Raw genomic sequence first — 58765 nt, 5'->3', positions numbered from 1 at the left:
TTGACATTTGGACATTTGTTCCACATCATCTAACCACTAAACTTGAAGTGTTATTCCTTCATTCACTTCCGTCCTTAGCCACCTATCCCTTTCAAACAACAGAACAACTTCATCGCATCAATCTTTTGAAAACTGTTAAAACGGTGAAGAACTTGCTTAAGCACTCTTCTGGCATCAGATAGCAAACCCCAAAAAAACCCAATTAAAATCTTCCAATTTTTTGGTTTTTGTCAACTGAATCTTCCAATAAAAATCCCCCAAAACCCAAAATTTAAAATAAATTTGAAAAGGGAATTACAAGCTATCATTCATACAAAAATATCCAAAGATGTTTCCATGTTTGTACAAATGAAACACGAAGAAAACCAATTTCACCAAAAATCGCAACCCAGAAAACCCAATAAAAATAAGAAAAAAGAACAAACTCGGTTGAGGGAGGATTCCAGCAGTGATTTGGACTGTATGACCATATTTTCATCCAAGCTCTGTAGTGTTAGAATCATACTTTGATATTTTTGTGCTTTACAATTAACTTGAGGTTCTTTCTGTGATTTTAGATTGACCCCAAAATAAAAATAAAAACAAAGAGTTAGATCTGTCTTTTGAAAGAAGAGGAATTAGGGCCAGGAAGGGAAGGAAGCAAAAATACTTCACGGCGTTTATTTTTATTTAGATGATGTGGAACGGATGTCCAAATGTCGAAAATCTATAGGCAGGAGTACCCAATTTTCAGAACTACGGGAGTACTAGATATTTTTCCCCTTGAATCCTAAGCCATCCTTCAATTCCATGACTTAGCCTAGAAGGTCCTTCGCTCTTTCATTTTCCATCATAGGTGATAGGACAAAGAAGCTGATCCTAGATTACTTGGAGACTAGGGCCTAGAAAGTCCGCTCTATCATTTTCCATCATAGGTGATAGGACAAAGAAGCTGCTCCTAGAGTGCTTAGAGTCTAGGGCATCGTTCTTTATTTTTTTGCTGCACAATTGACTTCTTGAAATAAAGAATTAGCATAACTACCACCTTCATCTCGCAGTGCCAATCACTTAGGTGGTGGCATAAAATTTTCACGTTTCTAGCATATGAATAAATTCATGGACCACACTAGAATCTAGCATTCACTCAGATTAAACCTCTACAACCATTATCAGTCCACTGAACACTGTTCAAAGTTCAAACGAATTGCATCACGCGAAGGAAACCTCATGGTCATAGAAACACATCATGAACTGCAGAGACACAGTACATGTCAAATAAGCCTAGCTAATTCGCGCACTAAACCTAGTACTAGACCATAATTATACCATATTACCCTTCAAGCAGTGAATCTCCATTTTATCAAGGAAACAAAAAAAGAAGCTTTAAATCTCCGCGGACATTAATAAATTAAAACTTGGGACAATATAACAACATAGGGACAAAGTTCAACAGACATACATAATTTCATATTTACCTTAGATGGTCAAAATTTCAATACAGCATGTCTCTCAGATATGTTCTCTTATAAACTGTTATTGGTTTCCTCTTTAACTGCCAATGGGTGTTCAAAATTGTTCCTAGATGCGAAACCATCTACTTGCTTATGGATAAATACCAAAGAGGAAGAAAACGCTTCATACAACTCTTTGGGACAATAAAAACACCAAATATACGGACAAAGTTTAACAGACCTAATCTCATATTTACCTTAGATGGTCACAATTTCAATACAGCATGTCTCTCAGATATGTTCCCTTATAAACTGATATTAACTTCCTCTTTAACTGCCAATGGGTGTTCAAAATTGTTCGTAGATGCGAAACCAGCTACTTGCTTATGTGTATGATACCAAAGAGGAAGAAAATACTTCATACAACTCTCAGATTCTTCATAATATATAGAGGGAACAATATAGAAACTTATTAACTTGATAATGCATATTACCAGGTTACAGCTGTCAAATTTCAATTAATATATATATATATATATATATCATAAAAAACAAGACTTTTAGCTCCAACTACATTATCAGGATAAACCTATAGACTATAAAGATTCTTAATACAACTCCGAAATCTCTACTGCAACAAAGGCCTCTATTGCAACTACATCCTCACCAAACAACCATGACACTTAAAAAGTATAAACAAAAGGCCAGAGGAGACAATAATATCGAAAATGCAATATAAACAAAAAGCCCTCGTCTCACAATTTACAAAAGAGTTAATGTATAGGAGGATCTTAATTCTTAAGAACTATCTCATCCAAATGTCTTCGTCATAATGGTTAAGAGAAGTAAAATGTTTTCAACGAGTGATAAAATGCGTCAAATAAATATATATACATACACGTCAAATATATATATATATATATATACACACTTTGTTTTCTTTATCCAGTATAAACAAATTCACCACAGAAGCAATTTCATACCACAAGAAATTCATATCCAGTCTCAATATCTACACGAGAAAAAGATATTCATATCATAAAGAACAATAATATGCTCTTATATAAACATTTAATCTAATCCAAAATAAATTGACATTTAGAAGAAGCGAATCCAAAGTACTCTTGAGGACCACAATTTCCATAAAACAATCCATTAATAGCTACACATTATGAACACTAAAACCCCCAAAATTACCATTACTCCAAGAATTCAATTCATCACAACAAAATCCAGACAAACCCTAATCTCGAACACCAAAAGCAGAAACAGGAAAAGAAAAATAACAAAAACAAAAACAAAAAGGGAAAAAAAAACAAAGATTACCCAAATTACTTCCAGAGAGATTACCCAAATTACTTCCAGAAAACATATCAGCAAAATCACACCGAATCCATAACCAGCTTCTCACTTGGCGACCATTCTGGCAATGAAATCCTCGTACCGGATCTTCCCGTCGGACCCAACATCCACCTCCCGGATCCACTCGTCGAACTCGGCCGGTTCAAGCTTCTCGCCAATGCTGGTGAGGATGTGTCGTAGCTCCGTTACGGAGACGAAGCCGGTGGCGTCCTTATCGAGAACCTTGAAGGCGTCGCGAAGCTGGCGATCGAAGGGTTCGGGCTTCATGTGCTTGGCCATGAGGTCCAGAAACCGAGGGAAATCGAACGGAGCGGCGAGATTCTCCTCGGCGATGATGGATTTAAGCTGGGCTTGGGTCGGGTTTCCACCGAGAGAACGCATTAGGATCCCAAGCTCCGACGGGGCGATCCGACCGTCACCGTCCGTGTCGAAGAGCGTGAACGCCTCCTTCATCGAAGAGACTTGCTCGTCGCTCAGATCCTTGCCCATTGATTTCGGGTTTTCGGGTTCGGTCTCGCTCTGGAAAATGATTTTATGTCTCTCAGAAACAAAAGAAAAATAAAAAAATAAAAAAGGAACTGGGTTTCTCTGTTTCGCAGAATGGTAGAGCTTTTGTCAGCTGCTTTGGTTTTCGTTTTGATTTTTTGAATTCCGAGACAACATTATTGGAAACCCGCTCAACACGGCGTCGTTTTAGCGAGGATAACATCTTGCGCCTCTTTTTCCTCTCCCTCAACTCTCCCACTCCTTAAACATCATTATTCCAAAAGTAATTAGACAAAGAAATTATTAATTAGAAAAATTAGTAATTATTAATTAGAAATAAAAGCAGTAATCTTTAGAAAAGCCAATTCAAATTCAGACAGTCCGTTGGAAAAATCACTAATTTTAATTATCGAATTTGAATAAACCGCGACCCCAATTCAAAAATACAAAATAAAAAATGGAAAAACCCGCGGAATGAAAATTTTGCGTTTGATTAAAATAAAATAAAAATAATAGACAAATTGGATCTTGTTAAAAGCGTTTATATAGAAGGTGGAGCCAAACAATGTCCCACGACATGTGTCCAATAATTCTGCCAGCAAATAACATTGGAAATTGGATGTGCAAGCAGTGAAATAGACCCGACGAACTCCAAAGCCTTAAAATGCTTCTAAAATAAGTAATAAAGACCACCAACCTAGATGAGTGAAAAAGGTAAAAACATTTATTAGGACAGTGATATCTACTTCCAGATTAACAATGTCCTCAATATTTGTACAAGAGAATCTTTGTTGTTTTAGCAAAATCATGGGCTAGCCAGCTAGGCTTTCAAATGATTGCTATTTGGGCAATTGATTTTGTGGGTTGGCTTTCACCAAGTATCATCATCTTCACTCTTAACCCATTGATTGATCAGAGCAGGCTCTGTTCTGTCTCTAAAACCTTGAGTAATATGATCAATCAGGCCCATATGGCACATAAAGGGCAATTCTACTGCAAATTGGCTTTGCAATCATAGTACCGTGGACGCGATAGCAAAATCCCTAATTTTTTATTTATTTAATTTTTGTTGTATGAGATTGGGAATTATAACTTAAACTGCTGTTTGATTGAACTGTTTTAGGGGAAAGTTAAATACCCAAAACTTTAAATTGAAAATGTAAACTAAATTATATATATATATATATATATAATCAGATTCATAGAATGATTTCAAAATTTTAATATTAATTTTTTTGATTAACCTTAAGATTATATCAATAATTATGATTTAAATTTAGAAATAGTAAAATACAGATTTAATGATATGATAATACTTTATTTTAAAAACAAATAAATCCTATCATAATCTAATCATGAATAAATATAATTTTAAATTTTAACTAGATTTTAAAAATAAAAAAAATTATGATATAAGTCATGGCATTAAAAACCTTATTTGTGCTTGATCGATATATATATATATATATATATTACAAAGTTTTAATTTATTATAAACATTCTCTGAATGGGAATGGCAATTTAATGCAACCAAATTTCCATGGTGTTCTACCTTTAACGAAGAAGTTTTTCTCACGTTATAAAGGGTGATGGAGCCAGGGCAGGGCAAAAGTACACAGGCCTGGGACAAGAATGGGGAACAGGTTCCGGCCCGTTAGGAATATTATTAATAATATAAAATATATTTAATTTAATTTTAATATTCTTCTGCTTAGATGAGCAATTTATATATCTTCGTTATTTTATTTTTAAATTATATTTAATAAAAATAATTTAAATATATATTATTGAAAAAAAAAAAAATCCCTGCGCTTCCCTACTCCTTCCTAAACTAAGGCCTGGGTGAGAATGGGAGCTCAAAATCCTTGTAAGGACGGGGATGGGGATGGCCACCCTGGCTCGACCCAATGCCAATAGACGTTTTAAAATGCTATCGCTTCTATAAAAATGATTAAAAATTAAGCTTATGTTTAATATACAAAATAGTTTTTGGTGATAAAATAGGAATAGATATTTATATGAATTTAAAAAAAAATTATTCAATATTTAATTATTATATTGAATTAGATTTAATGTTTAATATTTATAATGATTTTTTAAAATTATTAAATTTGATAAAAATTAATTAAAAATCAAAATGTATAACTATTTATGTATTTTAGTTTAAAATAATTAATTTATATTCGAATATATTTTAAACATAATAAGAATATTTATCTTTTAAATAAAAAATACTAATTTTTAATTTAAAAAAATAATTATTCTTTAAAATGAGAGAATAAGTATTTCAAATAGATATTTTTAAAATTTGACATATAGCAAATATAGTAATAGCTAATCTTATAGAATAAGTTTTTTATTCCTACGTTGATTCTGCATACTAAACACATCCTGAAATTTTATACGGTGTGAAGTGGTAGCATAATACTTCTCAATTTAATAGTTATTTTTATAAGGTAGATGAATGTAAACATTCAATCAAAATTATATATATATATATATATATATATATATATATATATATATATATATATATATATATATATTCATATATATAAGTTAACAAAAAAAAAAAAACAATAATTTTGAAGTTTAATATTAGTTGCTCTGATAAGGTATTAAGTTTACACATATTAAATTATTTTGAAAGAATCATTTATATATTAAATTAATACATAAATTTTATGTCCATTAAAATTATGGTAGCTTGGACAAATTTCTAGCCTTTTTAGTTTTTTGCCTGTGTAACAAACAAGTGTCATCCAAAATAGTTTGAAGTGCGAAATTTAAATATTTATCACTTTTTATGGCCCTCTTTGGCTTATAATAATATATTAGCTTTTCTGTTTTTAAATATATTGTATAAGGGTTTAAAAGAAGAGAGTGACTTTTCATTGGCGTCACCCAAAAAAAAAAAAAAAAAAAAACACATGGTTTGGATTAGTGGAATTTAGAGGTCAAATCTTATTTGTTTTTCTATAACTTTTTTGAAAAATAAATATGTTTTCTAAGGGATGAAAAAACTGTATAATTATTTTAAAAGATTATAATATCATTTTAACTCCAAATTATAACACATTTTTGTTCTTATTCCTCTAAACTGTAAAAACTTTTTATATTTCCCCTTGAAATTATTTTATTAATTTAATAAAATTAAATATATATTGCACAAAAATAAAAATAAAAACAATTTATTTATTCTGCTATGAGTAATAAAGAAAAACTGAATGTTGGAAGTTTCATTGGAATTAAAAAAATATAGTTCCTCATATATAAAGAGCTCTACCAAGAATGCTATATCATAGACAAGTACACAAAGTGCATATATTTGAAAAGTCAAATTTATTGTTTATATTAAAAAATCCAAATAAAAGTTGAGTTGAAATATGTTTTTGAAAAAATTAACTTTTTAAAATAAAGAGTATATACAATAGATAAACAATCCTTTAAAAATGTTCTTATAAAAATTTTATGTTTTTATCTATAAACATTTTTGAAATTATAGTTTAGAGTTTGACAACTTAGATCCCTCTGTATTATTGTAATTATATTCAAGAGAGGTGTATTAAATTTAGAATTTAAAAGTAGTTAGAAATTTAGATGTATTCAATTTAAATTTTAAAAAAATTTATACAAGTCCAATAATATTCAATTGATATTTTAATGGATTTTATAAAATTTTATTAAAATCTAGATGTATTCAATTAGGATTTTATAAATTTTTTTTAAAATCTAGTGGTATTCAAAAAATTATTAATTTTAAAATATTTTAAAAAATAACGGATTTTAGTGGATTTGAAAGAATTTTAATATTAAAATTATGAATAAAATTATCAATATAAAATTTAGCATTAATCTCAAAGATTTAATTGGATTTTTATAAATTTTTTATGAAATCTGTGAAATTCTATAACAATCTATCAAATTTTTTAAAATCTATAATTCATTTTAAATTTATTAAACTTTAAATCGAATACATAAATTAATACTTTTAGAAAACTGTTATTCACATCTCTTTAATTATTTATATTTATTAAAATAAATGTCAGTTTGGTTAAATACTAGGTTAAAAATTAATATTTTACTATTAAATAATATTATAAAAATATAATTTTAATATTTAACTGTTATAATTAATTAATAAAAATTAATAGATAAAAAATTTATAGTAAATTTTTAAAAATATAGACGTAATTATAATAAGAGGAAAAATAAGTAATTTAAATGAAATATTTCACCAGAATTTAGACCCTTTACGGCATTAACGAAATGACCCAAGTCTAATCAAATATTAAAAAAAAATTAAAAAATTAAGATAAAATAAAATCCAAGCCCAACGGTCCCACCCAAAATGCAATTGATATAGATTTCAACAGGTCAGCTTATTTAGATAATTCAAAAAATTAAAAAGATCTTGATCTAAAAGACAAAAAGTTCAACGCAAATTCCATCCAGGCAAAGTAGCAATTAATTAGTTCGATACCCACACATTCTCACATGAGAATTCTAGAAGGAAAGTTTTTTCTTTTTTTCTTTTTTAATCTTTTCAAATAATTCACGAAAGAAAGTTGGAGCAAATATTTGAAGAAAAGAATTTCCTTGTCTTAGAAAATTCTAAATACAATAATTACTTCAATAAATAACCCCTCAAACACGGATTTATTGAACGACTCGATCCTATATATTACAATGATAGTAGAGTTATACAAAGAGAAAAAACAAATCTTTTCGTCCATTTGATTATTAACATTGAAAAACTGATTCACCAATTTTTCTTCTTGATAGTGGCAGACTGCCACTCTCTCTTTCTTTTTCTTTTTCATTTTTTCTTTTTTCTTTCTTTTTTTCATCTCAATCACGTCGGAGATGGCGGGGTAGATATTGACAAAAACAACTTTGACGTTTCAATAAAATTTGGCAGCATTTTCTAATTCATAATTCCCATGATTTCCTTCCTTTATCACTGAGGCTCAGTTTAGCATTATTATAGCTTCTAAAAAAATCAATTTAAATTGTATTGAAAAAATAACCGAATAAATTCTTTGATAATGTATAATTTAAAATACTAATTTGAGTATTTGGTAAATAATAATACTTAATTACTGTTATGGTATATAATGATTAAAAAAGAATAAAAAAAAAGTTGATCATAATATTGTTCGGTAAAATATCAATATATCTAGGACAAAAATGATATTAACTTTTTAATAAGAGTTAAAATTGGTGTTTTAATTAAAGATTATTAGAAAAGTTTAAAATCAGAATCTCACAAGTTAATATTTTATTACTTCTTAAAAACAGCTGTTAAAGAATATAAACTCTCGTAAAATTAAAATTTTTAAAATTTACCAAACATATAAAATAGCTTTGGATTCTTTAATAATCAATTTTAGAGTTTCAAAATTAATTCCAAATGAAGCATAATTAAGTTTTTTGTTATTCACCAAAAAGCATTGTTCCAAAAGGCCAGCCCAGCTATAGGTTTGGAAAAAATACCTTATTTTCAAGTGAGACTTAGTTTAGGATTGCTGTAAATTATGAAACTTTGTTGAAATAATAATTAATTTTTTTGACCATCTGATACGCGTTTGATAACTATTATTTCAACATTGTTAAAAGTTACAAAATTAGAATTTAAGCATTTGATAACATACTTAATCATTTTAATTATATATAATGACCAAAACAAATATGAATAATTATTTCCTCATGTATTTATATATATTATAAATGGATAAAAATGAGTTTTATTATTAGTTAAACAATGTAATAGTAATTTTAAAATTCAATTATGCTAAAAAGAGAATCTAAGAAGCTACCATTAGCTACTTATCAGATTCTAGCTTTTGGAGGGAGTAAATTATTAAAAAAAAAAAAAGAAAGTAAAATCTATAGGTTTACCAAGCATGTTTTATGAAAATTCTCCTATAAGCCAAGAGTAAGAGTTTAAAACCAGCACCAAACGCACAATAAAAACATGTTTGGTATGTGGAATAGATGTAAAAATATAATACTAGATTTTATATATATATATATATATATATAGTTGGTATACCTTTTAAGTTGTGAATAACTATTTCATAGAATTATATATGTTTTCATTTTAAAAGAATAGTAATTTTTTTAAAAAAACTTCAGAATTTATATTTTTATGTTTTAATTTAGATAAATTTTAAAATATCCTTATTATATTTGGATAAATTTGTATTTAAATTGATTATTATATACTAAAAATATATAAAATTTAACTTTTTAATTAATTTATATCAATTTGAACATTTTTTGAAATAAAAATTATTTATAAAGGTTAAATCTTAATTTTGATTCAATATTTTTATCAAACATATAAATAGGATTGATTATTTTTTATTTTTTAATTCCATGAATAACTATTTCTGTTTTATTAATAATAAAAAAGAAAGAGTTAGAAGTATAAGAAATTAGAAAAAAAAAATGAAAAAAGAAAAATTAGTGCTTAAAAAAGTGGAAAAAATAATTACTAAATCCTTAAGCATATGCAGTGCGAGGTCAACCTTTTCAAAAGGAAAAAGAAAAATTATTAAAATATAAATTCTAAGCTGAGAATGAATTGGAGTTCAAAAAAGGGTTAGACAATAGGTAGTTAGATTACAGTTATATTTAAATTCTATATTCATAGGAAGTATTAAATAATTGTAGTCTTGTAAGTATATATATGGTGTTAAACTAATTTTTTTGTTGAAAATTTAGAAAGCATAAAGTTTTCATAAATCCATTATAAATAAATGTTTGTTAATTTGTTAATGAAAATGTGGAATATACGAAGTCCCCATAAATTTATTATGTATAAATATTTATTAATTTATATTAATTGCATATATTATGGTGACATAAATTTATATATTTTGATGTTCAAGATATGAATTATTTTATTTATTGAATGATTTCTATAAATAAAATAACAATAAAAATAATAAAAGATCTTATTGCTTCTAGGCTTACAAGTAAGCTTGATTTGGCCGCTTTACCATGTCTTAGTTACTCTTTTAGAACCTTGTAAAAAAAAACTAGGTTTTTTGTTTGTTTTTCATTTTCTTATAATACATATCGATTTTTTTTTCTTATAAAAAATAAACATAGATTCTCTCATCATCTAAGTTTTATCTAAGACTCAATTTGAAAAGTATTTCTTTTGAAGAAAATTAATTTATGAGATTCCATAAATTAGTTTAATGGGAATCAGCTTCTATTATTGATATTTGGTTAATATTGGAAATGTGTTACGAAAATAGGGATTGAGATGTAATAAAAATTTTATGTTTTTTAAATATAAAGATAATATTGGAATAAATAAACACATTTATTTACTTACTCAGGAGAACCTAAGAACACCGCCTATGTTATCGGATTTACTTTCACACTAAAATAATGTTTTGTATAAAGAATAATTATTTTAGATAAAATAGGAATAATTTTTCATGAGAATAAAAAAATAGAAAAAAAAATAGCCATTGCTATTTATAGGTTTGGTAAAAAATATTGCATAAAGACTCATGTTTAATCTTTTTAAAATATTTTTGGCTTCAAAAGTTTATAAATCTGGTAAAAATTAATTAAAAATTAATTTTTATATTTATTTTTGTATTTTAACAATATGATAATCTATTTAAATTTGAATTTATCAAAATATGATAAGTATATTTTTTTAGGTTTATCTAAATAAGAATTTAAGAATAAAAATTCTAATTTTTTTTTAAAAAAATAACTAATATTTCAAATAGAGATTTATCTATTCCTATTAGTTATTTATAAGTTTAAAAATATATTAAATGCAAAAAAAAAAAATTAAACCTATATATATATATTTTAAAATAAATTATCTAAATACAAATTATCTATTTTTTCTGTCTTCTATATGATTCGAATTTGTATTTTCATGAGAATAAATAAAAATGCTTTACCACTGGAGCTAACAAAGATCAAACATGAGAATAAATAAAAATGTTTTACCACTAGAGCTAACAAAGATCAAACGGCTAGCCAAAAATTAAGAAAAATTAAACCTATATAATAGCTATTCTATTTACACATCTATTTCATAAACCAAACGATGCACACTTTCTCTCATATTGGGAACGACTTGTTGTTGGGGCCTATATTTTCTCGACAAAATATGATTTCCAAAATTTTAAAAAATAACTTTCTGTTGAAAGCTCAAGTTTCCGACAAGTAAAGATACAATCCTTTAAGTGTCTATTGACATATGTTAACTAACTTCAGGTGTGGCTAAGATTTTTGCTCTCTCATTTTTATTTCTAGAACCTTTAAATAGGGCTATAATCTACAAAATTTTCCTGATATTTATATTATCAGTTGATTTGTGTCAACTAACAAATTCATATGATTATGCTTACATATTACTTATCAATTTATTTATTATAATTATTTTGTTTAAAGGCCACAAACTTTTGTAACAAGTTATAAAATAGATTAATAACAAACAAATAAAAATACTATGAAACATTTTCTTTTTCCGTAAACATTAAAAATTTATATTAGTTGCAAAAAGAAAAATAATCAAGTACCAAAAGATTTTTTAAAAACAGAGTTTTTTTCAGAATAATTAAAAGTTCAAATAAATAGTCGGTACTAGTATTAAAAAAAAAAAGGTGAAGGATAATTCTACATCTATTAATTTTTTTTTATCAAAATTTTAATAAACAATGAATTGGCATTATAGAATTGGTTTATCCTTCGTGATTGTAAGGCATCAATAATTTATAAACCACTTATATATTGTGACATTATTTTTACTAAATTTTTGGTAAAAAGTTTTTTGTTAAGTGTAGCATTTCGGAAATGTGAAAATATTTTTAAGGTGAATATTAAAAAATATGTACAAGTACAAAGAAAATATTTATAAATTTAATTGAAGTTATTAGTTTTGTTTCATTTACATATAAAACCAAACTACTATTCCAATTTTTATATTTTGATATTCAAAGTTAAAGTCCATTTTTATATTATTAAATATTTTTTAAGTCCATTTAAGAAGGAAATATTGTTTAAAGTATTCGATATTTTTAGTAAGTTCATAATAGATTATTACACTCATCAATCTTTAAAAAAAGTAATAGAAGATGCATTAAATACTATAAGATATGTATTTATTATTAAGATTTATGAGAAGATAGCCTTATTTCAAAGTTTCAAAAATTAAAATATGAGAGAAAGATTCTTGACCATATATTGAATTCACCACACGTAATTAGATTTATATTAAATTGGAGACTTATCATATTAATCTTTTAAATTTGCTTATAAAATATAGGCTTTTTTTTTTTTTAATAAATTTGGGATGGAAAATTTGGACAAAGTATGATCAAACCCAAGACTTGAGGATATTATAATCATCATTGTCATTGGGTTGTTTCAAAGAGACAATATGGGTCTCTGTATTTGACAAGCCATCTAGCCTTTAAAAAAAATAAATAAATAAATTAAGGGACAAATCATCTAGACATTAAACAAATATAATGACTCGAACCTAACACTAGATTATTGTTTTAACTTCTTTAACTGTTTAAATTTACCAAGGGTTGGATTAGCAAAAAAATAAAATTGCCAATTAGAATGGTCTGTTAGATACTTTGTACATGGACAGCCCAGCATTATATATAATGTTATTTGAGAGAAAAAAAACTTAGTGCCTGGTGCGTGTATACGTTTGTGGCGGTAAAGTTTTGAGCTTTGAAAAAGGTGGAACGAAATTGACATTATTTTGGCTCCTCCTCTTCTACAAACTTAAAGTTTAGACAACCCTACTTTTCATGTAGACCATGATTGAGGATTTCAAACAGTACATCCACTTTTAACATGCCGAACTACACTTTATGGCTTTTATTTCTATTGGGTTTTGGCCTAAGACTTTTTGTTTCGATTCTAACGTCACCCTTTGGTAATCCAAAAAATTGTAAACTGGAACCAACTGAGCCTAATGCTCCCATTACTATTGTTGTTTTCATTGGAGGGATAGTAAAATTTTTGCTTTTCCTCCTTTCGTAATCTTTGCTTTTCCTCCTTTTGTCTTTCGTCTTTTCATTTTTCATTTTTCTTTTTATTTGTTTTTTTGCCAAAGCAAGTAAAATGTTGTTTTCGTTTTTCTTTGTTTGGTGTTCATAGCTAGAAAAATAAAAGAAAAAAACAACATTTATGAAGATAATAGGGTTTAACTACACTTTTTTAGCTCTTTAATTTGCTTCCAATTTCACTTGAGTATCTTTAAAGTTACAAAATTTTTAAATGAGTGTTTCAATTTTCATTTTGGTTTCAATTTTGGTCTTTCGTTTTCAATTGAAATTGTCACTTTTAGTTTTTCTTCAATATGGATTAAAAAAAAGAAGAAGAAAATTTATATCAAAATAAGTATCATATTATAAATCCAAAAATATTATTCAATTAAAATATTAAAAAAATAAGATTAAAAATAAATTCCCTATTTGCAATGCCCAAATCGATATAACATTAAAATTGAGGATCAAAAAATTGTAAATGAAGGACCTAAATTGAAATCAAACTGAAAATTAATTGAAAAAAAATTTGAAATTTAGAGATTCAATTGAAATTAAGGGCATTTTAGAAGACCTAAAAGTATAGTTTACCTATAAATTTCTTTAGACTATCCACTTATTTATAATCTTTAAAAAAAAATATAAAAAAAAACTTAATATATACATAAAATTTTCATTGAAAAATTAATAAAATTATCATTTCAAGTCATACACTGAAGATCCTAATTATTCAAATTAATATGTGTCCCTGCATAACTGAAAGAACTTGTATATCAAAAACTATGTTCTAGAATGTTATCGATCCAAATATAATAAGAACAGAATCACCTAATTTATTTATCAAAGTTTATATAAATCAATGTGGCAATATTTATTTTTGTAAAGATTCTTTAGGTATCTACACTATTATGTCAAAAAGGTCATGCTTTCTATTAAACAAAGTGAAATTTGAAACCTACCCCAATACGAAGAGGATTATATAATAATGTTATGATTATTATTAAATTGATACAATGGAATAATATTGTGTGCTACAATTTCTACTATTTAATTAGAACAAAAGGGAATCCAAGGTTTTTTTTTTTTTTTTTTAAAAAAGAAATTACATTTTTTTTGTTCCACCCATTAGTTGGAAAATGATAAACTAGACGTTTATGGGAACTAGAGTCAAAATTGTATGAACTTGCTTCAAAGAAAATTTGACTTAGTGCTAAGAAAGGATATATATATATATATATATTTTTTAATGATGGGGCTCCTTATTCCCAATTATTGACCCTATGGGGCATAAATTTGGTCAACTTCAATCCCCATGTGGACAATCGTGTCGTGCCAACGAGCCAAAGTTAGGTTTCCCACCCACTGAACTCAAAAGACTTTTCAGACCAGATAAGAATAAATTTCACTAAAATGTAGCTGCTAGATTATAAGATTATATTTTTAAGTCCAAATTGGTAACCAAAATTTTGAAACAACCGTGCAATTATTTCTTGAAGAATGATTTCAAATTTAAATTCTCATACTTTAAATAATAATAATAATACAAAAAACCCTCAATTTATTATGGTACCATGAAGAATAGCACAATAACAAACTTCTTATTTTCTATAATACAAATATAGAGTTGGTAGTGCTCCTTTTTAGAAATTTTTTTTTTTTTTTTTGGTATTAAAAGCAAATTGCTATTCATTGTTAAATAAAAAAGAAAACGAAAAGACTATTATTCTTTTTATTTTTATTTTTAAATTTGAAGTGTCTGGAAGTTCAAGTTCACCTGAGTTTAATTATGTTGAATAACAACATAATTGGAATGACAGGATTTGAATTATGCAATGTTCTCCTGCACCAACAGGCACAAACAATTGGCATTAATTTTGGGAACTTTATGACACATTAAAGTAACAAACAATGCAATAAATGATGGTTTTATTATTATTATTATTTTAAGCCATAAGATGGCAACCTTTATACTTATGGTACAAAAGCTTAATATCATTCATCATAGTAACTTAGATTTTTCTTAAAAGAAATATATATATATATATATTATTTCCAGTCAATGAATAATAATTTCCTCATAGCCGCCCTATAAAGAAAATAAATTGTTCTACTTAGAGACACCACAAATTTTCAATTTTCTGTTTGGCCAAGAGGATAATTTCTCAATTCAATTTTTTGAGTGACAACTCAGAATTATGAATAAATGCAATCATGGTTCTCTTTACAAAAAGCAGTTAGGCATATTTATTACATTCACATAGACGTCCAAACATTTAAGCATGGAAATTCATCCTCATCCAATTCAAGGTATGATTTTCTCTCCTTTTATTTCTGTGATCAAAATCCTTTTGTCACCAACCAAAAAAAAACAAAAAACTTAAGAAAAGTAAAAGAAAAAGAAAAGAAAGTTTTCTTTTGAGTCAAACAGAGGAAGAAAAAAAAGACCGACACAAAAGAAAAACTAGAAGAAATTAGAAAATAAAAAAAATTATTAATTGTATTTAAAACCTTTCTTCCTGCTTGGTGGAAAAACTAACTTTTTCCCTTTCAAATTCAAAGCACTAGGAATTAGAATTTCAAATTTGAATTTGTTACTTTGGTTCAATTAGATTTTTGGACAAACCATAATTAGATAATATTTAATATTTTTCTTTTTAACAGATAATTTGTTTCAATTTACACCTTTTAATTTTATTTCGTTACAATTTAAACATTTTAATTTTAAAAAGTTACATTTAATGCCCTTATATCATTAGCATTACTTGTAAAAAAAATTGAATTAGATCAATTAAAATTTAAAAGTTTAAATTGGGAAGTACGAAAGTGAAAAACTTTCTTAAACAATTTATAATAAAGTGTTAAAAATACATAATAAAGATTTGAAAAACACTGGAGCCCATTTTCTTAAATGCTGAATTTGAATCGAAAAGTGCAAGAAGGTACTGGTGGGGCCATCGAACCCTGATGATCAACCTTGCTTTAAATCGACGACAGGAAATGCTCCAAATAGTGACGGCCACTATAGCCAACTGTCATGCCAAAAATCAAATCGCAAATCCTAATGTGAAACTGTCTGTCAGCAACCCCCGAAAAGTGGCAGTGATTGCACTGTCCCTTTGAAAAATCCTACGTATTGTGCCTCTCTTTCTTCCTTCCTCATCCTCACAAAGTTACAAAAAGTTTTCTTTGAGACTGAGACACGACCTTGAGAAACAAACATGGGATTCTCATTATAAGGGAGAAAAGAGAGCAAAAAGATCTTTGGCAAGAAAGAGCACTGGAAATTTCTTTTTGAGCTCAATGGCTCAAATGGGTCTGCTTGGTTTTCTCTTTTCTCTTCTTGTTTTGGTCACAATTTCTAGTCCACGTTCTGTTTGTGGAAATGCTGAGGTTGAATCTCTCATGGAGTTGAAATCATCTTTGGACCCAGAGAACAGGTTCTTGAGGTCATGGACTAAAGATGGTAACCCATGTAGTGGCTTGTTTGAAGGGGTAGCCTGCAATGAACACCAGAAAGTGGCCAACATTACGCTGCAGGGGAAGGGTCTCTCCGGCAAGATATCGCCGGCGGTGGCCGAGCTGAAATGCTTGTCGGGTCTTTATTTGCACTACAACAACTTGTCTGGAGGAATTCCAAGAGAAATTTCTAACCTTACCGAGCTCGCCGAGCTCTATCTTGATTTTAATAGTCTCTCTGGGGAAATACCTTCTGAGATCGGCAACTTGGCTAGTCTTCAAGGTTAGAGATTATTTATTTTGTACAATATGTTTTGCTCTTGTTATTTTATTGCAAGCCCCCTTCTTCTTTTTCCCCTTTTTTTTCTTTTTCAGATTCATATTCAGTTTAATACAGCATGGATTTTCTAAATTCTGGTAATGACTGATTATTACATAATGGCTGATTCTACAATAGAGTAGCGTCTATTTTCCATGCATTTCCCCGGTTTTCTAAAGTCAGCAAGCTTTATTCAATATTTCTTTGTTTGTAGTTCTGCAACTGTGCTGTAACCAGCTGACTGGAAGCATACCTAACCAGATGGGTTCCTTGAAGAGGCTAGCTGTTATTGCTCTGCAGCATAACAGACTAACTGGAGCAATTCCTGCTAGTTTAGGGAACTTAGAGACTCTAAAAATGCTCAATTTGAGCTTTAACAGCTTATTTGGTCCAATTCCCACCAAAGTAGCTAATATTCAATCATTGGAAACCCTAAACGTCAGAAACAATTCTCTTTCTGGAGTTGCCCCTCCTAGTAAGTCTATTATTTCTCTATCCTGTTGTTTCTTTCTCTATAGCATTTATTATTGTGCATATTGAGCCATAATGATTAAGATTTTTTATTTTTTATTTTTATTTTTTGTTATTCAAATTGAAGCTCTGAAACGATTGAATGGGGAATTCCATGGTGAGAACAATCCAAACCTATGTGGAATTGGGTTTCCAGAATTACGAGTTTGCACACCTTTTGACATAGATAAAGTGAATGTTGATGGAACTGGACCCGTTGGACCAAACATGGATAATACTGCTCCAAAAATTAACCCTGAGTCTGCAAATTTCCGACTGCATTGCAACCAAACACATTGCACAAATCCAACAGGTATACCACGAACTGCATTTGTTGCTGTGGTCATTACAGTCACTATTGCAATGACAGGGACAATATTTCTGGTTATTTTTCGTTACCGGAGGAAGAAACAAAAGATCGGGAGTATATCCGATCCTTCTGATGGTCGGCTTAGCACTGACCAAGCTAAAGAATTCTATAGTAGAAGTGCCTCTCCACTTGTAACTGTTGAATACTGCAGTGGATGGGATCCATTAGGTGATGGTCGGAAGGGCAACAGCTTCTTTTCTGAGTACTCGAGCAACTACAGGTTCAACATGGAAGAGATTGAGTCTGCAACTCAGTACTTTTCTGAGGTGAACCTGTTGGGGAGGAGCAAATTCTCTGCTGTTTACAGAGGAGTTTTAAGAGATGGTTCTGTTGTAGCTATTAGGAGCTTTAATGTAACCAGTTGCAAGTCTGAGGAGGCTGAATTTGTCAAAGGGTTGAACTTATTATTTTCACTAAGACATGAAAACCTCGTTAGGCTGAGAGGTTTCTGTTGCTCAAGGAGCAGAGGTGAATGTTTTCTGATCTATGATTTTGTGCCAAAGGGAAATCTTTCCCGTTATCTAGATTTAGAAGATGGAATTAACCACCAAGTTCTTGACTGGTCCAAGAGGGTCGCTATTATCAGTGGCATTGCAGAAGGTCAGTTGATTTTCGTTCTTCAAATTCTTCTATACAATGTTACATTCTTCTGTCTTGTTGAGATTCAAATTGAGTAAACCTTGTTCTAAGTCCTACTTTTGTAAACCTTGTTCTAAGTACTACTTTTGTACACCTTGTTCTAAGTACTACTTTTGTGTTCAAGAATACCCACAATATCTAGTCTGTTTACTTTAGTGTAAATTGTTCTTTCTTAACCAGGTATTGGATATTTGCACAGCAGTGAAGCGGACAAACCAGCTTTAGTCCACCAAAACATTTCTGTCGAGAAGATTCTCATTGATCAGCAGTTTAACCCCTTAATTTCTGACTCTGGACTTCCTAAGATTCTTGCTGATGACATTGTATTCTCAGCTTTGAAAGTAAGTGCTGCCATGGGATATCTAGCTCCTGAGTACATTAGCACTGGCCGGTTCACAGAGAAAAGTGACATATATGCGTTTGGAGTGATTGTCCTCCAAGTCTTATCAGGGAAGTGCAATATTCTCACCAACTCAATGCGATTAGCTGCAAACTCTAGCAGATTTGAAGATTTCATCGACCCCAATCTAAACGGTGAATTCTCTGAATCAGAAGCTACGAAACTGGCAGAACTTGCACTCAATTGCACCCATGAGCTTCCTGATGAGAGACCAACCATGAAGCAAGTCATTGGGGAGCTGAGCAATTTACCTACCAGTTCTTGATTGCCTTACATGTTGAAGAAACTGCCGGGGAGATGAGCCTTACTGGATTATAAACTACTCTGAAGTGAAGGTGTTGGTGATGAAACTGTGGCTTTTCTGGAGATTGAGAATAGATATACGTTTTTCATGTAAATTGGAGATGGTGGAAACAAAAAGTTTTGGGGAAGGAAAATCCCCTGTGATTATTTGTAATAATTCTTCTTTATGGCCCATTAGCCCTGCGAAAAAGGTGGCTCAGCATCTCATGCATCAAAGTTCTGACTAAATATACCAAGGAAGTTTGTGAATATTTGCTCCACCTTTACTAGTCTTTTACAGTCCTAGTGCTGATTTCTTACAAATTTCATTTACAACTTATATGAGACGATTGCCTAATTTCACTAATAATAAGTCTCTCTATCTTCAATGAAAAAGTTTCTTCAAGTTTGGCAGCTAGATCTTCGTTTCTATTTTTCTAGAAATTCACGTTTCAAAAATGCGCTTTCTCGTTTACAATAATAATAATTAAAATATGTTATTTTTCTTGTTTTTCTGGCTTTGCCTCTTTTTCTTTTTATTTTTCCCTTCCATATGAAGAGGACAAGATACCGCTTTAACTACTAGTTTTATTTTATTTTATTTTTTACCTCCTCTTTTTTGGTTTTTGGGTCAAAATTTCCTTGTCTATATTGGCTAAATTGGAAACAGACATATTTTGCATCTCTGTTTATCTCGATGTTCCGAGATTATCGGATGCATAATGGTGAAGGTCATCATACCAAAAATCTTAATAAAAGTACAACAGAAGAACTAGAGAACTGCCATCAAGTTTATCATAAGTGTATAAGCGGTACAAAGTTGTAGGCTTCTTGCAACTGATTTGTTTATAAACATTCCATTTGTACAGCAGAATACTGCTGGTATAGTTGACTTTGATAAAACTTTGAGTGGTTACAATACTTAGTTGTATCAGCTGCACTATTAGCATAGACCTCCACATGCCTTCTCAATACTGCAGCCCCCTTCATCTCCTTTCAAAGCAAAAATAAATTGGTAGGAGTACCAGCGATTTGAAATGTGGAGTACATTCAATGTCAGCAGAGAAGCAAAGACGTACAAAACAAACGGAGTCAAGAACAAACAGAAACACTTTAACAATTTAATCAATTGCACTATACTCTCAATGTTCTTGAAACCATTCAGCAGGCCACCAATCTGGTCTAGTAGCTTCAACCTTCACATTTTCCAGCCCTTGTACGGTTAATGCACTTGATCGTTTGAAGGCTTCGTCCAAACGCAGGACACCCAACCCACGACACCCCAGTTGAGTTGTGACAGTACCAACTTTCTTGCCAAATGACGAATCAACAACTTCTGAACCAGGAGAAACTTCCTGCTCCACTTCTGCTAGGACCAGTATTAAAAAACTGTGAGGTAATATGCCAAGAAAGCTGGAAGTAATAAAAGTTAAGTGGAAGGAAACTACCTTCTCCATTATCATTAACAAATCTCAAAGGTAGCAAGCGTTTGCGAATGACCCCTCGATGGTGCGTGCGAGCTACAAGCTCTTGGCCCACATAACAACCTTTGTCAAAGCTTATTGCATTTAGAGCCACCAGGTTGTATTCAAGAGGAATTGCCTCACCTAGACATGACAACTTTCTTAAACTGGAAGCTCAAGAACTAGAACCAGAATTTAGGTATCTACATATCAATGAATTATATAAATATATTTTTAGACAAATGACTTATCATGTCAGGTCAAGTATAAAGAACAATATAAATTATATTTTGGAAGCCAGGAAATCCAAGTTTAATGACAACAGGGAAGAGAAAGATGCACCTTTTGGGATCTCAGATGAACCTTCTGCAACACCATTCTCTATTCTCCATAAACGGTAATTCTGTTCGTCTGTTTCTTTGTCAGCCTCAATCAATGGAGCTGCAACCAGCCAACAGAAGTTTGCTTAACCAATGACAAGGTTTGCAAACGATCTAGGAAGACATCAAATATTAAAACTTGTAATGCTGCAAAAAGACAATTCTCATATGCATTGAAGACTTAAAAAAAAACCCACGTGTTGTATTAGACGGGAAGATCCCCCTGTAACCAAGGCAATCCAATCTAGGATCCTTAAACCACTGCCATCCAAGATTAACCCCACGTGAAGACGAAATGCTTGCACGGTCAACACCAGCACCCCAGCCAACGCTAGCGGCCTCTGGCTCTTCTGTAGATGAATCCTGTTTATAAAGGTTTCCCCCATAACGCTGCCAACAAGAGAAGTCTTCTTGCATGTTTTCAATATCAACCTTAGACCTCAAGCGATATCTACACAAACAAACAACTTGTTATTTACAAGGTTTATACCACCAATGATCGGCAAAGTACACAATTTTTAATTAGCAGAATCTTGCAGGCTTTATTTTATCTTATAGAAAGCAAATATAAGAGACCAAATCACATAAAGAAAGGGTAGGCCCAGTGCTGCCTAGGAAGCTGCATAAACATTGTATGGTATATGATGTGAAAAATACGTGCCTTAGCTATATCAGTCGCATAACAGATGCATCTATAAAATACAGGTTTAAATACAATCAACAAAGACAGAAAACTTCATAATGAAGAACTGAAGACCATTTCAAAACTTGAACCATTTCGTATCCAAACTTTTGCATTGTTATCCACAGTGGTAAACTTCAAGCATTAGTTGATTTAGAAATAATACACTCTTCCTTTGTGATAAGCCCAAATAAGAATGAGGATAGTTCACAAACAATTCATATAAAGCAGCAGCATTAGCAAAGCATAGCCATAGAGACAGATATGAGCATTGAGCTATGAAAGCAGCTTTTGCCATACCATTATCTAACAAAATCAATACATCTACTTACTAAAATTAGTAAGTATTTGCATAAAGCTTGCAAATACGATTGAGCAGAAACCCAGCTTGAACAATGAAATGCTGAAGGGTTCAGAGCAAATCAAGCAACTTTCCAAAACCCCATTTCAAAAACAATCTTATATCAGATAAGCATAGAAAGATTCAACCAGAAAAAAACTCACTTCTTGAAGGTTTGTAGGAGCTCATCCAAGACGGAAGAATCCACGTCCGCAAAGATATCAAAGGATTCATCCGATTTAGAACCGGGTCCGGACCCAGTTCCGTCAAGCTTCTCCTCGGGCCTTGCTGGCCTATACAAGAACATGTCGTACAAAAACCTTCCCTGAGGCGTCAACATGGCAGCGTACATAGGAGGAACGGAGACTGTGGCCAAATTTGGTGTTACCAAAGTCGATGTCTTCTCACCCACGGGTTCATTGAACCGCCGTACATCGTTGGTCAACAAACCCTGGAGGAACTTCACAGTGTCTGTTCCTCGGAACCGGATAACGGACCGGGATTTGAGGAGCGAGGAAACCGGTCCAATTTTCTCGAGCTCGGATTTTTGGTGCAGGGTTCTGTAACTGTAACCGGAGAGAATGGGTTTTGGGAACCGGAGGGAGAGTTTGAAACTCTGCATTGTTGATTTTACCGTTTTCCGCAATATGACAATTTTTGGGTTTGGCAAAGTGAGACTTGCTTAGGAGAAGCAGAAAACCAGAAAGCTATGGTGGTGGCGTGTGAAAAAGCTTGGTCGATGACACGTGGGGTTAGAGGTCTTGGGCCTTTGGCCACGTGTACTGGAAGCCGGCTTTTGTAATGAGAACGAAGGTGAAGCAGGCTAGGTGTTCGATGAAAGTCCTAAATTGTGAATTGGCTCATTTGTGTAGTACCATGGGCTGTATAGAAATTAAAGATAGCAATTTAATTAATATGAAGTGAGGAAAATCTAAAGATCCAAATTAGATTTTTTTTTTTTTAAACAAAATACAATATATACATATAGATAAAAGATAATCCAATCTAATATGTGCATTTGCAAACAATTTTTTTTTAAAAAAAAAAAAAAGAAATTCTAGTATGTTGGATGGGGCTTCGGAGGAGAAATTGTTTAGGGTTAATTGCCTAATGGTACCTTGAAGTATGTCCAATGTGCAAATTGGACTTTGAACTTTAAGAATTGTATAAAATAAACCCTAACGTTGTAAAATCTGAAAAAATTGGTCCATTCTGTCAATTTAGTAATGGGTCTGTTAAAAAAATTGGCACATGCTCATCGGGTGATCCTAAAGGTGCAATTAAGCAAATAAACGATATTGTCGTTTAACACTAATTACAACTAAATCACTAATTACAATTAAATTAAAAAATAAAAAATTTCAAAAATTTGATAAATGAAAAAAAAACCCAAATCAGCACCTAGGGTTTCATTCTCATCCCAAATTAGCAATTCATACATTTGGAATCATGGAGCCATTTATCATCTAATGTGAAGATTTGCGAAAATAATCAAGTATTTGCAATGTTTTCATCAATTCAGCGAGGTTAGAGAGGTTTTTAAGCTAAGAGAAATGAAAGCTTACGTCATACCAAAAGTGCAAAGCAGAAAGGGTTCATGGAAAGAAATTGTTGTTGCATTGGAAGTCACATTGCACTTTAAAAGTAAGAATGCCAACTTCGAAAGTGTCATTTTTGTTCTTACATGCTATGTGGCTCAACCTTTCTGTAAAGCATGTTTTGGGTTTTGGGTTCCATGTATAAACATTGACAGTGTTGGGTTTTGGCAATTTTTTTTTGAATAAATAATAGCTTTTGTCGAATTGTGGGTTTTGGAATGTCATTTGCACTGTACATGGTCCACCATTTTTTTTGGGGGTTCATAGTGTCACGGACTTGTTTGTTTACCCTTCAAGCCGTGCGGCCTTAGTTGCTATTCCGACCCTTTGTTGCAACTAAGTAAGCCTTTTGCCCACTAAAAGAGAAAGCTAAGCAAAGAAAGCTAGAGCACAAAGAGAGTTTGGGAGAATGAAAGTATATTACTTGAAAGAGAGCTTTACAAGTATAGATGAGATTTCTTGGATGGTTTGGCCAAATGAGGCCTCCACCTATTTATAGGCATACAAAGTTTAATCCTACGGCTATAATTGTTTTAATCCTACGGTGGAGAATGGTTCCCACCTACTTTCCCACCTACTTTACATAAAATATCTAAAGAAACATATAGAATGGATATGTACATGGCTTGGCCCATTGTAAGGCCCAAAATAGGCCCAAAGTGGATTATAAGGCCCATAATGGATTGGAAGGCCCAAAATGGAGAGAATGCTCACCAAGTGTTTGATGAAATGCTTCAACCGTGACATTCTCCCCCACCTATGCCGTCGACGTCCTCGTCGAGCTTGCTTCATGGAACCTCTTGATAGCAGGTTCCCAACTTGCTTCGCTAGCGGGAAGTCCTTTTTCACGGGACGTGACACTCTCCCCCACCTAAACTCGCGACGCCCTCGTCGCGCCTTCTTCCTTGCCCGCCGAATGTGATCTTTGAGTTGCCGTTGTGTATCTTCGTGCTCCCCAGTTACTTCACCATCCGGCAGGTCCTTCCCCTTCACCAAGTATTTGGTGTAGTTGGGTATGCCTTTATGTTGACCGACTCGACCCGCAGGTGTGGCTTCAACACTCTTGGCGGGTGAAGTCACTATCGTCGAGGGTGCTCCTCTTGACTTACCTTTCGCTAGGGCCTCCGTGCCCCCTTTCCTTGCAATGGGAAGTGACTCTTCATAGCGTCGTGCCTTCCCGTCATGTACCTCATTTTGTTGAGGTGATGGTTTGGCTAAGTTCCCTTCCTTAGCCTCTTCGTGCTTTCTCTTGTCGTCTCCACGACTTGAAGCCAATGCACGCAAGCTCCCTTGGTGCAACTTCTTTGGCACATCTTGTACCTTAGGAGGTGTCTTGGCATGGCTTGAGACATCCTCACTAGGCTTTTGGGCAGCAACCAAGTTGATTTGCTCCTCCCTCTCAACTTGCAGTGCCGACAAAACCTTGGCCTCCCGCTTGCTAGCTTGTTCCGTAGGCACCATGCACGTCGTTCCCCCATCCATGATGCATAACTTGCTTGCAAATGGGAGTGGGAAAGCCTTTACTTGGTTGAGGAAGTCCATACCAAGGACAACCTTGTAGTCATCCATGGACACAACCGTTAGATTCAATTGGCCCTCCCAATCGCCGATGGTGGTTTGCACACCTCTAGCAACTCCTTGGAATGGCTTTGCATCCGAGTTCGCCGCCTTTACGGAGCCCCTTTCTTTGGTTGCCTCGATCCCAAGCCTTTGCGCCTCCTCCACCGATAGGAAATTATGTGAGGCACCCGTGTCCACCAACGCCTTGGTGGGCACCCCATTGAGTTTTGCCTCCACGAACACTAGGCCACTCTTCTTTGTCTCCTTAGGAGCAGCCTTCATAGCATTCAACAGCTGTAAGGAACCTATTTGTGTTTGCTCTTGAGTTTCCCTCTCTTCGAGCATGGCACTTAAGGACTTCCTCTTCGGACAATCTCTTGCCCAATGGGCACCGTCACATAGGAAGCAATTCCTCCTTGGCTTTAGTTCGGGCTTGGCTTCTTTCTTCCAATCTTTGCTAGGTAATGGTGGCCTTCTTTGATGTTCCATGCTTTGGGGACTTTTATAGAACTTGTCTCCCCCACCTGTAGTATAATTATTCTCATCTAATTGAGCTTGCATAAGGGACAAGGTTTCAATTACCTTTGTTTGGAAAGCTTGGCTTTCATGACGCCATGCCTCGGTGTTGGCCTCGTTGGTGTCTTGCATGGTACCTCTAAGCTCCCCCACTTGGCCTTCCACTCGGCCATCGAGCTCCCCCATGCCTTGCTCCACACAATCAAGCCGCTCCAACATGTCGGCAACGGCCAACTCCATCTTGACCACCTTGGTCTCCATGGCGGTGAGAACGTCCTTCGACTTTGAACGCCCACGTCCCTTCCTTGCAGCTTCGGGGATGACCTCCCTTCCCCTTGCTTCTTCAATCACAACCTCTGAGGAAGACATGTTGCTCTAGATGCTAGCTTTAACCTTGGCTCTGATACCACTTGTCACGGACTTGTTTGTTTACCCTTCAAGCCGTGCGGCCTTAGTTGCTATTCCGACCCTTTGTTGCAACTAAGTAAGCCTTTTGCCCACTAAAAGAGAAAGCTAAGCAAAGAAAGCTAGAGCACAAAGAGAGTTTGGGAGAATGAAAGTATATTACTTGAAAGAGAGCTTTACAAGTATAGATGAGATTTCTTGGATGGTTTGGCCAAATGAGGCCTCCACCTATTTATAGGCATACAAAGCTTAATCCTACGGCTATAATTGTTTTAATCCTACGGTGGAGAATGGTTCCCACCTACTTTCCCACCTACTTTACATAAAATATCTAAAGAAACATCTAGAATGGATATGTACATGGCTTGGCCCATTGTAAGGCCCAAAATAGGCCCAAAGTGGATTATAAGGCCCATAATGGATTGGAAGGCCCAAAATGGAGAGAATGCTCACCAAGTGTTTGATGAAATGCTTCAACCGTGACATTCTCCCCCACCTATGCCGTCGACGTCCTCGTCGAGCTTGCTTCATGGAACCTCTTGATAGCAGGTTCCCAACTTGCTTCGCTAGCGGGAAGTCCTTTTTCACGGGACGTGACAATAGGCACTCTATACAGTGCCTCCATGTGGTCTCTTATGTGGTCTCTGGTGTTGAGTTTTTGTAGTCTACATGTTGATCAAGCTTAATTGAATTATTGAAATTCCTACAAAAGAAAAAAAAAAAGCAGAAAATGAGTAGAATGTAGCTTTATGTCCATTTTATCACTTTCAAATTCTTATTGGAACTGAAATATGTGTACTTATTATGGTGGGTCATGTGTAGCAAAGATGAGAAAAGTGTTTAATGGTGTGTTTGACCAAAATTTTCATGACTTTAGTAGTACGGTCTGGTTGCATCTTATATTCATTATAGTTATATTGTAATGACTTAAGGAGCATTTATTTGTTAATTGTTTGAACAAGCAAATATGGAATACATGGTTTGTTTCATTTTCTGATCATATTTATACAGGATTGACAATGTGCATTTATGTAGCATTCTGACAATTTAGAATGTAATTTTTTTTTGGTTAAAGTTTTGCAGGAAAATGATGAGAATCACTATTCAAATGTACCATGGTGGTCGTTTCATTTAGAATCATTATCTGGAATATGTGGGGGGTAAGATTGCATACTTTGATGAGTGTGAGACGGATAAGTTAAATATGATAAAATTTAATTTAATGGTAAAGGACATAGGATATTGTGAGTGAGAAGCTTTATGGTATTTACCTCCTGGGATAATATTGGACTTTGGTTTGAGGGGTTTAGCAACAGATGATGATGTATTAGACTTCATTGCTGGAAGTGTTGCATGTAAGGTTTTGGACGTGTATATGGAAGGGGGAAAACCATCTTCTATAACTGTGTCCGTTTTTCAATATCATAGAAGATCATACCAACCTAACTTGAGTGAACCCATTCTAATACCCATTGAAAAACTACAAAATATGTAAAGGGGGTTTGAATATGATTGTCAACAATTCTACTTTTCTTTTTATAACTATATATCAAAAGAACCTATAAAAGTTTAGGTCTACTTTTTTCATATCTTCTTTTCATCTAAACTACAATTTCAGATAGCAAACAATAATATAACTAGAATTCTAAGACTTAATCCTCCCACAATATTTATATAAAAAGTGATAAATGCTGATTCTAAATAAAAGAAGAACAAAAAATACAATACAAAGATTTTTACGTGGAATATTTCTTTTAGTGGGAAGAAAAACCATGGTGTTAAGTTTAAATCCACTTAGTAAGAAAATTGATATCACATACAATAAGACTCAAAGTTTAAGAGGTCTACCAACATCTTTAGCCATTACAGTGGTAGCTGACTCAATTTCCTTGCCTTAGAATTCAGGAACTTTGTCATCACAATGGCTTTCCTTGCAAGGGAACTCCATCCTTATTATCACAATGATCTTCCTTACAAGGGTACTCATTTTCTAAGACTTTTTCTTAATAAATCTTAAAGAAAATAAATTTATTTTTTGTGAAGAAAGTTTTTTGAGGAATCTAATGGGATAAAAACAAATGGGTTTTCTCCTTATGTGGGAAAATGAAAATGAAAGATAAGTCATATAGAAACCCATATAAATATGGAGAGAATCAATCCATCATCACAAAAACGAAGCCAAAATGTGCTTTTTTTGGTCCACAAGGTCTTAATGTAAGACCAACCATTCTCATAGGTTTTAAAGTAGGAATCATAAAATATTTTTGAATTTATTTAATATTAATTACTAAATTAGGATTTTTGTTGTGATGGTGTGAAAAAATGGTTTTGCCCTCATTTATTTGATACATATAATGGTATGATGATTTTTTATTTTGATTTAATTATTTGTTAAAATTTTTTATTTTTTATTTAGTATTGAAATTAAGTTTCTTGAGCTGCAAAGGAGTGCCAAGTAACTCACTATGATAATGACCTGACTACCAAGTAAGCACTAAGAGTAGTGTACGACTAAGCTCATACACATGGGCCAGTTTTCCAATTTTTTCTAGAAGGATACAAGAACAATTACAAAAATTATAAGTAATGGATGAAAAAACCTCGAAAGTTAGCTTTTCAAAGAATTTTACAAATTAATTTTTTAAGTTTCCTAGAGAAAATTATAAAGATTTTAAGGCATATACAATTGATAGATTCTTTAGTAGAGGGGAGCTGAGGTTGAAGTCTTTTGTGGGCTAGCTTAAAAGAAGCCCCCAATTGCACTAGGAGTATCTATTTGTTTCATGGCTTTAATTTGAGCTCTTTAGATTCTGAATCTCCATACTATAAATGGGTATGATTGGTTAAGGTGACTAGCTTTGTGCAGCAACTGCAAGTTAAGGTACTTTGATTTGTTATAGCACCATCATTTCACCATATTTGATGTATGTTTATGCTGATGGGTCTACCTGATTTAGATGGGTTTTGGAGTTGAATTTGGTTTTTAAGGATCCATGGGCATGTGGGTATTAGGGTGGATGAATTTTGGATGGAAAATTGATTTTTGTTTTCAGCTTTTATTTATTTAATTAGGATAAGATAATAAAGAGGGAATATTTATTATTTTCTTTTAATTATTCTTTCCTAGTATTAAGTAATTTAGCTTGCTCGAAACCTTAAGGAATATTTAAGGTTTACGATAATGTTCTTTCCTATTATCAAGATAAAACCTAGAGAGGAAGAGAGAGAGACTTCATAGATGAGAAAACAAAGAAAATAATGCTAGTTTCTCTAGGCTTCCAGGTGAACGTTAGATAAGCTTGAAGGCTTTTGAAGGACCAAGGTAAAATTTTCTCTCAGCTTGGTTCTAGATATTTTAGTATAGTATGAAAACTAAGTTTATTTTTGTTTTAAGTTTTTATTATTTGTTTCTTTTAGTTGGGAATCAAGATTTAGAAGGGATTTTTGATTAACGAGCGAAATCAAGATAATTTTCTTTGTTATGGAGGATATTATAATATGTTGTTATGTTTATGACCTTATTTTTATGTGATATATCGACTTAGAATTATTGTATGGTAAGTATATGAACTTATGCTGTGATATAATTCATATAAACTCATAAATTGATATATGATGATTTATTGATAAATGATGATTTCTATGTTCTATTTATGACATTTTTCTTGGTTTCATTCTTTTCAAAATATGTTTTTAAAGTTTATGTTGAAAAATATTTTTTTGGTCTCACCTAAACAGAACCCATTACAACCTTTTTTTCAACCCTTAATTGAAATGTTTTCTTAAAACTGGATTTAACATAAAAACCAGACTCATCAATGAATATTTTTTAATTTAAACCACTTCTCAACGATTTTTCTATGATTAGTTATGAATTTTCTAAAATGATCTTTTAGCATTGTCAGCAAATCTGTGCCAAGTTTGTAAACCTTCGGTTTAGTTAACTTGCTTTTTGAACTCTATATATATTATTTTTTGAAAGTAGACTTAAAAATCTTTCTTTTGACGTAAGAATCACTGAGTTTGGATTTTAATTGAATTATTTATGATTTTTGGAAGCTTGACTGACTTTTTGGAAAACAAGAAAAACATTATTTTTAGTTGAGTAAACATTGTTTTTAGTTGAGTAACTAATATTTAATGATTTCTTTGAGATATATATATATATTAACATTTATTTTTTATCTGAAATTTTTACTCCATAATCTAGACATTCTAAAGAAAATTTAGAAATTTATTTCATGTCTTTTAAACTTATGTTCAATTTTGGACGAATTTTACAATCTACGTAAACCTGTTGGAAATTTTATAAATGGATCAGAAGCCCGATTTTATTTTTTATTTTTATTAGGCCAATTAAACTCCTAAATTGTTGATATTTTGCACGTTAATTCTTTGATATCTATACTAGTTTGTGGTAAATTATCAGGTCTAAATCATTTATATTTTGATAGTAACTGATATTTAATTTCGGCATGTTTTGTGTAGAAACATAATTTCTAGATTCTGTTTTATACTTATAAAATATAATTGAGTATGTTTTTGTTCTTATGTAGATTTGAATATTTTGTACGGAACCTCAACTATGTTTACTTTAATTTTGTGTAGTTCTATAGAGCAATTTTAAGTTTTGCCTAATGATTTTATTTATAATTGTGGTATATGAAATTTGTGTGAATAATTGTGAATTGTGTTATTAAATTGAACTGAGCATGAGAAATGACGTTCTGGTATCGTGTTTAAGTCGATTCTAGATTGCCATGGTGCTTTGCACCTAAGTATATATCTCGCAAACACTATGTTATGATTAAGTTAAGTGAAGTCGGTATTTACACCTTATGAAAATCCAACTTTACATTTCATGTGCTCTACGTTAAGACATGTTATTAGGTATCATTGATATGATTTTCTTGGATAAGATATATGTTGTAAGCTATGTGGATTATTAGGCCTAAAATATTGATTATTTTATGCTACATTTTTTAGCTTAGTATTTGTTAATTTGTTATGGAAAAATACTCAGTTTTGTTTTATTTTGTGTTTTTTAATTTAGATGGAGGAGAAAGAATTTTAGAAAAAAAAGCCATAAAAGTTTATTCTTTGGGTCGAATTATGGTGGAAACCAAGATTTGAACTTAAAAAGACCAAACATTAAGAAGATGCATAAAGATTCCAAGAATATTCTTTAAAGATACATAAAATTAGTGAAAGTAGGTGTCATATGAATCGTAACGATCTGACAATTTTAAATAGCACATTATGTTTAGATTCCAAGAGGCAAGCAAAAAGATATTGTCATTTGAAATTTGGAATTTATGAAAAGGAACATTCTAGTTAAATCTCCACAATTGATCAAGAGAGGAAATCAAAACAATCCAAGGGTCAAGATTAGGACAAGTGGTGATAATTCGTTAATCTGTCATTAATGAGGTATATGTTATATCATATGCTTCGTTAATGATAAATTAGACTAATTGACAATTTTTCTAGAAGAAAGTAGAGAAGAAGAAAGTTATAAAGAGCAAGTAATATTAAGAACTTTTCTTTTACGCATGAAATTTATCCATACACATGAAATTCATCCAACTCTTTTGATGACTTAAAAATGTATCTTACAAAAGTTCCACATTGATAACAAAGAGAGAAAAAAGGCCCCCAAGATCTAATATATTTAACCTTCACCACATTGAAAGCAAACACACAAGTTTATAGAGTTATTAAGGAACTTTTAGGAGTTTGAATAGAAATAGACTAAATTTTGAAGTTTTTTAAGTTCTTTTAAGAGTTTTAAGATTTTAAAGTTTTAGAATTTTGGGAGATCAATTGGAGAGCTTGGAGAAGATGGCCACAACTTGGAGAGCTTTTGGAGGACTTCTTTACTAGTTTTATTCTCTTCTCTTATCCCTTTAAGTGTGAACCTTGTTATTTTTAATAATTATAGATATTGAATTTATTTATGCTATTAACTAATTTTCATAGATAGAGTAATGACATAGCCCTAATTATGAAGGTTTAATTACTTTAATATATGTTGAGTTTTATTTAATTAATAATATGCTTTGTTAATAAATCATTGGTATGCTTAATATTTTCATAGGCCAGAAGGAATTAATGATTTTTAATAATATTTGAGATAGAAAAAAGATAATATTATATATCTACAATGATTTGCATGAACGTATAATTAATTGGAAAATTATTATGTCTCATGGCATATTATTTGCTTAATCTATACTTAATGAATTTGCATGATTTAATTTATAGGCTGGAAGGAATAAATTAGGTTATGTGAATATTATCAATTGTGAGTAAAAACTACTTTTGATTAATATAATGATTAAGTGTGTGAACAAAGTTACTAGTCAGTTAAATTAACATATTTAAGTAATTAAATTGGAATATTTAGTAATAAAATCTAATGCCCTAGCGTTCATAATTATTAAATTCACTCTCTTACTTGAAATTGATTTAGTTTTAATTGATTGCTTTTGTTGAATTTTAGTTTAATTTATTTTCAATTGCCATTTAAGTAGTTTAAATATTATCAACACCTAATTATTGTTAGTACTTATCTCTTAATCCCTTGAATACGATAATTCTATTTTTCCACTTTTATTACTTGAAAATAATTTGTGCACTTGTGAGTTCATTTTACACATCATGGATATTATCTATATTGTCATGCTTCAACCATAAGGTATTGTTCTATGTTGTAAATCAATATGCAAGTCTACTATGATTTATATTTAATGATTTATGCACTATAATATATTAATTATGAGTGTGCATTGTGAATGATAGGTTTTAGTAGGCTTATTCTTTATAGCTTAGAGATTATGGAGTTTACTTATAAAGTCAACTTTTATATGTAATATCTTTTAGGTGATGACGATGAGTAAGCTTTATTGGATCGTCTGATGGATTGTCGGAATATCTTGGCAACACTTGGAAACTTCTAGAAAATAAATTTTATGTTAGGAAAATAAATTGTTTACGGGTAAACTCTCATTGGTTTATATAGGTTTTTAAATGGATTTACTATTTTGCAGATAATGTTTAAAATTTGTTTAAGTTTTCGTTGGAATTTACTTAAGGTATATTTTTGAAGATTGATTTCTATTGAAATTTTGGGTTTTTGAATAGTATTTATTTCTAATTAATGAAGTATTAAAAACTTCAACATTTTTGTGTGTTAGTAAATGGTAGCCTTTTTAATTATGCTCGATTTAAAAGGTATTGATAGGGTGTGTTATAGTTTTGGCATCAAAGACAAAGTTGCGATTTATATTATTTGAATAAATTATATTTTATCTTATTACTATTGGATTTTAATTATTTTGTTTTAAATAATTCTAAGAGCTCTTCAAGTGCCTAAGATGATTACCACATCCATAAGGTATTTATATTTTTTGTTTTATGTATTTAATTATTTATTGACTATTTATGGTGATATATTGTTTTATGAAAAGATATGACGTCTAGGAATGTAGAATATTTGAGTGAAAATTCAAAACCTCTATGTTTAATATTGATGAACATGGGGTACGAGATTATCTTGGCTAAAATTACAAAGACATGTATAGAATGGAACTTATGGCGGCACAAGAGGGTAAGGTAATGGTGACCAAAGATTTTGATCTATGCTCATTCCAAGGGAGGCAAAGCTACGCTAAAACCAAGAATGCAAGTTAGGGGGACCAAAATATCAATAGTGGAGATTATAGCACCAGGAAACATCAGAGGCAAATATCTGAGGCCACCATGGAACTTGAATCTTTTACTTATGATTAAAATCTAATTGAATGATGGAGGACAAGCTTGATGGATAATGAGCATTGGGTTGAGAACAAAAATAAAAATAAAGAGGAATAAAAAATGAGATGCAATTGGTATAAAAACACTTAATGAAATAGACTAGATAATCTTTGACGAGAATCCTAATGAGGATGAAGATTAGAACCTTTGATTTATGGTTACTAAAGTTTATTTTAGTGGGTCAACTTAAATATTTAAGGTTAGGACTATGTTATTCAGTATTTCTTTAAAAAAAAAAAAAAGCTAATGGTTTGTTTGATTCTAGTTCAACATATATTTTCACGTCTAGTAGATTATCTTAATTGCTTAGGAAGCTTCCTACCAAGTTACATACTTAGTTTAATATGTCTACTCCTAATGGAAGTGTTATGAATGCTAGAAGTATACTCAAGTCTTGTGATATAGAGTTAGATGGCAAGATTTTGAGTGTGGATTTGATTGTTTTATACATGTTTGACTTTGATGTTATTTTTGGTATGGATTGGATATCAAAGTTGAATGCTAGGATTTTATGTTAAGAGATGAAAATTCTCTTTAAGCTAGGAAGTGGTGAGATACTCATGTTTAATGGGATTCTCTCCAAAGCCCTACCAAAGGTCATTTCTTCTTTGCAAGCATAAACATTGGAAAGTGCGTGAAAAGAATGTCAAGTTTACCTGGCAAGTATAATGGACTTAAATAAGATGATATCAAAAATGCAAGAAGTAAAATGATATGGCAGTTCACCGATGTATTTCCTATGGATTTACCAAGATTACCACCAAATTGAGAAGTGCAATTCGCAATAAATTTGGTACTTGAAACTATATCGATATCAAAAACTGCTTATAGGACGACACTTTTAGATTAAGGAACTTAAATAGCAACTATAATAGTTGTTGGACAAGAAGTCCATTAGACCAAGAGTATCACCTAGGGGAGCACTTGTTTTATTTGTAAAGAAGAAAGATGGATCTATGCAGATGTGTACCAATTATTGTAAGCTAAACATTGTAACTATCAAAATTAGATGCGCTTTGCTAAGGATTGAGGACTTATTCGACCAATTACAAGGAATGTGTGTGTTTTCCAAGATAGATCTACAATCTAGTTACCATCAACCAAAGATTAAGGATGAAGATATTCCTAACAGTGCTTTAAGAACTAGATATGGACAATATGAATTTTTAGTCATGCCTTCTGGACTTACTAATTCCCTTGCAGCTTTCATGGACTTGATGAATTGAGTATTTGAGGATTGCTTGGACAAGTTTGTGATCCTGTTTATTGATGATATTTTGGTGTATTTAAAAAATGAGTAAGAGCATAAGCAACATTTAAGAATGATATTGCAAAGATTAAGGGAGAAGCCACTTTCTACAAAGTTTAAGAAACATAAACTATGGCTCTATACAATAGCATTTCTTAGATATATTGTATCAAAAGAAGTAATGTAGGTTAATCCAAACAAAGTTACTACTACACAAGATTGGAGAATGCCATCTAATGTAGATGAAGTACAAAGTTTCCTTGGAACTGCTGGTTACTGTAGGAGGTTCATGAAGGGTTTTGCAAGGATCGCTTTGCCACTAATGCAATTGTTAGGAAAGGATGTTGAATTCCAATACTCAGAGGCTTGAGAGAAAAGTTTTCAGGAACTTAAGAAATAGTTGGTTACTGTTTCCTTGCTCATCATATTAAATGATACAGACAAGTTTGTCATCCATGGTGATGTTTATGGCATGGGAATAGGATGCGTGCTTATGCAGAATGATAAGGTAGTTTCATATGCATCATGACTACTAAAGCCTTATGAACTATCCCATGCATGATTTCGAGTTAGCAGTAGTAGTTTCTGCTTTAGAGATATGAAAACCCTAGTTATATGGAGTTAAGTGTGAGATATACACTAATTATATGCAGTTTTTGTACGCAATATCAAATGTATCCACTTGCAATTTTTTTTTGTGCCTTTTTATTGCCTTGTGTTACCATTCTAAAGAAGTCTTAGTATTACTTGCCAAATAAGGGGTTGCATTTTAGAAAAGTCCAATAATTTAAAAATGATTCGTAATCTCTATAAATCCAAATTTAGTTTAGTAGAGTAAAGCAGCTTAAAAACTAAAGTCATTTAACTATTATAAAACTAGTTGAGTATAGTGGATTAGCTTAAAGGTAAAGTCTACTTAATTAGTATGGTATTATCTTGAATTCTATCTTTATCAATGTTATATATGTAAAGTATTTTATGAACTTACTTATCAGATAATGAGACACAACTACCTATTATAGGGGTCAATTTCTGCTTATGGTTGCTCCTAAAAATGTTATATATGTAAAGTATTTTATGAACTTATTTATCGAAATAATGGAACTACCTATTATAGGGGTGAATTTCTGCTTATGGTTACTCCTAGAAATAAATTAAACTACTAATGTTTTGACACTTAAATCAATTCTCAAAAAATAAAAACATTAAAAGTTAAGAGAATATCAAAGAGTTTTATAAGGTTTTTGTGTATTATCTCACTTGATGGCTAAATGTTGTATTAATATCAGTTAAGATCCTAAATAGATTTGTCACATGTTGGAATTTATTGTTAGGTCTCCTACCAATTGAAAATCTAATCCGAATGGATTCTAGTCAATTACAACACATGACAAAATCCACTCAACCAATAGAATAACTAATAGTATCTATTGAATTAATTGAAATGGATTTTCTATGTTGATATGGCCTTAAGTTCGTTCAAATTCTCATGCCATTATCTAGCTATGTCAATTTGGGCTTTAGGTTTGTGGGCTTTTTCAAGAAGGATGTGAGAATCATTTCCTATATTTGTTATTGTATTATTGGTTGAAAAGTAAATAAATCTTAAATACGGATAAGTGAATGGTTAAGTGAAAGTCAACAGACAAGCTAATTTGATAATGACACATTAGTGAATGGATAAGTGAAACTCAACAAACAAGCTAATTTGATAATGACACATTATTTGGTAAAAAAGTTTCTAAAATACTAAACATCACTAGAATTATTCTATATTCCATTATTATTTATCCATAAAATATAATCACCGATGATGTGGTAGCAAACATTGTAACTAGTGGATAGTGATTAATGTGGAAAGATACTAAAATAAAAAGTTTTAAAAAAAATGATAGGATTAATTACATTTTAGAATTTGTACTTTAGCAAAATTGTACATTAAACCTTCATATATTAAATGTTTCAATTTAAGCCCCGATTTATAAATTATTTTACATAAGTCTAATTCCTATATTGACAAGTGGTGAGATGGATGATGTTTTCCATGGACATAACTTGTGCCCATTATTTGAACAAAAGAGTTTTTATTTTTCCAAATTTTACTACAAAATTCATGAGTTTTAACTCAAAAATGGAGATTGACTTGTAGGAGATGATATCAGGGTTTGTGTTACAGAGGAAGTATTCAAAAGAGATCATGAGGTGTTCAATGCTACAAGGATGTAGCCAAAATTTTCATGGGCATTTTTAAAATGGTATTTGCATAAAGGTTGAAAAGGTCTACAACTAGAATTCTAGAGAATAAAGTGGTGTGTAATAACCTATCTCGGAAAAGCACCTAGATTTTTTAAGTTTTTGATCAATGTTGACCAAGTAGACTATTTATGGATCATAAATTTAACTTTTTGTATGGTAAAGAATTTTGGTTTGAGTAAAGCTTATCGATACGAATTTGTAGATTAGCAACACACCTAATTTCAAGTTATGATAAAAAAAAATTATGATTCTGAGTAGTTTTTAAATATCAGTATTAATCTGTATAATAGTAAACAAATCCAAAAAATACTTAAAAAGTCCCAAAATCCTTCAATAGACTTGAACCCATAACCGAGTCAACCTGACCCCACCATTAGCACCAAACTGGTCATGATGGATTTCTTCTTTTTCAATCACCATTGACCACTATGCACTGGCAAGGTGTTTCGAATCATCTGCAATCTCAGCCTCCAAATCTCTACCCTAATCTCCACCAAACTCTCCTAGATCAGGTTGGCAAAATCGACAATGGTAGTTCGAAAGATTGTCGTAGATTTTGGCATTTTCTAACCATTTTAGGCCGATCCATACCCCTTACTCACCATTTTTAGATCCTTTGAACTCATTACTAGTCTCTTTTTGTCAAGATTATTCGCCGTTTGAGAGATCTATTAACATCAAGTTTGTCCAAATTTTCTAACATATTTTCTTGTCACTGGTGACATTCTTGGACCAAGATGAGCTTAGATTCTTATTACCCATTTCACAAGCTTTCCATTGATACAAAATTTGTAAAGTTTGGATGTCATTTGATAATTTTTCCATATTTGGATTAATTAATTAAGTACCTAATAAAAAATAGACTTTCTTTAGATACAATTGGACAAAACTAAAGATAAATTTGTATAACTTGGTGCTAAGGGGACTCAATGGAAGGTTTAATTTTATTAAATTGGCCTTCGGAGCAAAAGACCCAAATTTTGGATACTAGATCCTAAGAATTTGCAATATAATTGAATCACTCCGTGTCTAATTTATATAATTTTTTGGATGCATAAATTATTTTAAGACATTTGGTACACACTAATGTCTTTCGTTTAGTTATTGGAGCCTAAAGGATATTTTGTTATATTATAGGTTCTCATATTACTCTTGGAGGCAATCCTAAGGAGGAGCATAAATGAGCATCAACGGTATCTATAAGTGGTTTATATCATTAAATAATTTTTAGGTGTATTAGTACAATTATATATATATGATTTGAATATTTTATATATATGATTTGATGTAAATACTTATCATATATGTGCATAAATTATGTCATATATATATATATGTATAAATATATGCTTTTATATATATTTATTATTATTTATGTGACTTTTGATAAAATTTTAAATGGTTTTAAATTCAAATGAATTTAAAGTGAAATTGAAAATCTTAGTATTTGAATTGATGTTTGTCATTTTGGAAAATAATTGATTTTGAAAAAGTGGATTTGAAATTGTATATTTTTAAGCATGTTTATGTTTTTATACTTCAAAATGCTTAAAATTATTTATGGTAATATATATTCCCCTATTAGCATTTATGTTTTGGTATGAAATGATGATTTTTGAATATTTAGAGTACTAAATAAATGATTGGATTTAAATATTAAATTTCGGTTTATGATACTGTATTCATTTAAAAAAAATATAAAGTATGATTTTGAAATAATGGTTTATAAATGCTAAATTTATAATACCAGTGGTTTTGTTTATATTATTGGCCGTATGCAAGCTTAGTCATCCTATGTGTAGTCCCGATATGAGAGAATGATGATGAGTTGTGTGTCATTCTTTCAAAGCAATGATAAATTATGTACCATTCCTTCATGATCATAAGATGATAGGTTGTTATGATATAAAAGAATGATAATGAGTTGTATGCTATTTTCTCAGAGTGATGGTGAATTATATATCACTCCCTCATGACGTTGGTTTCTGTGTATCTTTTTACTGTCTGATGGTGTTTTGAAATGCTGTGCACCATCTGATAACGCTACATATATCATATAATACATTATATTTATATATATATATATTTTAGTGGTTTTATTATGTTTCATTATTGTTTTTAAATGTGATTATATTGTTTATTATCCAGTATTAAATTAGTGTTTTAGTTGGTTAACGATGTTTTAAATTCTTTGATTATGAAATACTCTTTTTATGATATTGTTTTAGTGTATAAGTTGGATTTTGTGAAATGATTTTAAAAAGAAAAACTTTTTAAAAGAATGAAAGTGAGGTCTTGAATGAAAAATTTTGAAATTAAATGATTATTTTCATGTTATTATCTTATTCCACTTACTAAACTTGTCTAATAGTTTAAATTGTTTCCTTAGGTTTCAATTGATAGGTTGCGTACATTACGTTTGACATTTTTATCATTTTCCAAATATATTCATCATCTTATATTTGTATTTTGTTGAATTTATCATTTATATTGTCTTTTATTTAGTCTTAAATTATTCTACTTCTTTAGATTACTCTGGTGGATTAACATAATATGTATGGTTTTTTATTTCACTTCTCTTTCTTCATACTTGGGTTTAGAATTATTGATTTGATATTGTTGATATATGAAAAATCTTTTAGAGGCGTTATCAACTTTCTGCTTGCACTATTAAGTTATATCAATTTCATAGAAAGGTCCAATTGGACTTTTGATATCGATTCAATAAGGTTTTCAAAGGACCACATCGGGCTTCTGGACAAGAGCTGGGGGACGATCCTGTCATGGTGGAATTATATGCTTTGATTAGGGATAGAGGTTGGCACAAATCAATCCAGGCCAACTAAACTGACATAATCAAATTGGTTTAATTCAATTTGGTTAATTTTTAACCCTCATTATGAGATCAAATTGAACTGACAATATACATATATATATATATATATATATATATATGTAACATTTTAATATTTTTATTATAATTAATTATATTTTAGTATATTTTTATTTCTTAAAAGTATTTAGTTTAAGATATTAATAATAATAACATTAAATTGAACTTATTAAAAGAATAATAATAAAATTTTAAAATTTTAATTACAAATTTTAAAATAACACATAATTGGCCAAAGTCCAAACCAAAGCTAATGTTCATTTGGATCTTCACATTGGTTTGATTTTGTTTGGAAAAAAAAAAAAAAAAAAAAGCAAACCGATGACCATCCTTAGATAAAGGAGATACAGTCAAATTTTGGGTGGGAAAGAGCCAATATGTTTTTGGATGAGAAGAAAGAGAACAGGGAGTTTGGTTTGGTGGAGTTGCTTATCAGGTGATGGTAATTCGAAGCCATCCATAGACAGTGTTTTAACGTTTTGTTCATAAGAAGGGCAGGTGCTGTGCACATAGGTGGCACATAGTTGCACACAGTGTTCTATCTCATCTTTTAATATTTGTGGACTGGACTAATGTTCAATAATTTTATAACTTGAAGGTTTTAACTGTAATATTTTAAATTGAAAAATTCAATTTGTAATTAGAATGCAATTAATTCAAATTTATATTGTAAAAGTGACCATTTATATAATGATGAATAGTATTTTGGTTAATATAAAAATATAGACAAATAAATAAAACAATAAAATGTCACATAGATTAGTATTAAAAATTTAAAATTTGATAGATCAAGATTACGTAAATAAATAAAATTTGATAAACAAATTCCTCAATGGTCTACCTGTTTTGGTTTAGGCAGGCAAGGATACAAAGAGTTCAAGGTACAGCCTGAATATAAAAGAGCGACGTCGTTTTTTTGATGGGCCCAACAAATACAACGACGTCGTCTAACGTTGATTCGTCTAAGATATAAAACTCGTGAAGATGGCTAGGGTTTTGCAAATTTTGGTCTGAGCAGAGGGTAGCAGCTGAAAACCGAAAGCCAAGGCGCCACACACCCCGCGCGAACTCCACAGCCGAAGAACAATGGGGCGTATGCACAGTCGCGGGTTCGGAACTCTCACTCACTTTGTCTTCTTCATCTTCTTCATCATCATCTTATTGCAACTTTGAAAGTTTCAATAACATTCACTCCTTTACTAACAATGGGTACCATTTTTGTGATTTACACAGTAAAGGTATATCCGCCTCGGCATTACCCTATAAGAGGACCCCACCCAGTTGGCTCAAGATCTCCTCTCAAGATGTAAGCTGCCTTCTAACCCTTTAATCACTCTCCTATTTTCTGTTTGGATGCCAAGAATATGAATGTTCATATTAATTTTGAATGAGGACAAATAAACACCAATAAATGCTATGATTTTTTTTTTTAACCCTTTAGGTGGAGGAAAACATTTGTAAGTTTGCGAAGAAGGGTCTGACACCGTCACAGATTGGTGTCATTCTTCGTGATTCTCACGGTATTGCCCAGGTCAAGAGCGTTACCGGCAGCAAAATCTTGCGCATTCTCAAAGCTCATGGTAATTTGTGTTTTTTTCTCTGTTAATGTAAATGAGTTATATGTGATCTTTGATTATTAAATAAATGTGGGATTTGTTTATTTATTTATTTATTTTTGTTAGGGCTTGCACCTGAGATTCCAGAGGATCTTTACCATTTGATAAAGAAGGCTGTTTCAATTCGCAAGCATTTGGAGAGGAATAGGAAGGACAAGGACTCCAAGTTCAGGCTAATTCTTGTGGAGAGCAGGATTCATCGTCTTGCTCGCTACTACAAGAAGACCAAGAAGCTTCCCCCAGTTTGGAAATAGTGAGTTCTATTCTCTATTCTCATTCTTATGTAGATTGTATTAATTGTAAAAAGTTTTTTTTTTTTTTTTTTTTTTTTAAAGACCATTGAAATTATGTTTTTATGTTACTTGAATTCTTATGAGTGTAGTGTCTATAAGTAGAACTTATTTGACTTATAGCTGTTATAATTGATACCCATTTGTTCATATATGTTTGAATGTGACTTTCCTTTGGTAGAATCAAATCGCAAGAAAATTACTGTGTTGTTACAGTCACATATATAATTGATTGCACCCATTTGTTCATGTGTGATTCTCACTTTCTTTCTAATAGGAATCAAATGAAAAAAAAATAATAATAAATAAATAAAACTTTAATGCCTGTATTGTTTTTGTCACAATCATTCTTTCCCTGTTATATATTAGTACCAATCATGTGCTTTCTGTGAAGTGTGTTTATATCTGTCTACAACTGGACCAGTATCGTGCTATCTTTGTTTTTCGCTCAATGTATGTTGCATTGAAGCATGATGTTGCCAAAATTGCATTTAATTGAAATAAGAGTTGCTGTGTGTTCGATTCATTGTACTTCTAGTATTCGTTCTTATTATGCTGTTCGTTTTTCTTATGAAATTATTCTATATTTTTTATCCATATAATGTATGCTGCATTGAAGCATGATCTTGCCAAACTTGCTTTTCATTGAAAAGCAAGATGCTGTGTGTCTTTTGTCGTACTTCTAGTATTCAATCTTATTGTGCTGGTTATTTTTGTAGCTTTTTATCCTTGATATTTTTTGAATGCACATGGTTTAATCTGCTTGTTGGACTTATATGCGTAGTGAGTCAACTACTGCAAGCACTCTGGTTGCATAGAGATTCATCACCTGGAGACAATTATGGCTGCTGCTACCTAGTTGTTTTACATGCAAGATTTGTGTTCTTCTCAGTGTGTGTGATTGATTTATGGAGTGATGTATGGGAATGTTTTAGTGAGGAGCTATCTATGCCAGTTTCAAAGGGGTAGGCAGAAGTAATGTTTTAATTTCATAGACATTTTCTTTCCCTTTTTGTTAATTCAATGGATAATAATATCTTTCTATCTTTAGATATAGCAGGCTATTCTTACTTTTGAGTTTTAATTCTCATTTATGAGATGTTACACCTTCATCAAATGTCAAAACCATCTTATTTTTGAGTTATAATATCACTTTTATGTACCATCAAGGTGGACTTGATCTGTTAATTCTTGAGAAGAAAACACTTACAAACCCCAAAAGCAAATTTCTTTTGTACACAAGTAAATGGCCTCAATTTATAGGATGTTTTATTGTTTAGAGGAACATCAGTTTCCACCCCTGTCAGTTCGGAATACCTTCTGTAGCCCTCCTGTGATACAATGGTGGTGGTGTTACTCACTTTTAAATGAAGGTCGAACGAAAAACTTTCTTGATTTACAGACTGATAAATTGGATGTTGAGAAATCTATGTTGTAAGATAGGGATAATGTTCTTCGTAACCCAAATTTCCCAAGATGGCTGAATCAGATTCCATTCTGTTATATTCATCCGGAATGCAAAATTTAATACGCTTCTAAATTCACTTTTTTTCACTTATTGTGGACAACATAAATCAAGCTGTGACAGCTTCTAGGCACTATCATTCCATGTCTCATCGTTTATGGTTGAAGAAAAAGACAGCGATCCTACAGGGGGCCCTGCTCATTCATTTATAGAATGTAGGACCCATTTTGGGTGTGTGTGTGTTGCTTCCCATAGGATAGTCCTACTGAAATTTGGATGATGTTTGCTCATAGCTTCGTACTAATAAAGGCCTAAACAAAGCACCAGACAGCTGATGTGGGATTGTCATTCATCCATTTGAATATTTTTTCACTTGTTTTAACATCACTCTAGAAAGAGGAAACGTCCCGGATGAAGAATATCCTGTTTAAAGAATAATAAATTGATCCAGCTAAATCGTAAAAGGTAAGATTACAACAGATCCTTTTGGAATGTACATGAGAACATTAAATGATGAGAAAAACAAGTAGAAATGCAAAATTTGCGAAAATGACTTCTAGACGCGTTTGTCAATTGCTTGTATAAACTTCATACGAACAACAATCTCAAAATGTTGCACTCTAGACAGCTTGTCTGAATTTCCAACTATAGTTCCAAATAGTGTACAAAGATCCCACATAAAGACGAAGGGAATGAAAGGCTAACATCTCCCATGCTATTAGCAAGACGACGTCTTGTATCATCAAGAATCCTGAAGGAATGAGTACTGTCATGACTTTATGATCCAAGTGCAAAATTTTTGCAGTGCTGAGGGGCGGATCATCTAAACTATGTGATTCAGAGCTTTCGGGAGCTGGAGGTAGCTGACTTCCTGCAGGTGGACTGTCTGAATTTCCCTTGTTATCTTTGGATGGATCATCTGGATCTTCTTGTCCACCATTACGTTCACTAGGACTCCCAGCATCCCCCCCACCCTTTGGGACACCCGGAACCAAGTCTGGTCGAGCTTCGACACCAACTCGTCTTAGATGTAGCTATACCAATTTGGACACCACATGGAACACAGGTTTTTCAACTGATACAGTCATCACGAAACCCAAAATATAACAGAATCAAACACTAGAATAAGAAAACACAGAACAATACCTGAAGATATAAGTTGACTTCATCTGGACGAGAAAGAAATGGAAAGTCTCCTCCAGTCTTCAAGTACGCTCGTCTTGCCCCAGGATACCTTTCACTTAGTTGATCTTTGAGTTGTTGAGGAATTGCACAATAGTCATTTGTCTTCAAGAACCAATAATGTCGAAAACACAAAAAGGAAAAGGCCAAAAAATAAAGAAACTTTCAGCTAAGAGTTTATGACTTCTTCCAGTATGCTACTTAAAATACATGCCTCTATTATAATGCTGATATTGCAAAACAATCCTAATAGGGAATCAAAGCATCAAAATGCCTGGTCAGAAGAAAAAATATATGTCAATGGTACAATTGATGATAGCTTTCTGCATCAAGCACAACTATGAGAATATTTTGACACTTCCAAAGGTGTTAAAAAGAGATGTAAATGCATTGGAGTAAGCAATAGCAACAACCAAGCCAAGCTTATAGCAATTCAGAATTCACATTCAACTAAAAACTGTAACTATGAACCATTTTGTAAACAAAATGGATAATTCATAATAGAATAGGAATATTGTGAATATTCTCACAGCAATTAGTTGGGTGGTTCCAGGTTGACCCACTTTATTGTAGAAGGCTTCTCTGAACGTGAGATACAACAACAGTTTGACAAACAGAGAATTAATGTTTATCAATTTTGGCATAATACTGAGATTGGAGAGCTTTTCTTCAACTTACACAGAAGAAACTTCAACAATAAATCTCTCATTTATTATCATACAAACATTTACCAGGGATTTGCACAGTAAAGAGACTGTCTATCATACCAGGTAAACGTAGATACATTAAACAATATTTTTAGCAGATTTCTGAAGCCAGTCCAGGGTTTAGCATATTAATTGTCTATCTGGCACACTAGAGAAAATAAAACCTAGAGTTGTAGGAAATTTCAAAAAGAGATGTAAGTCTTGAAGCTTTATCGATTAGGACCAAAGCAACACCATTTCAAAATGAATTGTTATCTAGAAGAACAAACTGAAGAATATTCCATAAGTCAAAACAAGATCCAGATAACATACATCCATTATTGTAATAAACGAGTCTGAAAGCAAGAGAGATCCAACTGAAGTGGCATCAACTGTTAAAGTCAATCTGGAGGCTAAGTCGTCTTTCGAGAGTGTCTCAACCTGAATTAATCAGACATCAGTATCAAAAGGTAGAGAAAATTGCAACATTGAGCACCTTGAAAAGCAGAAAAAGCTTTCCATTGGTAAGCCATATAGCTTCTTGGTCTTCAGAAAACCAAAGTTCAAATTCATAACCTAGATGAAAGAACAGTGACAAAGTGCTAAGGACAAAATCTAGTGATGTACTTGACAATCTTTTATGATCTAATGATGTACTTGATTATCTTTTAAGCTCGCATGCAAAATTTATTTGTCAATAATGAGAAAAAAAATTGAAAATATTGAAGCAATATATAGATGAAAACCAATCTTGACAAATAAATTTTATACTGTACCAAACAACGAAATGTGTACAAGGTTCTTTCAGCAGCTGTTTCAGGTAGAAATACACATACTCCAATGAAAATATGACAAAGCTCTTAAAGAATATAGACTACCTGAGAAACAACAAAGTCCACTGAATCTGCAATGAAAGGCTCCTGGGGGCCATCACGAATTCCTGTTAGGACGTATCTTTTCAGCAAAAATGAAGGCGTCCAACTAACACTGGATCAAGCAAATCACAATCAGTGAAATTAGTAAGACTAGAAATATCCAATAAAAAATTGGAAAAAAACTTCAGGCAAAAAAAAGAAAAAAAAGAAAAAAGAAACTGTGTACCAAAAATCTTATAACAGAGTACAAAGACTAAGACATAAAAAAGATGTCCTTTACCCTTGTAGAACAATGTATATACATACAAACTGCTTATTCCTTCACATCTTTATCCATATGATATGGATTAGAATATCTAATTATTACGTGGTATTATTGTGCTCACTCCATCTTCTCATGCTATCAGCAAACATAATTTTATGTCATAAAAAACATGGATCTCTTAAATGTCATGGTTTACAGACATGGATCTGATTAAAGAAAATAATATCATAAAAAGATCTCCTATTGCAATCTAGAATGTCTATTGAAACAAGAACCTAAATTACTCAAAGATAAGAAAAGAACTTCCAACTTATAATCAAATGATTGCAAGGCGTATCTAAGACCATTACAAAGCCAGGTCAAGAGATGTAAAAAATAAAAATAAAAAAAAAAAAAAGCCTTACACTTTTGATAACTAGGGTGTCATTTGGTAATGTGGTTTGTAGTTTTTGTTTTTGTTCTTGTTTTTGCTTTTTTCATTTTTTCTATCTAGGTATATATAAATTGATTACTGAAGTGTTAATGGTACTTATAGTCTGATAGATATCTTAAACAAGTACAACTTGAAGGAAATTAAATAAATAATAAATAGAAAAACAAGAACCAACATAATTTGAAATTAAGTTCAATTTGGGTGTTTGTGGTTGTTCTTTTTTTTTTTTTTTTTTTTTGGTTCCCCTTCTCCCTTAACTTTATAGTTAACTTAGATGGCTAATAAACTCTACTACCACTAATTAACACATGAAATAAGCAAATTACACACAATGAGGTCGAAAATGATAAAAAATTAAAACTAAATACCAACCACATTAACAAACAGAACCTAAGAAATAACTAGCTTAAGCAGAAACCTGTTTTATTGACAACTCGGAAAACCATTTATCATCTATTGGCCACCTTTGAACTCCTCATACAGATTAATTGCAAAAGAACTTTGGTCCATCGTCACTCAAACTTAAATCAATTTGATAAAACAGTTTATATTCTTCTTATGAAATGAAAACATACATGGGAGCCCATGGCATTGCAGTTGAGAAACTGCGTGTCTCCACAAATGAATTTGAGAGTACCAAAGATCGAACCCGCCTTGGACGATGCTGAGCAAAAAGTTGAGCTAAGAAGCCCCCAAGGGATGTACCATAAAGATGTATCTGTTTGAAAGAAATCAAACAAAGTAGATGAAAATTACTTTGTTATAGGTAAGCGATGTCCACACACTTATGAAAGGAATAATAAACTAGCTACTGTGTTCACACAGTAGTTTAAAATCTATAAGAATGATCAGGCATCTTGCAGGTCATAGAAAACACTTTTTGAGAAACCAAATGAAACTATGTCAAGGACTGAATATTTACCGTCCCTTACAATAAGCTTCAAAGACATGTCGCAACCCATTTAGATATGTTAAACTTAATCATATGCAAGGAGTCAATTGACATCAACTACATGGATGCCGAATACTACTTAGCCTGATGGATCAGTAAAGACGGATTCTTATGTCATAAAGACTTGCATTCCATTCCAAATTGGATACCAGCAATGCATAAAGCTGGATATATTATTGTCCATGAGCAATCATGTAGAGTGGATAGTTTCACTATTATATTTTGTCCAAAATAACTAAAGTATTGAACAAAGCTTGTTGTATCATTATATTATGCAGTGCACAAAATTGTTGTAAGCCTGGATAGATACCATGTATTGAATGGTCATTAATTTTGAAACTGAAAAACACTTTAGCCTAACTACTCACAAGCTACTTGGAAATTTTTTTTTTATAACTGCAGGCTAAAGGTCTTTAGTCTCTTGACTTCATTAGAAGAACATTAGTTTAGAAGTCTCAAACCTTATTATCAGAAAAATCAGGAAGATTGAGTTTTCCTACGTAAATATCGGATCAATAAAAATCACTTACATGATGAACATCTATAGCATCCAAAAACTTTTCAAATGCTTGAATCCACTCATGGTGATTCCATACCCGTGGAATGTCAACAGAGATCACACGGTAACCCTGTGCACATGGAAGAAGAAAAAGGTCTCAATAATATTATTGCAATTTACTACCTGCATAATAGTTAATTAAAAAGTAAAATCCACACAGATGTTCCAGAAGACTTATCAGTTATGCAGGCACCAAAAAAATGAACATCAAATTTACTATGATTGGCTACATTATTAGCATCTCATTAATAGCAATAATAATTTCCATTTTAAACTTGGAAATGCAAATTTTAATGCCATGACAATATTAGAGTCACAAGAGAAATCTTAATAACAAAATCTCATGCATTGTTTAAAATCTCAACAGTTCCCACCAAAAACATAATACCTTTAAACTTTCTTCAAATTAATTTATATTAATTAAAATGCATTTTAATATAGAATAATTATTGCGCTGCAGAGTGCACCTTCTGAAACAGTCCAACAGGATAAAAGATGAAGGGCTATGCTGCAGTGGCCCTGGAGCCTGTGAAATGCTATGCAATTCAATATAAGTTTGGCTGTTGTGATCCTATCTTTTATTTTTGAATTTAAGAAACCACGACAGACTGGTTTTGCAACTATAAGTAATCAAACAGGCATTACAGGCTAAACATAGTCATAATAAAATGCCCATATGGCCATAACTAAGACATTTGATTTCCATTTGTCAAAACCTAGAAAATAGACTGATCTTTATAAATATCACCATCATATAATCAATAATGGTCATCTCTCTGCCCAAAACAAAACTTCCCCATGGAGCAGATTTTATAAAAATGAGAAGTCTACTGGTTAAATTTGGAAAAGCAAAATGCCATAAATTATAATATTGCTCATAAAGGATATGCCCAGTATCAAAGTCCAAGACAACTACTCTCCAAAAAATAAAAATAAAAATTGTTTCCTCAAGGAAGACCTACACAGATACAAATACATCCTACTTTGTGGACCATTTAAATTTGAAACCATGTTGTAAGTACCTCCTACTAAGTGAAGAATGTAAAAGAAAATAAATGAAAAATAAACCTGCTTTAGCACTACTTAGGTAACAAGTATAACAAAATCACGACAAAGTGGGAAATAATACCTTCATGGACAATGACATAATCTGCTTGTAGTAGACGTCAGCTGTTCCTGCTGTTCCAGGAAGACAAATAAGTGGAGGTACAACTTTTGGACCAAAGTCATAATATCGCCACTGCTTTGTGCCTATCTGCAAGAAAACAAAGCAAATTCCCAACAAACACATCACGAACGTTCATCGATCATATTATCCCCCTCAAAGTTGACAAATAAAGCCAACCTGAGCATTTAAGAAGCGGCATCAATCAAGCAGAGTTGATAAATTCCAGCCAAGAACCAAGGAGTCCAAATTAGAAGCATTTATACTTGCAATGTGCTAAAAGTTACTCGTGCTCCACATAATCACTTCATGGCATCAATTTAGTAAGTTTGTGCATGATATAATATCAACCCAGTTCACATGGAAATATGATAACTGGAAACAGAAATTCTGTAACTGCCCAAAGCTGATCTAAACATGATAACCTTCTCAAATTAACAGATTATAGGTAAAAGAAGGTGTCTCCAGAAATAATATGAAGAAAGGAGTACAAATCATACTTATGTAGATCCAAAGTTTACATAATTGAGGTTTAAAAAAAAAAATTCTATAGAAATGAACTATAAAATACTAGATGAAAACATACGCACGAACAAGCCTATACTTGACAGAGAATACTCAACAGAGATAAAAGAGTTTGTTGCAGGGGACAAGGCATGAATTTTAACATATGAGCCCAAATTATCCAAAACATAGTCAATTAGCATACAGCACTGACAAATTAACCTCATATGCATATAGCTAAATAACAGTGTAATCAGAAAAAAAACTACGAATCTCTGCTCGTAAAACTATAACTAATTGACAATAAATATGTACAGCTAAAATGATAGCATACCCAGTAAGAACTGTGAACTAAAAAAAAAAAAAAAGAACTCAGGACTATAAACAAAAAGAGAAATAAACGAAAACACGCACACATTACATAAACAATATTGAAGCATTAAAGAAATCACAACCCCACTTTAAAACGATCACGGAATTACAATTCTAAGCTCATGAACTACCAGACAGTCAACTGCACAAATAGGGGGAAGTGCATCCAAAACAAAACCAAACCCAATAACAAAATGAAGAAGATGAGAGAAACCCATGATTTTAAAACACAATAAACTAAGGCTAAGAATCAGAAAAAGGGAATTTGAAAAAAAAAAGCAAAGATCGAGAAGCATACAGGGATCTTATGAAGAGGGACTTGTGACTTGAAGTAGATGTAATCTCCGGGCGCCGAGAAGACGCCTTTCATCGCTGGATTTCTAAGCCCAGAGACCGCCCATATCACAACTCCATATGTGAATGTTGACGGATCACTCTTTGTCTCTCTCTCTCTCTCTCCGTCTGTTCGTCCAGTACAATACGAGTTGTTGTTTCCAAAATTTAAAAAAATAAAAACAAAAACAAAAAGAATTTCATGAATTACAATTCGAGGGATTGACGAGAAGATGAACGAGACCACGTGGCTGGGTCCCTTCTTTCATTGGTTAACAGTCAATTGACGGAGAAGCTCTTCAACGGCCTGTCAGCGTTATACTTAGCGCATGATTATTCTATGCACCATAGAGGCGCATTTTAGACAAATTCCTTATTCAGCCTAACAGCCATTTTTTTTTATAAATATATATATATATATATATATTGAAGAAAGCCAAATTCATTACGGAAAAATATAGAATTTGAAAATTACAATCGGAATTGAAACCCAATCTAGAATATACATCTTGCTCTTTTTATTTTTAATTTTTAATATTTTAATTAATTTATTTATTGGTTAAGATATAATTTTCAATAATTGATAAGTTTTTTTTTTTAATTTTTTGAAAATAAATGATAAGTTTGATATGGAATTTTTTTATAGGTGTTTGATGTTCATTGAAAATGTTGATTGTAGGCTACAAATGGCTGGATTCTATCACATTGGATCAGCATTACAATTTGGTTAAAATTTTTTAGGTGGGGCTCAGCCCAATTTAATGCAGAGATGGCAAAGAAGGCATTGAAGGTAACAATAATAATTAGGATCGTTCTGATGTTTCTGAATTATTTCTTTTAATTTTACCCAAAAAAAAAAAATATTTCTTTTACATTCACCAAATAAATAATAAATTATGTTTATTTTTATATTTATTGCTGCTTTCCTAATAATTAATTATTATTGTTATTAAGATTTTGAGTAGTCTATCACACAAGTTCCGCTAGTTTCAAAATTTGAAATACCGTTTCAAACGAATGCATTATCAATTTTAAACTTTATCAAAATTATTATTTTATTAAAAAGATAAACGAAAATTATGAAAATTGTTAGGAACCAGGTAAGAACATATATCAGTTTATGGTAAGGACAAAACCTGAAACTTGGATAAAGATTTCAAGGCAATTTCCAAGAATCCATATCGAGAACCTCGACATTGTAACAGGGCAACTGATAAAAGTTTATGAAAACGTATAACGGAAAAGTACAAATTGATGGTAAAGACAAACACCCCCTGGTCCCTCCTCTTCACCTTCCCTGTTTCTCAAAGCAAATCGAGGAAAAATACATGGTTTTTTTTTTTTTTTTTAATAATTGATATGTGAAAGATGAACTGTCAACAGCCATGGAAGTGGTTATCTGAAACTGGATTAGATAAATGATCCTGAAAACTCCTATCAAGCATATCGACAGCAATCGATTACCTGTTATAAAATCAATTCTGAGTATAATAACCCAAACGGCTTAACAGAATCTAGAAGTTCACAAACCTCTAAACTATTAATTTCCACCGTCCAACTAAATTCCTATTAAAAGAAAGGATGAATAGACCATACATTCTAAAGAAAACGAGAAGAATCTCCACAGAAAAAGAAGAAAGGCGCTCGGGTATCATGCACATGGCAGACATACAAGAGAGTACTGGATACCACCATTTGGGGGAATCATGAATATCAAGAGAATGTAAAGCAGTATGGAGGGTCTCACAAAGGTAAGGGATGGCTCAAGCTATAAGGATGGTTTTCAGCAACCATCCTTTTATTTTATTTTATAGGTGAATGGCAACATCCTTATTGATGAGTCGCAATTCCACTATAGCATCTGCACTTTGGACTCGGTTAAATGGGAGGGTTCAACGATATTATCGAAAAAGATATCTGTTTTAGTCAAAAGGAAAACTTTGATCTAAGTTCAGCATGGTCTAGAAAGTTTAGTGTCTCCATTGGAAAGCAGTGGAAGTTTGGAGAATGATTGTAATTAATCTCTCCTTTTCTTCACCTCTGGTTAGCAACAGAAAGCACTATCTACCACCAGGAGAAAAAAAACCCTCGCGTAGCTAACTTATTCATGTTAGCAGATTTAACCAAAATAACATGGTTAAATGACCAAGCATAGATCTGCCGAAGACATGAAACAAACTGAGTGATGACAAGGAAATTATTGGTTAAAAAAAATGGCAAGGAAATTGCAAAATCTTATATTTTACAGACCAACAATATTAATCAGAGAACTAGTTCAAAGCCTGTTAGAGCCATCTGCACATATGGTCCATCCAATAAAAGCTATTAATGAAACACCGGATTAGAGTGACAATAAAGTACCAAAACAAAAACATACACTAACCATGAATTCAAAAGCAAATACATAAACCAACCACGAGCTCTTTTTTTTTTTTTTTTCGTAAATAGAAAAACATCTTTGCCAGTTTGCCAATCCAAAACATCTTTGCCAGTTTGCCAATCCATGATCAGCCTTAGGAAACCAGAAATGCCACAAACAAGTGCACATGCTATGAACTACATGCCCTCAAACCTAGCAAGAGGGCAATATTATTCAACTATCTCAAATGAAAACTAGTAAGCAAGAATGGGAAAAAGAAAATAAAAAGTGCCGGATCAATGCCTTCCATTAGCCACCATCAACTGAATCAATGCAAATATAAAAAAAGAGAAAATAAATGCCACACAACAAAGTATAATAGATAAAAACAACTTAGAAGCCCATTGTGTCAAATTCTAGATTATTGAAGTGACTTCCAAATAAAATTGATCCAACGACCAGAAATCTTTGTTGTCTATCAAGTCATGGACTGTACATCACCTAAACTAGAAACATCCTAAAAAGAGCAACATGTGGAAAAACAATGGCGATCCCTCTACAAATCAGGTAATTCCCTGCAATGAAATGCCCTTCCCAACAGGTAAACTAACCAAAGAAGGACACCATTCCATATCCTTGTATGATGGTATCAACTTGATAAAGCGTTTAAATCAAAGATGGCAAAATGAAATAAGATATCCGAGAAGAACAAATATGAAGAATCCAAGCTCAACATCGGGTTTTCAGGAAATTCACCAGGAACTCTTCTTCTTCGAACCTGAATGATAACTCAGATACCAACGAACGAACTTCTTGAGCCCAGTTTCCAAATCAGTCGTAGGCTTATATCCGAGCTCTCTGTATGCTGAACTTATATTTGCATGTGTAAATTTCACATCGCCATTCCTAGGCATCGGCAAAACCTTCCTCTTAGCCTTCACCTTCAAAAGTTTCTCCAATATGCTTACAAGCTGACCAACCGGTACCGGTGAAGTATTACCCAAATTGAAAACTCTCAATTGAGCAGGACCTTTCTTCTTCCCACCACTCCCAGTGCTTTTCTTCGCTGTATCAAGAGCCGCTAAACACCCTTTCACAATATCATCAATATAGGTAAAGTCTCTAGCAACAGTTCCATGATTAGGAGCTTCAAAGACAGTAATCGATTTTCCCTTAAGAATATCCTTGGTGAAGAAGTAATACGCCATATCCGGTCGACCCCAAGGTCCATAAACTGTGAAAAACCGCAACCCAGTAATCGAAAGCCCATAAATATGGTTATAAGTATGAGCGATTTCCTCACCAGCCTTCTTCGTCGCCGCGTAAAGGCTCGCAGGTTGATCGGTCCGATCTTTCTCCGAAAAGGGTACCTTAGAATTAAGCCCATACACCGAGCTCGACGATGCCCAGACGATCGCCGGCTGCGGATCTGCGGACTTGCAAACTTCGAGGAGGTTCACAAGCCCAGCAATGTTGCTGTGCACATATGAACCCGGATTCTGCATAGCGAAACGCACACCGGCCTGCGCTGCAAGGTGCATTACATGGGTAAACGCAACAACCTCGAAAAGCTTCTTGAGAAGCGACGAGTCGTTGATATCTCCTTCGACGACGAAAACCCCAGAACGCTCAAGAAGCTTTTGGCGAGCGCGTTTGAGACTAGGGTCATAGTAGCGATTGAAATTGTCAAGCCCAAGGACGCCATCACCGCGCCGCTTCAGTGCAATGGAGACATGGGTTCCGACGAACCCAGCAGCGCCGGTTACAAGCACCGTTAAGCCGGAGCTAGTGTGCTTGCGAGCCGAGCGGCTTACTCGCCGTTCCCAGTCACGGCCACCCCAGGAATCGCCGAGGGATCGACGAGACGAAGGAGGAGGCGAAGAGGAAGAGAAAAAGAAACAGAAAATTATAAAGGCGAGGAAGAAAGACGACCAAAGGGTTAGTCTGGAAAGTGAGGTGTAGAATCGGAAACGGTGAACATACGGCGTGGATTTGTCCGGCTTGAACTTTCCTGGCGTCGATGGCACGCTATCAAGGTGTGAAAGAGTCTTCAGCTGTGACATTGGCCAATTTGAAAAACCCTAATTTTGTTAATTTTTCTCTTCTTCTTTTTTCCGCTTCTTTGAGAAACGGAAAAACAAAACTTAGGGCTAGAGAGTAGTGGGATTGGAAACGGAATTGTAAGAAGTAGTATTTTTATTGGGTAAGAAATTGCTTGTTTGGTTGGAAAGAAAATTTTATTTTCCGGGAGTCTTTTTTTCCAGAATGGAGAAGAAAGAATGGGTTTTGGGTGGTGTTTATAAGGAAAAGAGAGGTGGTGGGAAAAGGGGACTTGAGAATATATACAAATTTAAACCCAAAAAACAGAGCATTTACGTTTTGAAGAAGACATGCCGAGTATTACCTGGATTTATTTGGAGGCTTTAGACTTTATGGACTTTTCTTTGACTCTTTCTCATTATCATTATCTTTTTCTTTCTTTTCTTTTTTTTTTTTAATAAAGCATTTTGATAAGTTTTACCTTTTTTATTTTATTTTATTTATTTTGGGATAATAAGTTTCATCTTCTGTAATTGACAGGAAACGTTCATGTTCATCCTCTGACTGGGGATTTTTTCATATTTTTTTTTTATATTTTTATTTGCTCGCTTTCTAATTTTTTTTGGTTTAGGCATATATGGTGCGCATTTATAAGATATAGAAAAATACTTTTTATTTATTATTTTGATTTGAGTAGGGTTTGGGATTAATTAAGGTGGATAGTAATAAATAATCAAAATAATAGAGGTGGGTGGTTTGATTTTTTAATAAGTTTGGGACCAATAATTTTTTTTTTCAAATTTTTAAAAGAATATAATCAATTAATTATTTTTTTCATTTTGACAATAAATGTTGTACCAAAAAAATGTTAAAAAGAATAAATAGGTTGAATATCAATTAAGAATTTGATTTTATTAACATGTTTAATTTTAAAATTTTATAATCTGTCTTTTGATAGCTGTTTACTAAAAAAGAAAATCAGCATACTCAGGTAAAAAAAAAGAAAAATTAATTTTCTCTTCTCTCTAATTAATTCTTGATTTTAGAGAGAAAATCAATCATCTTCCAAGTTTCTAAAATATCAATATCACCATCTTCAAAACAATTACAATCACACTTTCCATTTACTTCCTATGTATTTATTATTCATTACCATTTATGTGGATCTCACTATTTATAGAGGAATGAAGGATTTAACCAAGGTGTGCCATATTAATATTTTAAAGTGTTCTATATTAAATATTTTTAATCTAAATTAAGTGAGGTTGGCTCTATAATTGTAAAGTAATGGGAGAGGGAAATTATTGTAATTGATAATAAATAAATAAATAAATAAATCCAATGGTTATAATTATACTATTATAAACAATCTCATTACTCAATAATTAATATTAATTTCAATTTAAAATTAAAATAAATTAATAAAATTTGGCTATCCAATATATAATTGCTAATTGATTCAATTATTTTCTGGTTGTTTTCTAGATAGCCATGTTTTATTAATTTTTTTTAATCTTAAATTGTATAAGGTAATTAGTATTAATTGATAAGTAAAAGGATTGTTTCCAAATAGAAAAATGAGAGGATTTTTGTCCGAAATTCCGAAGCTTTTATAATAAATTCGGGGTCTCTACACTCATATTGCAGCAAAAAATAAAGTAGACTTACTTAACGAACCACAAAAGGTTGGATGATAAATCACCTTCTTTTTTTATTTTTACTTTTTTCTATTTATTAAAGGTGAAACATTCAAAATTAAAATTGGTGCTCAAAGGTTAGATAATAAATCATTTTTTTTCTTTTTTTCCCCCATTTTTTTTTTTTTTTTTTTTTAACATTGAAGGTGAACGATTCAAAATTAAAATTGTTGCTAAAAAACAGTGTTAAGCTTTCGGGTAATAAATACAAATGCATTTGACAAACCACAAAAAGGTTGGATAATATATCATCTTTGGTTCATTTTTTTATTTATTTTATATTAAAAATGAGAGATTCAAAATTCAAATTGTTGTAAAAGACAGTGTTTTTACCACTCAATTATGCTGTATGAACAATCATCTGAGCTCTTAAATAGAACAATCTAATAGTACATGAATAATGAAAAATAAAAATACAAAATTATAGGAAGCTAAAATTTTTTTACATCCATAGTTGTATTAACTAATTCACATTTTAAAGATGATTTGTCAAAATTTTGAAGAAAAAACTTAGTGTGGGAATGTATAAGAATTTTTTTAAATAACAACTAATATTAGACTGTAAAGGCTTAGTTACATGTAAACTGTTGGACATTCAAACAAATTATATGAATATCATATGACATCGGGTATTAGAATAAAATTTATAAAACAGATCCCATATATAAAAATCCATATAAGAAATCATGCCTGTTTTTATCAAATAAGAAAAACCTTTGTATATTATGATACGCGCGCTTTCTAGGACTACAAATGAAGCATGAGATGTCACTAACCCACTAACACAAAACAAAAACAATCTCATCTTAAGAATTTGGATTCCACTAATTTAGAACACAAGTCTTTAAAATTATAAGATACCAAGTTAACAGATAAAAAATAAAAAAAAGAATACATGAAATAATATTATATATTCACGGGAAAAAATAAATAAATAAAGATTTCAAGCTTAATGGATTAATTTTATGTGAAAGCTTAGATAGTAGTATGAGTGGTTTTACCTAACCAGAGATTAAATGCAAGTTAGTGCCTACAACATGTGAGCTCTGACAGAAATTTCTTGTATGGGATTTTAAAAGGTTGGCATCTCAAAATGGGTTCCTTATTGAAAATGTGAATTAAATTAGGGCCTTGTTTATACATCTAATAAGTGTCTTGATCAATGTGACAAATCAAAAGATAAAAGACATAGAAAAAAGAGTTAAAAATAGAAGATTTATTAAAGGGATAGATACATATATTTAGTTTCATTTTGATTTAAAAGAAAAAGAAATTAAAAAAAAGGAGAACAGTAATGGATAGAAAACTTGGAAAGAAGGCTATCTTTGTAGGAAGAAAGAAAGAAAAACTAATAGAGGTATCTTGGTTTCTAATTTAAGTTATTAAAAAAGTTAATGAAATCAAATTGGACTTACCTAATTTTTTTCGTTACTTCAGACTCATTATGAAAATTAGAATTGAAGGAACAACAAATTAAGATTTTTCATATTTTCTTTTTTTTCCTAATATTCT

At 31.7% G+C, this 58765-nt stretch overlaps 6 protein-coding genes across 7 annotated transcripts; 2 read left to right on the top strand and 4 right to left on the bottom strand.

Annotated features, from left to right (window-relative positions):
* Positions 1 to 2460: 2460 nt before the first annotated feature.
* On the bottom strand, positions 2461 to 3442 carry LOC107420771 (probable calcium-binding protein CML13). The gene has a single exon (XM_016029857.4). It carries the CDS (start codon positions 3279 to 3281, stop codon positions 2838 to 2840), a length of 444 nt encoding a protein of 147 aa, XP_015885343.1. The 5' UTR covers positions 3282 to 3442; the 3' UTR covers positions 2461 to 2837.
* A 12859-nt stretch (positions 3443 to 16301) lies between these two features.
* On the top strand, positions 16302 to 19573 carry LOC107420616 (leucine-rich repeat receptor-like serine/threonine-protein kinase At1g17230). Its single transcript, XM_016029653.4, has 4 exons — positions 16302 to 17066; positions 17317 to 17577; positions 17701 to 18582; positions 18802 to 19573. The coding sequence occupies exons 1-4, from the start codon at positions 16628 to 16630 to the stop codon at positions 19284 to 19286; spliced, it is 2067 nt and encodes a 688-aa protein (XP_015885139.3). The 5' UTR covers positions 16302 to 16627; the 3' UTR covers positions 19287 to 19573.
* A 503-nt stretch (positions 19574 to 20076) lies between these two features.
* LOC107420700 (putative transferase At4g12130, mitochondrial) lies at positions 20077 to 23075 on the bottom strand. The gene is made up of 5 exons (XM_016029754.4): positions 22333 to 23075; positions 21344 to 21597; positions 21109 to 21207; positions 20752 to 20910; positions 20077 to 20669 (listed from the first exon to the last, which is right to left on the bottom strand). Exons 1-5 carry the CDS (start codon positions 22788 to 22790, stop codon positions 20446 to 20448), a joined length of 1194 nt encoding a protein of 397 aa, XP_015885240.2. The 5' UTR covers positions 22791 to 23075; the 3' UTR covers positions 20077 to 20445.
* An 18335-nt stretch (positions 23076 to 41410) lies between these two features.
* LOC125419028 (small ribosomal subunit protein uS15) lies at positions 41411 to 43420 on the top strand. The gene is made up of 5 exons (XM_048463926.2): positions 41411 to 41569; positions 41694 to 41766; positions 41902 to 42040; positions 42143 to 42329; positions 43151 to 43420. Exons 1-5 carry the CDS (start codon positions 41547 to 41549, stop codon positions 43182 to 43184), a joined length of 456 nt encoding a protein of 151 aa, XP_048319883.1. The 5' UTR covers positions 41411 to 41546; the 3' UTR covers positions 43185 to 43420.
* Positions 43421 to 44243: 823 nt separating this feature from the next.
* Positions 44244 to 51523, bottom strand: LOC107419298 (uncharacterized). 2 transcript variants are annotated; one of them, XM_048463925.2, is made up of 9 exons: positions 51369 to 51523; positions 51123 to 51286; positions 49913 to 50038; positions 48755 to 48853; positions 47848 to 47990; positions 46578 to 46686; positions 46033 to 46140; positions 44978 to 45118; positions 44244 to 44865 (listed from the first exon to the last, which is right to left on the bottom strand). In XM_048463925.2, exons 1-9 carry the CDS (start codon positions 51424 to 51426, stop codon positions 44452 to 44454), a joined length of 1362 nt encoding a protein of 453 aa, XP_048319882.2. In that variant the 5' UTR covers positions 51427 to 51523; the 3' UTR covers positions 44244 to 44451. The 2 variants fall into 2 exon arrangements, with proteins under 2 accessions (XP_048319882.2, XP_060674517.1); XM_060818534.1 differs by lacking the exon at positions 51369 to 51523 and adding an exon at positions 50129 to 50253 and having other exon boundaries at positions 51123 to 51313.
* A 2270-nt stretch (positions 51524 to 53793) lies between these two features.
* On the bottom strand, positions 53794 to 55884 carry LOC107419385 (UDP-glucuronate 4-epimerase 3). The gene has a single exon (XM_016028171.4). It carries the CDS (start codon positions 55577 to 55579, stop codon positions 54269 to 54271), a length of 1311 nt encoding a protein of 436 aa, XP_015883657.3. The 5' UTR covers positions 55580 to 55884; the 3' UTR covers positions 53794 to 54268.
* Between the last annotated feature and the right edge of the window lie 2881 nt (positions 55885 to 58765).

This window comes from Ziziphus jujuba, chromosome 6 (assembly GCF_031755915.1).
Source record: "Ziziphus jujuba cultivar Dongzao chromosome 6, ASM3175591v1".
Taxonomy (NCBI): domain Eukaryota; kingdom Viridiplantae; phylum Streptophyta; class Magnoliopsida; order Rosales; family Rhamnaceae; genus Ziziphus; species Ziziphus jujuba.
This window is presented reverse-complemented; position numbering and strand designations above follow the sequence as displayed.

What these genes read in the sequence shown, in the direction of transcription:
- LOC107420771 (XM_016029857.4), bottom strand. Translation starts at nt 3,281, where the DNA reads ATGGGCAAGGATCTGAGCGACGAGCAAGTCTCTTCGATGAAGGAGGCG.
- LOC107420616 (XM_016029653.4), top strand. Translation starts at nt 16,628, where the DNA reads ATGGCTCAAATGGGTCTGCTTGGTTTTCTCTTTTCTCTTCTTGTTTTG. An exon ending in CAACTTGGCTAGTCTTCAAG is followed by an intron (nt 17,067 to 17,316) that starts GTTAGAGATTAT and finishes CTTTGTTTGTAG; the next exon opens with TTCTGCAACTGTGCTGTAAC. An exon ending in TTCTGGAGTTGCCCCTCCTA is followed by an intron (nt 17,578 to 17,700) that starts GTAAGTCTATTA and finishes TTCAAATTGAAG; the next exon opens with CTCTGAAACGATTGAATGGG.
- LOC107420700 (XM_016029754.4), bottom strand. Translation starts at nt 22,790, where the DNA reads ATGCAGAGTTTCAAACTCTCCCTCCGGTTCCCAAAACCCATTCTCTCC. An exon ending in CTTCCCGTCTAATACAACAC is followed by an intron (nt 21,208 to 21,343) that starts GTGGGTTTTTTT and finishes GGCTGGTTGCAG; the next exon opens with CTCCATTGATTGAGGCTGAC. An exon ending in TGTTAATGATAATGGAGAAG is followed by an intron (nt 20,670 to 20,751) that starts GTAGTTTCCTTC and finishes TGGTCCTAGCAG; the next exon opens with AAGTGGAGCAGGAAGTTTCT.
- LOC125419028 (XM_048463926.2), top strand. Translation starts at nt 41,547, where the DNA reads ATGGGGCGTATGCACAGTCGCGG. An exon ending in GCGCATTCTCAAAGCTCATG is followed by an intron (nt 42,041 to 42,142) that starts GTAATTTGTGTT and finishes TATTTTTGTTAG; the next exon opens with GGCTTGCACCTGAGATTCCA. An exon ending in CTTCCCCCAGTTTGGAAATA is followed by an intron (nt 42,330 to 43,150) that starts GTGAGTTCTATT and finishes TTATATGCGTAG; the next exon opens with TGAGTCAACTACTGCAAGCA.
- LOC107419298 (XM_048463925.2), bottom strand. Translation starts at nt 51,426, where the DNA reads ATGAAAGAAGGGACCCAGCCACGTGGTCTCGTTCATCTTCTCGTCAAT. An exon ending in ATGCTATAGATGTTCATCAT is followed by an intron (nt 47,991 to 48,754) that starts GTAAGTGATTTT and finishes TCTTTCAAACAG; the next exon opens with ATACATCTTTATGGTACATC. An exon ending in AAGTCAACTTATATCTTCAG is followed by an intron (nt 44,866 to 44,977) that starts GTATTGTTCTGT and finishes AAATTGGTATAG; the next exon opens with CTACATCTAAGACGAGTTGG.
- LOC107419385 (XM_016028171.4), bottom strand. Translation starts at nt 55,579, where the DNA reads ATGTCACAGCTGAAGACTCTTTCACACCTTGATAGCGTGCCATCGACG.